Source organism: Nicotiana tabacum, chromosome 14 (assembly GCF_000715075.1).
Source record: "Nicotiana tabacum cultivar K326 chromosome 14, ASM71507v2, whole genome shotgun sequence".
NCBI lineage: Eukaryota > Viridiplantae > Streptophyta > Magnoliopsida > Solanales > Solanaceae > Nicotiana > Nicotiana tabacum.
In genome coordinates this window covers 108,147,320-108,219,035 of record NC_134093.1, presented here as the reverse complement: position 1 = coordinate 108,219,035, position 71,716 = coordinate 108,147,320, and the positions used below count along the sequence as shown (strand labels likewise).

At 38.4% G+C, this 71,716-nt stretch overlaps 4 protein-coding genes across 7 annotated transcripts; 2 read left to right on the top strand and 2 right to left on the bottom strand.

Moving 5' to 3' along the window:
- The first annotated feature begins 9,452 nt into the window (after positions 1 to 9,452).
- Positions 9,453 to 12,389, top strand: LOC107771388 (stem-specific protein TSJT1-like). Its single transcript, XM_016590742.2, has 4 exons — positions 9,453 to 9,767; positions 10,477 to 10,717; positions 10,973 to 11,093; positions 11,941 to 12,389. The coding sequence occupies exons 1-4, from the start codon at positions 9,556 to 9,558 to the stop codon at positions 12,132 to 12,134; spliced, it is 768 nt and encodes a 255-aa protein (XP_016446228.1). The 5' UTR covers positions 9,453 to 9,555; the 3' UTR covers positions 12,135 to 12,389.
- A 30,663-nt stretch (positions 12,390 to 43,052) lies between these two features.
- LOC107818906 (cold-responsive protein kinase 1) lies at positions 43,053 to 51,540 on the top strand. Of its 4 annotated transcripts, none has more exons than XM_016644981.2 (7): positions 43,053 to 43,073; positions 44,427 to 44,600; positions 46,209 to 46,321; positions 46,736 to 46,946; positions 47,022 to 47,259; positions 48,577 to 48,724; positions 50,790 to 51,540. In XM_016644981.2, exons 2-7 carry the CDS (start codon positions 44,516 to 44,518, stop codon positions 51,114 to 51,116), a joined length of 1,122 nt encoding a protein of 373 aa, XP_016500467.2. In that variant the 5' UTR covers positions 43,053 to 43,073; positions 44,427 to 44,515; the 3' UTR covers positions 51,117 to 51,540. The 4 variants fall into 4 exon arrangements, with proteins under 4 accessions (XP_016500467.2, XP_016500465.2, XP_016500466.2 ...); XM_016644979.2 differs by lacking the exon at positions 43,053 to 43,073 and adding an exon at positions 43,180 to 43,334; XM_016644980.2 differs by lacking the exon at positions 43,053 to 43,073 and adding an exon at positions 43,316 to 43,566.
- Positions 51,541 to 52,684: 1,144 nt separating this feature from the next.
- On the bottom strand, positions 52,685 to 57,147 carry LOC107818908 (clathrin light chain 1). The gene is made up of 3 exons (XM_016644982.2): positions 56,843 to 57,147; positions 53,460 to 53,613; positions 52,685 to 53,350 (listed from the first exon to the last, which is right to left on the bottom strand). Exons 1-3 carry the CDS (start codon positions 57,103 to 57,105, stop codon positions 52,904 to 52,906), a joined length of 864 nt encoding a protein of 287 aa, XP_016500468.1. The 5' UTR covers positions 57,106 to 57,147; the 3' UTR covers positions 52,685 to 52,903.
- A 6,437-nt stretch (positions 57,148 to 63,584) lies between these two features.
- On the bottom strand, positions 63,585 to 66,831 carry LOC107818909 (epoxide hydrolase 2). The gene is made up of 4 exons (XM_016644984.2): positions 66,497 to 66,831; positions 65,044 to 65,211; positions 64,714 to 64,949; positions 63,585 to 64,191 (listed from the first exon to the last, which is right to left on the bottom strand). The coding sequence occupies exons 1-4, from the start codon at positions 66,782 to 66,784 to the stop codon at positions 63,942 to 63,944; spliced, it is 942 nt and encodes a 313-aa protein (XP_016500470.2). The 5' UTR covers positions 66,785 to 66,831; the 3' UTR covers positions 63,585 to 63,941.
- Positions 66,832 to 71,716: the final 4,885 nt, after the last annotated feature.

The following is a 71,716-nucleotide window of genomic DNA, read 5'->3' as shown; positions in this document are numbered from 1 at the left end:
CGTCGGTGCCATACGATATGGTGGAATAGAAATGGGCTGAGTGCCCAGTACCAAATCAAAACCAAAGTCAATGTCCCTGTCAGGCGGCATTCCCGGCTGGTCTACAGATAACACGTCCAGAAAACCACACCACCGGAACAGAATCAATAGCAGGGACCTCTGCACTAACATCCTGATAGACAACCCTTCTCATCCATCCGCTGAGCCTTCAAGTATGAAATCACTCTACTGGGAACATAGTCTATAGAACCGCTCTACTCAACTCTCGGAAACCCCGGCATCGCTAGAGTCACGGTCTTAGCTTGACAATCTAAAACAGCATGACATGGAGACAACCAATCCATACCCAATATCACATCAAAATTGACCATACTTAGCAGCAAAAGATCTACTCTGGTCCCCAGACCCCTAATAGTCACCACACATGACCGATATATAATGTCCACAATAATAGTATCGCCCACCGGAGTAGATACATGAACATATTAAACTAGAGACTTACGGGGCATATTCAGAAAATGAGCGAAATACGAGGACACATATGAATAAGTGGATCCATGGTCAAATAGTTCAGAGGCATCTCTATGGAAAACAGAAACAATACTTGTAATCACAACATCCGAAGCAATTGCATCTGGTCTGGCAGGAAGAGCATAGAAACGGGCTTGACCGCCCCCTGATTGGCATCCCCCTCTCAGGCGACCCCTAGCTAACTAGGCTCCGCCCCTAGTTGGCTGGGCGGGTGATGAAGCAACAAGTGCTGAAGTCGAAGGCCGACTCCTCTGTTGAGATGAACCTCGAGAAAGGCGAGGACAATACCTCTTGATATGACCCAAATCTCCACACTCAAAGAAACTCCTCTCTGCGAATGGCGGTGAATAACTGATAGAAGGTCCTGACACAGATAAACCTTGAGCTGATGGTGCATGAGACGAACTCTGAGCTGGTAGTGCACTGAATGACGACTAGCCCTGCTGATAACAGTGTGACCCATGGCCAAATGATGCACCACGGTGAACTGGGCGAGCCGTCTAAGCATGTCTAAATGGACGACCCCTATCGTGCAGGAACTGACCCCCAGAAGGAACACCGCCAAATCCACCCTTGCCACGAGGCCTCTTAGCCTCCCTCTCAACCCGCTTCTGGCTGCGAACTATCCCAATCTAACCAGCAATGTCGACAACCTCATCAAAAGTAGCACCAGACACTCTATCTCTGGTTATAAGTAATCGCAGCTGAAAAGTTAGGCCATCTATGAACCTCCCGATCCTTTCCCTGTCTGTGGAAACCAACCAGATAGCATGACGGGGCAACTCTGAAAATCTCATCTCATAATGCGGAACGGACATATCACCCTGACGAAGCTGCTCGAACTGCATGCACAATTTCTCTCTACAGGACTGAGGTACGAACTTCTCCACAAAGAGAACAGAGAACTGCTGCTAGGTAAGGGGTGATGCGCTGACCAGCCTACGCCTCTTGTAAGCCTCCCACTAACTGAAGGCAGCCCCAGAGAACTGAAAAGTAGTGAACGAGACACCACTGGTCTATAAAATATCGGTTGTACGGAGTATCCTCTGGCACCTGTCCAAGAAGCCTCGCGCATCCTGTCCCTCTGCACCACTGAAAGATGGAGGTTGGAGCCTCCCAAACCTCTCTAATATATGATGCTCATCCTCGGGCATAGCAAGAACCACATAGTCCTGAACAGCTGCAAATGGCCGGGCTGGTGGTGCCCCCGGTGTCTGGAGTCCCTGTACCCCCTGCTCTAGTGTGCGGGCAGCAGGAGTCTGAGCACCTCCTCCAGCCTGAGAAGTGGTTGTTATGGCCGGAACAAAGACCGCCTGAGCAATACTGGTGCATATTATCAGAATCTGAGTTAAGACCTCCTAAAGGCTTAGAATCACAACGGGCACATGTGGTGCCTGAGCTGGTCCCACAGGCTCATCCACAACTGGAGCCTGCTCCTGAACTGGGGCAACTGGTGGATTTGCAGGTGCTGCCCTAGCTGTGGTGCGAGTTATACCTCTTCCCCTACCGCGACCTCGGCCTCTCGCGGTCCTGACTGGTGGTACTGGTGGTTGTCCATCCTGCCCCGTAGCACGGGTCCTCACCATCTGTGAGAGAATTAGAACAACGGAAATTTAGTTACCAGAATCAAAATATTAGCACGACAAGAATTCAAGAATGTGAAATTTCCTAAGGGTTCGGCAGCCTCTCGAAGAATGTGAAACCTATGTAACCTAGGCTCTGATACCAACTTTTCATGACCCAAAAACGACCATCGTGATGAGGCCTATCGTGGAACTAGGCAAGCCACAACTTGACAATTTCAACACAGTAAAGCACTCTTTTAGAAATAATAGCGGAATAATTTATATTAAAGAAAAGCCATTTTAAAATAGAATTTAACTAAGATACGGTACAATCCATCCCAAAACCGGGGTATCACTGAGTACACGAGCATCTAAAACCAGTATACAGTCCACAACAGTATCTAGAGAATAAAACTGAAAGTGTAGATAAAATAAGGAAGGGAAATTAAGGCCCTCAAATGCCATGCAGCTACCTCGATAGTCCTCGAACTATGATGCCTCAATCAGCAGCAACCGTCGTGACCAGGAACGCTTGGATCTGCACACAAGGTGCAGAGAGTAACGTGAGTACATCTAACTCAGTAAGTAACAAGTTCAAACTTTAGATTGAAAGGTAGTGATGAACTAAACTAGTACAAATAAAATAGGAATAACTGTGCAGAACGTAGGCATGCTCTCAAATCACATAGGCAACTGAAATAGTAAAGTAAAGCAAATCCAAACAGTGTAATGAATATAACTTTATTATCTCTACATGCCAATGCACATACTGTAAGTGAAGCACTATACTGACAACATCAAGTAGTCACACTCTCAATATCTCAACTATTCGGTACTGTATATGGCCCACACGGCCCAGGGAACATCCATCCTAAAACATATACCACACTGACCATATGCCACCCAGTACTGAGGAAAGGCCAATCCAGCCCTGTGGAGAATATATATCTCCAGGTGTCAAGTACTTCGGATAAGATCCATGTCCAGGAAAGGTCCATCCCTCAATAATATCAATCGCGCTCACCGTGGGGTGTGTTATAGACTCCGGAAGGGCTCCTACAGCGCAAGCGCTATCATAAATTCAGTATAACCATTGCGGTGTGCAGCCCGATCCTATAATTGTCACTCATAATCAGACTCTCAGCCTCACTCAGTCATCAATCTCTCCAGTCTGACTCACGGGCTCACAATATCATGAAAACTAGCCCGAAACAATGTTATGATGTATCAGTAAATAACAGTTGAGACTGAGATATGATATGAAATGCATGAACATGACTGAGTACATATTATCAATGAAATCAGTGAGATGACAGCAAGAAACGACCACTAGGGGTCCCAAAAATATCGGCATAAAGCCTAAACATGATATCTAGCATGATTGACAGCTCAATTAATTTATCACAAGATGAAAACACGGATATCAACAAAATAGAGTCACTATATAGTGCCATGAAATCAACCAAGCCAAAATTCTCACGGTGCACGCTCGCACGCCCGTCACTTGGCATGTCCATCATCTCAATACCAATCGTAAAGCACATAGTTCGGGGTTTCGAACCCTCAAAACCAAGTTTGAAAGCGTTAGTTACCTCAATTGCATAAATTCCTAACTCTGAAATGCTTTTGCCCCTCGAATCAGTCTCCAAATGCCCCGAATCTACCCACAAGCAGTACGAGATAATTAATATAGGCTAAAGGAATCAATTCCACAAGAAAACTACTAAATTATACCCCAAAATCCAAAATCGACTCAACCCAGCCCCACGGGCCCATGCCTCGAAATCTGACAAAAGTTACAAAACCCGAAAGCCGATTTACTCACGAGTCTAACCATACCAAATTAATCAAAATCTGACACCATTTGGTCATCCAATTCCCCAAAATCCACTCTCCAATTCTCAAGCCCTAAACCCCCAAATTTCACTTCAAAATCTCACTAATTAGGTGGAGAAATCAATGGGGAAACAAGATTTATGATTAAAAAAAATGAGTACAAGAAGCTTACCTCAATAATCCCCTCAAAAATCTTCTCCAAAATCGCTTAAGTCCGAGCCTCAAATGGTGAAATAAGACTAAAATCGTGAATCCTTGCTTTTAAACCTTCTGCCTAGACTTTTCGCATCTACGGACCTATTGTCGCACCTGCGATGCCGCACCCGCGAAAAATCCATCACAGGTGCAGATTCCACTTGAAATCCCATATTCCTCTCATGCGGCTACAAGACCGCATTTGCGCCTATCGCTGGTGCGAAAACCCATCGCACCTGTGGCTAAAACTCGCACTTGCGCCCAGTTGCCCGCTTTTGCGACCATCGCAGGTACGGAAAAATCTTAGCACCTGCGACCTCTGCTCAACTCATCTTTGGCCGTTTCTGCGGTTCCTTCCCCTCTTCTGCGGGCTCGCACCTGTGGTGCCCACTCTACGGGTGCGGTCACACCAGTAGTAGCAGCACTTCAGCTGCTTCATCAACTCAAAATCAAGTCCGTTAACCACCCGAATTCAACCCGAGGCCCCCGGGGACCTCAACTAAACATACCGACTAGTCATATAACCCAATGCAAACTTAGTCGAACCTTCAAATCACCCAAAACAACATCAAAACATAGATTACAACCGAATTTAAGCCTAAAGAAATTCTAAACTTCCAAATTACACAAACGACGCCGAAACCTATCAAACCACAACCGATCGACCTCAAATTTTGCACACAAGTCCTAAATGACATCACGAACTACTCTAATTCCCGAAAACCAAATCTGACCCCGATATCAAAATTTTCACTCCCGGTCAAATTCGCTAAAATTTCAACTTTCGTCAATTCAAGCCTAATTCTACTACGGACCTCCAAATCACATCTCGAACACGCTCCTAAGTTCAAAATCACCCAACGGAGCTAACAGAATCGACGGAACTCCATTCCGAAGTCGTCTTCACATAGTTCTGACTACGGTCAAAATCCTAAGACTTAAGCTTCTGTTTTAGGAACTAAGTGTCCCAAAATACTCCGAAACCAAAAATAAAACTTTCCGGTAAGTCAAATAAGCAGAAACAGACACGGGGAAAGCATAAAATAGGGGATCAGGGCTATTACTCTCAAAACGACTGGTCGGGTCGTTACAATATTCCAATTCTTATTGATATTCCTATTGGACAATCTTCTAGTGTCATAGCTAATAAGTCAAAAACACGCCTAAAGCGTGGAAGCCCATTGGTTTCTAAGGATCGAAATCCTAGAAAAAGAAAAGGAAATGAACAAGATGACACTACGAAAGAGTCTCATAAAGAAATCCACGATTTAACCAATCCTGAGATTCATGATGAAATCATTGAGCATGAGACTTAGGAAAATAAGGAACTACCAATAAATCTAATCGATATTGAGACAAATTTGAATCATTTGGATATAGTGGTGGATTATGTATTTTCATATAATGTTGCATCTAACATTATGAAAGATAGCGAGAATCTTGAACCTCAATCTGTTGGAAAATGCAGATAAGGACGTGATTGGCCAAAATGGCAAGAAGCAATCCAATCCGAGTTGGATTCACTTGCGAAACGTAAAGCTTTTGGGCACATAGTCCAAACACTTAATGGTGTTAAGCCTGTTGGCTATAAATGGGTCTTTGTACGTAAAAGGAATGAGAAAAATGAGGTACAGAGATATAAGGCACGCCTTGTTGCACAAGAATTTTCACAAAGACCTAGTGTCGACTATGAAGAGACGTATTCTCCTGTTATGGATGTTATAACGTTCTGTTATCTTATTAGTTTTGATGTCCATGAAAAGATTGACATGCATTTAATGGATGTGGTTACAACCTACCTTAACGACTCACTTGATAATGAGATATACATAAAGATTCCCGAGGGATTTAAAATGCCTGACGCACATAATTCAAAGTCCCGAAAAATATTTTCAATCAAATTGTAAAGATCTTTGTATGGTCTAAAGCAATCAGGAAGAATGTGGTATAACCGCTTTAGTGCGTATTTATTAACGAAAGGTTATATAAATGATGACATTTGTCCATGTGTTTTTATAAAAAAAATAACATCGAAATTTGTTGTACTTCCGTATATGTTGATGACATAAATCTTATTGGAACTCCTATAGAACTCCAAAAATCAATTGATTATTTAAAGAAGGAATTCGAGATGAAAGATTTCGGAAAGACAAAATTATGTCTCGGTTTGCAAATTGAACATTTGGAAAATAGATTTTTTTGTTCATCAATTTGCCTACACAGAAAAGTTATTAAAACGGTTTTACATGGATGGAGCACATCCATTAAGTACTCCGACGACGGTTTGATCACTTGATGTAAATAAGGATCCGTTCCGACCTCAAGAAAAGAATGAAGAGCTACTTGGTCCTGAAGTACCATATGTTAGTGCAATTGGTGCACTAATGTATCTTGCTAATATTACAAGATCTGACCTAACTTTTTCAGTTAATGTCTTAGCAAGATATAGCTCTTCTCCTACAAGGAGACATTGGAATGGAATCAAATACATATTGCGGTATCTAAAAATGACTACCGATATGGGCTTATCTTATGGCAATGAATGCAGTCCCGATCTTATTGGTTATGCCGATGCTGGGTATTTATCCGACCCACACATGGCTCAATCTCAAACAGGATATGTGTTTACATGTGGAGGCACTGTCATATCTTGGCGATCGATTAAGCAATCAATCGTGGCTAGTTCATCTAATCATGCTAAAATAATTATTATTCATGAAGCAAGTCGAGAATGTGTGTGGTTGAGGTCTATAATACATCTTATTCGAGACAAATGTGGTTTGAAATGTGACAAACTACCCACGATTTTGAATGAAGACAATGCAGCATTCATAGCCCAATTGAAGGGGGGATTCATAAAAGGAGATAAGACAAAGCACATTTCACCGAAGTTATTTTTCACACATGAGCTTCAAAAGAATGGTGATATCAATATGCAACAGATTCGTTCAAGTGATAATATGGCTGATTAGTTCACCAAATCTCTACCGACGTCAACCTTCAAGAAGCTGGTGTACAAGATTGGGATGCAAAGGCTCAAGGATGTGAATTGATGCTCTCATCATTGGGAGTTAATACGTGTTGTACTCTTTTTTCCTTACAAGGTTTTGTCCCACTGGGTTTTCCTTGCAAGGTTTTTAACGAGACAACCAAAAGGCGTATTATTAAACATGTGTACTCTTTTTCCTTTACTAGAATTTTTTTCCCACTGAATTTTATTTTAGGTAAGGTTTTAACGAGGCACATTACCTATTGAGTAGACATTCAAGGGGGCATGCTAAGAATAGAATTGTACTTGGAGTGAATGTCTATCTTCTAGAGAGTTTGTTACTTTGTGGCTAAGTCATCTTTTTCGCTATAAATATAGGGGCTTTACCCCATTGTAAATCATCCCAAAATTAATAAGAATTCTCTCTCACTTTTCTCTGCAATATTATTCTTCTTTTTGTATTGTTTTATTTCAATATTCCCATTTTTCTCCATTGAAAGTTGAAATATGACCACTAACATTAGAATTTTTTTTTTCCATTTAATACAGCAGAAAATAAAAGGCTTGAGGCTTCCTCGTCTGTTAATTAGACAACAACAACAATAACAGACCCAGTGCAATCCCACAAGTGAGATCTGGGGAGGGTAGTATGTACACAAACCTTACCCCTACCATCAAGAAGGCAGAGAGGTTGTTTTCGAAAGACCCTCGGCTTAAAAAAGATAAAAGGAAGGGCAACAACAATCACACCAGTTATAATACCACAAAAATACAAAGATACAAAACAAAAACTGAATATTGTAATTAGAAGGTTGAAACGAAAGCAACGACAAGTAATCACATAAATCAAGGAATACGAAAGTATATAAATAACGCTGACTCATGTACTAAAACTATTGTTACAGACAAGGACAACGCTAGGCGACCTATTCTAATCCTTTACCTTTATTCTCAACCTCCACACCTTCTTATCTATGGTCAAAAGTTACTGTTAGAAAGAGAAATGTATATTTTAGCCGTTTTCAAAATAATAGCCGATTATATATATATATATATATATATATATATATATATATATATATATATATATATAATGCAATTAGATTCGACTGAGCGACCAGTTCAGTATTTTGCGAATGAGGGACCAACCAGGATTGTGTCGGATTTATATTTTATAATTGAATACTAATATGAACTCATTTATTTATGCATCAATGATGATAGATGCATTCGTTATGGTTTTAGCATTAACTCGATTTACTTTCCAAATGTAATACTTTGTGACGGGAATCTAAATTTATTTAGGACCCATACGAATGTCGAATATAATAAAAAAAAGTAAAAATTAAGAATTATGGGTCCCAAATAAAGAAAAGTGAGAAAGTGTAGACAGATCAAAATCTTATCCAATCAGACGATAAAAGAAGGATTCGCTGACTGGGAATCGTGTCAAACCCAATTCATTGTGTTTTTAATGTTATGGATAAGCTCTACTAATAAGTGGTGACCAATTCCTCGTATTTCCCACATACTCAACTTTTCGGTCTTTTTCTCGGAAGTTTATTAAACAAAATCCCTTTTTTCTCCAACAACAATCTAACAACCACGATCCTTTTCTTCGTTTACGTATGTATATCTTAATGTACAAAACTTAAGGGTGTAAAATAAATGTCTCAATTTTATGGTCTTGAATAAATAACAACAACAATAATTTAGTAAATTTTTACAAATGAGATTTGGGGAGGATAGTTGTGTTCGTATATTTTATCTTTACTTTCGAGAAATAAAGAGGTTGTTTCCTATCGTCTTAAATGTATCTACTAAAATATATTTTAACTGTTATAATTTTAAATATATTATCTTATTTTTATATGAAATTAAGAATAAAATATTAAATATTAAAAATTTATGCATTAAATATAAAAATACATTATTCATTTTTAAAAATTATTTTCATGTGATATATAAGTCACGGGTTCGAATCGTGAAAATAACGATAATATTTATATTAGACTAAGTTGTCCACATAACGCTCTAAGCTACAACCCTTTGCCGAATCATGTGTGAATATAAATAACTTTTGTTCATCGAGTTGCTTTTTGTTTAAATAATTCAAAAAAATAAGTCACGTAAATTGAAATGCCAAGAGTATTATATTACCAGTCACCTTCACCTCAAATAAAAACCATTTAAAAATTTCAGGTCTCCTGAATTCAAGAATTGATTGGCAGTAAAATCTTCTTACCAATCACAAAATTTAGTAATGGATAATGCTGACACCTCTGTCTCTTCTTATCTTTCTATCTAATCTTCTTTACCTATAAATACTCAACAAATTCACACACCCCATTTCATATTAATTGACTGGTTTCTGTCTTTGTATATTACATTGTTTTTGTTAGATCTCTGTATTTTCCCATTCAAAAAAGGCAAGAAAAAATGTTGGCAATATTCAAGAAAGATGTTGTTGATCCACCAAAGGAATTGCAGAGTCCAGCCTCATTGCAAGCATCAATCAAAGCTGCATCTCCTGAAGAAACTATGAAGAATTTCTTATCTGCAAATCCAAATAATGGATTTTCTATTGGCTTTATTGATAAGGCATTTTTGGCCTATTCTAATCGTGCAAGTTCATATAACACTCTTCAAAGGTATTGATCCTCTCTTCTACAGATTTTATCATTTACGCCAAATTAATAAATACATGATATGATTGTTTGCACATGTACTTTTCTTATTTGATTATGGTTAATTATAATATATATTTTCGCCTCAATAAATTACTTAATCATGCAGAATGATATGGTTTGGTAAAAATATTAGGGATCTTTATAGAAATAGTCCGTTGGATTCACCTTTTTATTTCTTTCTATCCATTAAAAGTGATTATACATGATTATACAAATATTATATATGTATAATATAATATATATTATACATAAATCGGTTATTTTTAGTTTATGTGGTTGGGTGGTGGCTGGGACTGAGTTAAAATTTGGGTTAGCTGAGGCTTCACATGCAATGGCAGAGCTAGAAGCCCTGAATGCAAGTTTGGCCGATCCCAGTAGCTTTTGCTCAAACAATATATTTGTATTAAAAAATTTATTAAATATGTACAAATATTAAATTTAAAACTCAATTAGTAGCTATTAAAATTATTATTCTGAATCCAGAACCCATAAAGTTAAAAATCTAGTTTCGCCTTTGTTTACATGCTTTGTCTCGACCCGTCTCGCCTCGTTTGCCATCCCTACTTCAATAAGAAAATTTTGATTATCTGTTCTTGAATTCTCTAAAGTTTGTAATTTTCAGCCTACTAATAAGGGGAAATAATGCAAATTATTTGAATTTTTTTTGTAGGTTGTTCTGTGGTGTGAATGACATATACTGCATTTTTTTGGGAAGTTTGAACAACTTATGTGCTTTAAACAAGCATTATGGCCTATCAAAGTGTACTAATGAGGCTATGCTTGTAAGTGAAGCATATCGGACTCTCCGCGATAGAGGCCCATACCCGGCCCATGAAGTTCTCAAGGATCTTGAAGGTAGCTTTGGATTTGTGATCTATGATCACAAGGCTGATACAGTCTTTGTTGCCCTGGTAAGTTTATTTATTGTGAATATAGAAATATATGTTGGGGCGGAGCTAGAGTTTAAGTGACGCTTCCGTTGTATTCAGTAGTTTTGGTCTAAACTTTGTATTTGTCTTAAAAAATTTATTGTATATGTACAAATTATTAATTTAGAACTCAGTAAGTATCAGGATTTTGAATGTGTAAACTTCAAATCCTAACTTGGCCTTTTGAATATATTTTTGTGTCACTAATTAATATCATGAATGGTGTTTTATGGATAGGGTGCTGATGAAAAGGTGAAGCTATTTTGGGGCATAGCATATGATGGATCTGTTATGATATCTGATAATGTGGATCACATTAAAGCAAGTTGTATCAAATCATTTGCTCCCTTTCCTGCTGGTATGTAGCTCAAATTCAAAAGTATTTGCCGAGATTTAGTGGGCGTTTGGACATAACAATTGTAAAATTTCAAAATAAGTGAGAAAAAATTAAAGTGAAAATGTTATTTGAAAGTTAGAGTTATGTTTAGACATGAATACAATTTTGGGTTGATTTTGAATTTTTGTGAGTGATTTGAAGTAAATTTTGAAAAACGGCCTTTTGAACTTTTTCAAATTTTCGAAAAATTGCTGAAATTCATCTTCAGGTGAAAATTGAAGATTTCATGGCGAAATGATGATTTCGAAAAAAAATAATTTTTTTTTTTTGAGAAAACTGAAAATTTTCGTACGGCCCCTTAATCACTAAGCTACAAAAACAAAAATTAAATTGTGCAAGCGCTAGGGCTTTGGTTATTTGGCAAGGATGCAACGGCTGTTGTGTAAGTCAAGCGCATGTTACATGTTCAAACTTTGTCGCGGACAAAGCCCAGTAGAAGTTGGGAGGAGGGTAGAGGGCGGGTCCATATTTTTCGTAATTTCTAACCTTTACACCAACTATAGTCAGGACAAAAGTTCACAAGAAATTTCTCAGATATAAAAAAAATTAGATTGCACAACTAGAACTAATCGGGGACGGAGGTAGCATATAAGCTATGAGTTCGGACGAACTCAATAGCTTATGACGGAACCCTATATATGTGCTAAAAATCTACAAAATACATATAACTATTAGGTTTCGAACCCAGTAACTCAAATAATCAGTACTCTTAGTGACATTCTGAATTCATAAACTTCTAATTCTAGCTTCGCCTCGGAAATTAATAGTTGTAAAAATATTAAGCTTGGGTTTGATTGATGTTTGGTAGGGTGCATGTACCATAGTGGAACAGGATTAAAGAGCTATGAGCATCCAAGTTACAAGATGAAAGCAATGCCAAGAGTGGATAGTGAAGGGTCAATGTGTGGAGCTTATTTCAAGGTTGATGTCTACTCTAAAGTGAATAGCATGCCAAGAGTTGGAAGTGCAGCAAACTGGGCAACTTGGGGCCAGTTGACATGATTTAGACCTCATCAAAAAAAAGACTATACAATCTAAGACTTATTATCTTTGTTAATTGCTGCTGTTTAATTCATTGTGTTTCAAGTTCCAAATGGACCTCAGCTTTGTAAATTGACTTGAGGTTCCTAAATGGGAAGATTGTTTCTTTTTTAGTCTTTTTGATTTTTGCCTTTATTAAGTTGTAGTAATCATTTTGGGGATTAACCTTTTGTATAGATCGAGGAGACTTTCTTAGTTTGTCATTTGCTATCCTCAGTACAACTCTTCAGCTTCTTCTATCCTTCTAGTTCCTTTAATTGATTTTTTTTTGGCTTTTTTCACACAGATTAAAAACTTTACTCCCTCCGATCCATAATAAGTGAATAATTTGTTTTGGACACACTCATTAAGGAAATACAAATTTCTAGAAAAAAATAGGTAGTGTGACTAAATTACCCTTAATTAAATGTTGCAGCACAGTTAATGTGATAAGTAAAAGATTTATTAGGGATACATACATAAGAGTAATTTTGGAAAAACAAAATTGAATTTTTTCTTGATTATATAAATGGACATTTATTTTGGACCAAAATAAAAATGCAAATTGGTCACTTATTGTGGACCGGAGGGATTACAATTTAACGTTAATTGACAATGAAATTGATCATATTTACCTTAATTTGTTCATTGAAAATATAACAAACACTCATAGAATCTTTACTCAAGGACAACTTTGAAAAAAAAAATTAATTTCTTCTTGATATTTAAAAAAATTAAATATTGTAGACTATAAAAAAAGACCACAAAATCAATTAAAGTAGACAGGGGAAGTAGTACAGTGAACAAATAAAGAGTATTTGTGAAATAAAGTTTTGTTTCTTTTAGTGTAAATATGATATAAATTAGTTCGTCCATTTCAAACTCTATGCTTTCTTTTGCTTTGGCCCCTCCCACAATATGCTTATTTTTTTCTATGAAACTCTTAATCTACTGCATGTCCTTCTCATTCAGATAACCTCATCGTAGTATCGTACCAATTGGTTTGTTATATTTCTTATTTTCTCGATCACCTAAAGTTGTAATTTCACCGTTTATCAAACTAAAAATTATGCTGATGGACCTTTTCTTTACATTACTGTTTATATTTTGATCTCGATAAAAAAAAATTTGGAAAAATAATCGCGAGTCAGAATTTTAAAATACGCTCGCCAGAATTTGAAGCACCTGCCAAAATTTTGAAGTACCAGATCTGCACCAGAATTTTGAAGCACAAAAAAATATGACGGTCACCAAAATTTTCAGGCACCAAATCTATAACCGAATTCTCAACTATACACTTTATTTTTGTGAGTCCTCCCCTTAAACTTTTTTTAAATGAAATTAGTATGTTGATGTTGCAGAAGAAGACAGTGTATATGTCTCCCTCTTTGGGAGAGTAAGAAAGAGAGAATGTTGAAATTTTATTTTTATAATATTTTTATAAAATATTATTTTCCTATTTTTTCTTTTTTTCTTGTTTTTCTTTTTCTTTTTCTTTCCTTTCCTCCAGTTTCGTTACTTATAGACTTGGTCGGATTCTGGCATTCTCCATATTCTCGGGTGAGATCGAGTTCAGATTTTATTCTTTAAGTTTTATTTGTTGAAGCAAAATTTTAAATAAGGGTTTTATTTAATCAAGTGTACTAGAAAAGACTGAAAAAGAAGAAGGGGTTTTGATTGTTGGTTACAAAAAATATTCTCGTTGTGCTCGTCATTTTCTGATCGGGGCCTTTGACCTTCCAGTGCTTCAGGTAGTGAGGTAGGGGAGGGGAGTCCTATTTTTTTAGTTAATCAAATTTACCACACAAAAAAAGAGAATGAGGAAAAAGAATTTGGTTGTTGATTGTTGATTACCAGAAAGTTTTCTAGGAGCTCATCGTTATTCAGTCTGTCACTGAAAATGTTTTTCGCACCGGAAAGAATAGAGTCCTCGATATTTTGACCACCATTTTTCAGCTTGTATTCTTTCTTTCTTTCTTTCTTTCTTTTTCTCTTCCTTCCACACATAAATCACACTTTCAAGAAAAAAATTATACATAAATAAAGCAAAACACACTCAGATCTGCGCAAAAAAACTGCCACCGAAAAAGTTTTTCGCAGGAAAAAATTGAGTCATTGGAATTCCGACGATCACCATTTTATGAAATTGTGAAATCGGAAAAGAAGAAAAAATGAATAACATCACCTTAAAGAAATCAATTTTTTTATCATAATTCTATTCCATTCTAAGTATTTATGCTTATAAAATCTAAAAATAGTATATCTAAACTTGTCCACTTCCCTAACTAAGTGGAGTGTTGAATTGTTAAACAAGGATCAAAATTTATCTCTATTGTTATGCCGCCGGTGACCAAAATAAAAAGAAAGAGAATGAAAAAAAATGAAAACAATAATAGAATGATAAGAAATAAGATAAAAGGAAAAGAAAAGGAAGAAAGAATAAAAAAAAAGTACTAAATATATATGTGGCAGTGCGTGTAGTTCACAACTTGCCAGAAATTTGGTTGTCTAGCTTTAAGGTGGTATTTATTTCGTGTGAAAAAACTTCACGGGGAGAGGGGGGAGGAGGGAGAATAATAGAAGCCCCGCAAAGATAAGGTGTGTAGTTGAAAATTTGATTATAGTGAGGGGATACTTATGCATTCGTATCCCTTTGTTCTAATTTACGTGGCGAGTTTGACTGTTGTTTACCCATAAAACGGTACCGTTGAATTTATAACGTGGTTTATAGACAAGCGAATCGATTTGATCCAAAATGATAAATAAATTAAATAAAATGCACGACTTAGCGTTGAAATCGAGATAAGATCGCAAACAGCTTGGTTCCGCGAACAAGGCTTTCGAAGACACTAGTAAGAATATTGATAGACAGAAAATAAAGTATTATTTAGCTTAAAACAATGTATAACATAAGTTTGTCAGATTTTTCGTGTGTTACAATAGCTGTTGAAGTCACTATTTATAACTATACCTAGGGAACAAGGTCCCAGGATCAAGCCCCTCTTAAATGACAATAATGGGGACCATTGATGAATATATAACGGCATGCTATGAATGCCAAAATTCTCTATAACGGAGAGTGTATTTAATACTGAGGAATATTCTTCATTGAATGTCATCGGGTGGTAAATATTTGTTTGTCCTTGTTAACAAAGTTTCCTTCGCGGACTGCCCAGTGCCAACCGAAGCTGCTGTCCTCGGTCTTGATTTTCACTTGTTTTGTCCTCCGTCAGTATCCGATTCTACGTGTCATTCTATCATTTGAGTATTTAATATAACCCGATTTTATCCTATACAGATAGTCCCCCTTCTTTCCGGTGGCACATCTTTGTGTCATCGGGAAGTTGGTAAAGATATTTTCTTGGCGGAAAATTTTCTGAACCCTTCTGAAAAAGTTTCTGACGCTTGATTAGATGCACGTCTCTCTGCATTTAATACTCCGAACACGTGTCACTCCACGATTTAGCAATATTTTTGCCGGTTCTCGAGGTAATCATGGCCACAATTTTAGCCGCCTATTTCTTTACTTATACGCCTCATTCTTCTTCTTTTACACTTCACAGTTCTACAAACTCTCTCAACTTTTTTACATTCAACTCGTTCCCACTTTCACTCTTCTTTAATCTTCTTCTTCAAAGAATTCTTATTACCTTCTGCCGATCATGGCTTCTTCTTCCAAGAACTCAGTTTCTCTCATCGGTGGGGGTCCGAATGAGAACAAAAACAAAGAAACCATTGTTGATGTTGACCCCCCTACGGTGAGCACCATCATTCCCAAAAGACTCAATACAGCCAAGGATTTCAAAGAAAAGTTTTCTTCAAGCTCTCGAACTTGGGCTGTTGGCATATACCCTTCTTCCATTCGCCCTTCCAACATTCCTGTTGTGAAGGAGGATTGTGATTGCCATGATCTGAACATCATTGCTTCCAAATTGGTGGAGCGAGTAACCTTCCCTAAGAAGGGCTTCATGTACATTTATACGTACCCATTAACTTTGGGTGCGTTTTCTTTGAGCAGGGGAATTGATCCCGTGATTTTGGAACTGTGCCACAAATACCAGATTTGGTTGGCATAGGTGGGTTTATCGGTGTGGAAAACAATGGCCTATCTACGGTGGCTGTGCCAAGAGACGAAAGAGGAGCTCACCTTGGCTCGCATGATGAATCTCTACTCCCCCAAGATTTTCCGTGGGGGTGGGGGTAATAAATTTTAGCAAACATAGCCACCATGCTTTACTCACCAGTATGGATGACGATAATGACCCTAGATGGATGGAGCGGTTTGTTGTTGTTTCCACCAGGGATATCATCCCAGCCATAATTCCATCTTTCCCTGAGTCCTGGACTCGTATATGTAAGTTCAAAGTCTGTTTTTTTTCTGAAAAATGTTGTTTCATGTCGTTGCTGATCCTTCCCTTTTTATTATTTCGGCAACTCGGTGGACACCACCAAGCTTTGAAGGCTTGGACTAGTGGGTTTAGAAGATTCTGGACATTACCACGCCTAAGACCCACCGGTGGAAAGAACTGGCCCCCAAATACGGGTGGAAGGCCAAAATTCATGGTAAGTTGACTCGTGATACTGCTTTTGTCCTCATCTTATTTTTATGCTTAAGAAAATTGGTTAACCTCTTTTTTCGTTGAATACAGGTCTCTCGCAGGGCTTTGTTACCATCCCTGAGGAGGATGTTTTGGCTGATCCTGCGGAGGCTGCGAGGTTGCTGAAGGAGGCCTTCACCCGAACAGGCGCCATCAGATCCGCTTCCGGTGCAAGCACTTCCTCTCGGAGTCCCCGCCCGGAGAGCAAGCAACCAAAAAGGTGGCACTTTTCCTCGTCCAAGGGCAAGAATAAAAAGATGAAGAAAGTCGCGCCCGAGCCAGCCGAAGTCACTGTGGGGATTGATGATGATGGGGAAGCCAATGATGAATGAGCTTCCCTACAAAGGAGAAAATGACCTTCATCAGCTCAACATATTGCTCAATCTAAAGAGCTTATAACCCCAACCAGGGACGATGCCCAAGCGCTCTAGGGAGAGTTAGACTTGGTGGAGAATTCCAATTCTCCCTTTTCAGTCCCAGTTGTTGCTCCCGGTACTATGAGGCTGAGTACCGGGCCTCTTCCGTCTTCGGTTGGTGAGCAACCTACAACCAGCACTGCCTTTTGCCGTAACTGCTTCTCAACCCACAATACTATCGGCTTCATCTCCTTCCTCGTCAGTCATACCTTCGTCAGCAGCAACTTCTACATCACCCCCACCGATCGTAGACACCCGAGAAGAGGATGTCCCTCATCCCAGTCCCCAGACCATGGGAATTTGGGGCACAACTATTCGCCCCCTTTTGCAGATCCCTAGAGGAGGAGGAGTGTCTCCCTCTCGGTCTCTACCGAGTGCTATCTATTGTCCCGGCCGGTGGAACTCACCAATTACCTGAAGCCACTAGCTTCAGAGAAAGACAAGAAGAAAATACACTCTCTTTCGGGGAAGTGTATGATAAATAATGCCATGCACAACGCAGCAATGGTAACATACTTATTCTTTTTACTGTCTGTTTCTTCTTGATTTGATGTGACAAAGTTTCTAATTTGGGTTTTTGCTGCTCAGGACAATTTCCTTACTTCTGAGGGCCTTCAGAGGATGATCCTTGATAAAGAAAAGCTTAAGTCCGAGCAGGATCAACTGTTGGCCGAGAGGGACCAAGTTGTTTCTCGCCTTTCGGTACTGGAAGCACAAGCTGCTGAAGCCAGTGAGTTGGAGGCTCGGTTGCAGCAGAGCGAGTAGGAAGTGATGGTCCTCAGCCAAGAAGCCTCCCAGTTAAATGTACAGTTTCAAGAAGCCAAGGCTAAATGGTCTAAGATCCAAAATGTTGTACTTGCTACTGCCGAGCGCGAGGCTGCCTCCACTGAGAGATTGAATAACTTGGAGGTAGCCTTGAACTCCAAAGCTGAAGAGGCTATTGCTGCTGCTGAGAAGAAGCATGCCCAGATAGAGGATAAGTATATGAGGGTCATGGAATACAATAAGGTTCATATAATCACTATCCGTGACCTTGATCTCAAACTTAGGGCCACAAGATCCGAGCAGGATGGCCTTTTGATCGAGGTTGATCGTCTTAAATCAGAATTCTGGTGCCGAGCGGATTCCCTCATTATTGAGAAAACACATTCTATGTACATCATGAGGAGAAAAACTTTGAAAGAGGCCAAAACGGGCGTCATTGATTTTGATGCCGAAATCGCCAAGGCCCAAGAGCTGGAGTTAACCGCTCGAAGGCGCCTCCCGGCTCGGCCCGATGCAACTAACTCTTTTGGTTCTGGTTTTGAGTTTTCGGGAACTGAGGATGAACTTGAAGAGGATAATGATGAAGGCCAAGATCCCGAGCCGACGGAAGATCCGCCTACTTCTCCCTGGGGCGCAGATGCTTCTCTTCTCCCGAGTTCTGGAGGTGTTGTAGTTTAGTGTTTTGCTTTCTTTTCCCTTTGTTGTTTTCTTTTTGTGTTTTTGTACTTGTCCTACTTGGCACGTTTTGATAAATAAAAGTGCTTTTGTTTAAACATTGCGCAAATTTTACTTTTTTACGCCTAATTATACAAGGCTTTGGGTGAATTTTTCCCCGATAGCATTTGGGTTCCGGGTATAAACTCTTCCGGAACTAACCCTTTACTATGAGATTTTCATAAGAAAGGGCCCTCTTATGTTTACGGTGCTCTTGAAGAGGATGTCTCCTATTCATTCCAGCACTAGCATTTGAAGTACTTGATTAACTTTCAAATGATAAAATCAATTCATCATTTGGAAAATAAACAAGATAAAAATAAAAGGACTTTATTTTCTTCCTTCTATCTTCAAAAGTACATAAGCATTCGTTTTGCTGAAACATAAATTGCCATTACTTGTGGCTACTTTGTACAACTTGTTTCTACAGGGCTGGCTGTGCAGACCCCGGTCCCAATGAGGCATATGTTTTACCAGACTTGGTAGTCTCCGTTTCTGTTGCAATGGAGTTGTCATATTCTCATATCATTCCCCTAGTGTTCGAATGCGAAGAATGCGAATTGGAACACTAGAAGTCTTGCTCCTTTGAGGATTCCACTAGTGAATGGTTGGATACTCTTTGGTTTGGTAGCAAGCTTTGTTTCCCGTTAGGAACCTTTGCTACCGAGTCAAAGATTATCTAACCACCCCTTAGTGGCTTGTAGGGGAGGAGTACTCATGAATGGTTGAATAACATTTGGTCTGATAGAAAGCTTCGTTTCCGGTTAGGAACTTTTGTATCGAGCCAAATACTATCTAACCATCCAATAGTGCCTTGTTATTTAAAGGTCTTATTTCTGCCAATGACATTTCCTTCATAGTATATTTTCTGTTACTGCCTCGTTAAAAACCTTGCCAGAAAAATCCAATTGAGACAAAAACTGGACGAAGGAAAAAAGAGTACAACACATACTTTTAGTATAGGCGGTGCTCATCAGCAATAATACCTTTTGAGGTGAGTTACGTTCCAGTTGCTCGGCAACTTGACTCCATTCCGGTTTTCTAGTTCATATGATCCTTTCTCAGTGCCAGTTGAAACCTGGTAGGGCCCTTCTCGTGTCGGACCCAGCTTTCCTGCGTTGAGCTCCTAGGTGTTCTGAGTCACCTTTCTTAAAACCAAATCTCCCACTTTGAAGTAGCGGAGATTGACCCTACGATTATAGTACCTTTCCATTATTTGTTTTTGGGCCACCATCCTTATGTGCGCTAAGTCCCTGCATTCGTCAAACAACTCCAATTTGATTAGCAATGCTTCGTTGTTTATTTCTTCGTCCACCTAGAAGTATCTTAAGGTGGGTTCTCCTACTTCCACCGGTATCAGTGCTTCTACTCCGTATACGAGAGAGAAAGGTGTCTCTCCCGTACTTGACTTAGTCATTGTCCGGTATGCCCATAACACTCCCAGTAGCTCTTCGGGCCACTTGCCTTTGGCTGCTTCCAATCTCTTTTTTTAGATTTTGAATAATCGCCTTATTTGTCGATTACGCTTGGCCATTTGCTCTTGGATGATATGGTGAAGATGTGATTCTTTTTATTTTCAAGTCTTTAAGGAATTTTGTGACCTTTACGCCTATGAATTGTGACCCGTTGTCACACGCAATCTACTTTGGTATTTCGAACCGGCAAATTATGTTCTCCCACAGGAAATCGACCACTTTGCGCTCGCTGATTTTCTGACAATGACCTTCTTCAACCCACTTAGAGAAGTAATCAGTTAAAATCAAAAGAAACCTTACCTTATCGGGAGCCGGTAGCAGCGAACCGACTATGTCCATCTCTCATTTCATGAATGGCCATGGGGATAGTACCGAGTGCGGTAGCTATGGTGGTTGGTGCACTAACGATGCATTGTGTTGACACTTGTCACATTTTTGAACGAATGCCTTAGCGTCTTATTCCATCCGGAGCCAGTAGTACCCTGCCTAACTAATTTTAACACCAATAAATTTGCACCTGAATGATTTTCACATATTCCTTCATAAACCTCTCTCATCACGTAATTGGACTCGGAGGCTCCTAAGCATCGGGCCAATGGTCTTTGGAACGATCTTCTGTATAACTGTCCTCCCCAGAAGTTATAGCGAGCTACTTTGATGCAAAGTGTCCAGGATGACTTCGGGTCTTTGGGAAGTTTGACGTGCTCCAGGTAGTCGATAATCTCATTTCTCCAGTCCCAGACCAAGTTGGTCGCATTTATGTTACACCTATATTTTTGTACGTAAAAGTGCGTCGTAAGCAAACTAATGTAGGACCCAAAATGAGATCATCTTCGAAAGTATAAAAAGTAAGTTAATCATGTTACCTCGGAGGTTACAAATATTGAAGATCATGAACAACAAGTACAAAGAGGGTTGGAAGGTTCAGAAACTAAAGGAATTGAAAAAAATAATATTTCGTCAAAAGTCGATAAGTTGGGAATGTTATAACATGTACTTTCGGGGTGAGATTAGGGTTCTTAACATGATAAGAAGGTTATGTTATGAGCTATGTTAGTTGTATGATATTCATATGTTATGTTTTGAAGTCAAGCGAGTTGTGGAACAAAAGTCGATGAAAGTCATCACAAGTTACGTTAATAAGTTTTACTGAAATTTGGGTCAAAAGTAACTGCGATTTTCTACAAATATACTTAGAGTTATGGGATTTTCCACCCATTAAATTGAAGATCTATGAGTCTATTTTCTAACTCATTAAACTGTTTGTCAATACAACATCAGAGTAGAGAGATATATGCATATTCGCGAGACTGTACAAACTGCTAGGTGACAATTAGGTGTGTCACCTACTTGCTTAAATGAGAGTCTGAAAATGGCCAGTTCGGGTCGTCCATGTAACGACCCGGCCGGTCGTTTCGAGAGTTATAACCCCATTTTCTCCATTTCTACTTTTTTTTGTATTATTCAGCTATATTATATTATATCGGGTTAGTTGGTTCGAGTCCGGAAGGAACTCGGAGTGAAATGAGACACTTAGTCTTATAATTAAAAATTTTAAGTTAGAAAAGTGAACCGGATATGGATATATGTGTAAACGACCTCGGATTTGAATTTTAATGAATCCAATAGCTCTGTATGGTGATTTTGGGCTTAGGAACGTGTCCAGAATATTATTTGAAAGTCCGTAGAGGAATTAGGCTTGAAATGCCGAAAGTTTTATTTTTGAGAAGTTTAACCGGGGGGCTGACTTTTTGATATAGGGGTCAGAATTCGATTCTGAAAATTGGAATACCTCTGTTATGTCATTTAGGACTTGTGTGCAAAATTTGAGGTCAATCGGACGTGATTTGATAGGTTCCGGAGTTGTTTGTAGAAATTAGAATTTTAAAGTTAATTAGGCTTGAATTGGGGCATAATTCATGGTTTTAGCGTTGTTTGAGGTGATTTAAAGATTCGACTAAGTTCGTATGATATTTTTGGACTTGTTGGTATATTTGGTTGAGGTCCCGAGGACCTCAGGTGAGTTTCAGATGATTAACGGATCAAAAATTGAACTACAACAGCTGCTGCAATTTCCTTATGTTGGAAATTGCTTCTGCCAGAATCGAGCCCAGAAATCTCTCAGAAATCGAGCCTAGATCGAGCCCAGGGTCGAGGGCCATGATCGAAGCCATGATCGAGCCCAAGGTCGAGGGCCACGATCGAAGCCATGATCGAGCCCAGGGTCGAGGGTCACGGTCGAAGGCCGGTTCGAAGACATGATCGAAGGCCTAAGATCGAGAACTAGGATCGAGGGCTAGGATCGAGGGCCAGGATCGAAGGCCAAGATCAAAGACCTCGATCGAAGGCCAAGATAGAGGCAGAACCGAGGTTGTCTGGGCAGAATTATAAAAACAGGGACTTCGTCCCATTTGCTATTTTTGACAAATTGGAGCTTGAGGAGAGGCGATTTTTGATATATTTTCAAGGAAAACTTGAGGTAAGTCCCTTTTGATCATTTCTACTCCATAATATTGAATTATCATCGAATAATCCGACTAGATTACATGATTTTGAGGTGTAAATCGGAGATTGGAACTTAGAAATTTGGAAATAAGATTTGTAGATTTGAGGGTCGAGTTGAGGTCGAATTTTGGTAAAATTGGTATGGGTAGACTCGTGGTTGAATGGGCTTTCGGATTTTGTAACTTTTGTCGAGTTCTGAGATGTGGGCCCCACGGGAGAATTTTGAGCTAATTTTCGAATTTTTATGGAAAAAAATCATTATTATCTTGTGGAATTAATTCCAATGAATTTTATTGACTGAAACAAATTATTTATGACCAGATTTGAGGCATTTGGAGACCAATTCGCGAGGAAAGGGCATTGCAAAATAAGAATTTCGCGGTTTGAGGTAAGTAACGATTGTAAATCTAGTCCTGAGGGTATGAAACCCCGGATTTCATATCATTCTACTATTTTGAAGTGACGCACATGCTAGGTGACGGGCGTGTGGGCATGCACTATTGGGGATTTTGACTTGGTCCGTCCCGTAACAACTATAAAGTTGCATACTTTGTTGAAACCATTGATACTTATATGTTTTAGAAAGATTTTCTGTAAATTGGGCTGAATGCCATGTTTGGGCCTTGCGCCAATGCTGTTTGGACCCTTATGGGCTGTTTCTTACCATCCTCTCACTGTTTTCGATTGAAAATCTATACCTAGTCATGTTTATACTTGTTTACCGCATAACTCAATTTTATGACTCTATTTTGATACATATAAATGTTTTGGGCCGAATGCCCTATTTTACTGAAATGCCCGAGTGGCCTGATTTGTGAGGATGAGTGTGGATCAGGGCTGCCCGCCTGCAGCATATTTATGACTGAGTGAGGCCGAGGGCCTGATTTGTGAGGATGAGTGTGGATCGGGGGCTGCCCGCCTGTAGCATACTTTATTATTATCGCACGTGAGTTGTCCGTGCAGATTATAGCGCTTGGGCTGCAGGAGCCCCTCTGGAGTCTGTACACATCCCCAGTGAGCGCAGGTACCTACTTAGTACGAGTGCTGAGTGCCGAGTGGTGAGTGACTGGGAGGCAAGAGTGATTGTGAGGTATGCCCGAGTGGCAAGAGTAATTGTGAGGTATGCCCGAGTGGCAAGAGTGATTGTGAGGTATGCCCGAGTGGCACGAGTGACTGTAAGGTTTGCCCGAGGGGCTGTATATGAGTGATGTTTTGCCCGAGGGGCTGTTTATGATTTCATCATTTTTTTTTCACCTTTGCATTGAGCCTTTGTTTGAAAAAAACTGTTGGAAAAAATGTCTTTAAATGATTTTTACTGGAACTGGGTTTAAACGAGATGTTTGATTCAAATCCTGATTTTTAAGAGCATGTGGTATTTTACTGAGATTTCCTTATATGAACGTTATATGCTTTATTGCTCGTCACTATTGCTCAGTCTTTATTTATTGTTGTTACTTACTGAGTTGGCGTACTCACGTTACTCCCTGCACCTTGTGTGCAGATCCAGGTGTAGCTGGACACGGTAGCGGTTATTGAGTGTTCTGGTTGCAGATTTTTTTGGAGATAGCAAGGTAGCTGTTTGGCGATCACAGCCCCTGCTCTTCTCCCTCTTATCTTCCTCTAGTTGTACTTAGCTATTTTTCGGGCTGAGTTAGCCTTGATATTGTTAGACAGATTGTAGTATATGCTCATGACTAGTGATACCCCGATGTCGGGCTTTTCTTTTCTGCACTTCTGTTTTTCTTTGATTTGAACTCTTAAATGGAGGTTTTTATGTTAAATAACCTTGAAATTATCTTTGAAATGAAAATATCGGTTTGTTTTGGAAATGAGTCGGCTTGCCTAGTTCCACGATAGACGCCATCACAACAAAGGTTAGTTTGGGTCGTGACAGATTGGTATCAGAGCCTAGGTTACATTATGGCTGTCCAACGTGATGGGACGTCCCGTCCCGTCCCGTCCCGCGTCCCGTCCCGTCCCGCGTACCGTCCCACTTAATTTTAAACAGGATGGGACCATGTTAAACGGGACACGGGATGGGACGGGATGGCCATTTCGTCCCCTTTATCCCGTCCCATTTCGTCCCCTTTATCCCGTCCCATTTCGTCCTGTTTTGTCCCGTCTCATCCCGTCCCGCCCGTCCTGTCTCGTCCCGTCCCGTCTGTCTCGTACCGTCCCGTCACATCCCGCATCCCTTTTTTTGAATTATAGCCGTTGGAAAACGGCTATAATTGCAAAAATAGTCGTTCCCAACGGCCAAAAACGGCCATATTCCCCACCCCCCCACCCCCCACCCCCCAAAAAAAACACCCCCTTAACCCCCAAACTTTTAATATAATTACTAAGTTCATTAAATTACACTTTGGCCTTATTTTCTACTATAAATACCCCCAATCCTTCTTCATTTCTTCCCACAAAAATAAATCATTCTCTCTCAAATCTCTTACATTCTATCTATATTATTCTCTCAATTTTCTCGCAATCAAGTGATAAGTTTCAAGTATTTGAACAAATTTTTGGAGTAACTTTCAAGCTTCAAATTAATTCTTCAAGTATTTGGAGCAATATTTTGGGCAATTTTTTCAAGTTTCAATATTTAATCACGGTGCACTCGTTCCATCTCCTAATTTTAATATATATTTTTTGTGCATTATTTTAGTGCTTAATTTTTGTGTTTACTTTACGTGTTCTATTTTTGTATTTCATTTGTGTTTTTAATTTTTGTGTTAACTTTTTAAATTTAATTTCTTATTTAAATTATGGCACCTAAAAATGTATTTGGCGTATTTAAAAAAACTAGTAAAAAAAATAGTAAATGTGAAAGTAGTAGTAATCCTAATCCTAGCCCTTCTCCTATAATTAGAAAACATATAGATAAAATGACTCATGTTGATGAAACTTCATTTTCCCAACCCCCCGCATGTTATAATATTAATTTCGGAGAACAACTAGATCATGAAACTTTACAAAGACAATTTGACAATGATATTTTTATTGAGGATGAAGAAAATGAGGAAGAAGAATTAGATGAAACACCCACTAGTCCCGCAACACAAGCTCCAACTCAGAGTCAATCTCGGTCCGGAGCTTTACCCCCTGTACCTCCTGTAAGGGGTAAGCCTAAGGTGAACATCCCAAAACATCACTTGTATGGAAATTTTTTTAAACATGATAAAGTCAATCAACGTGCTACATGTGAAATATGTAAGCAACGATTTGCGCACACCAAAAGTGGTGGGACGGGGGGTTTATCTAGGCACTTAGGTAGGGACCACAAAGCTTTATGGATACAAGCTAAAATAGAAGCCGGACAAATACCAGATCCTAGCACCGGTACTAGCACTCCTAGTGGATCTGGCGGGGGTTCTAATTTTTTACAACAACAGCTTAACCGTGCTCACCCTGTCTGTGGCTTACCTTTTACTTTTCCTTCTCACCCTGCTTTTGTGCATTATATACAAGAAACTTATATTCCTGCTTTTCAAGGTTTTCCTAAGACTATAGTTAGAAATGATGTTTTTAAATTTTAAACCGAATATCTTCAGTATATTCGTTGTGTATTTTTTCACTTAGATTGTAAAGTGTCTATCACATCTGATATAGGTCGTAGTCCTAATGGTTGTAATTATTTAACTGTTACAAGTCATTGGGTTGATCATCACTTGAACATGCAAAAACGTATTATTGGTTATAAATTTGTTGATTCAAAACACACTGGAGCATATATTGCAACTACTGTTCTACAAATACTTGATTTTTATGGACTCATTGATAAAGTTTTAACTATCACCTTAGATAATGCTTCTGCTAACACAACTGCAGCAACTAGCTTAAGAACTAGACTTTGTCCAATTAATCCGGCAATTTTTCATGTTAGATGTGCATGCCATATTTTTAACTTGGTTGTAAAAGATGGTATTAATTTATTTTCTGATGCTTGTAGTAAAGTACAACATGCTTGCGGCTATAGTTTTCGGGCTAATACAGCGAGTACAATTCGTGAATTTGCTCAACAATGTACTAGTGCTAACCTTCCATATAGAAAAGTTCCAAAAGATATTTGTACTAGGTGAAATTCTACTTATGAAATGCTTAAAGTTGCTTATGATTATCGGGTGCCTATACAAAAGGTATTTAATATGCATAATGGTATCCCCGCTGATCAAATTGTTGATTCTGATTGGGATCAGATCAAAGAGCTTACTAAATTTTTTAAAAAAAATTATTATGCTACAAAACAATTTTCTGGTATATATTATCTTACTATTACACAAATATTATGGTATATTTGTGGAATTTCTATTGTATTTGGTAAGTATAAAACTAATCCAACTTATGCACCGGCCATTAATGAAATGATTACAAAATTTAAAAAGTATTTTTTTCCTATTCCCCAAGTTTATTTAATTTCTACTATACTTAACCCATCTTTAAAATTAAGAGGTGCAAAGGGAATTGTTCGTAAAATTTATGAGAATTTAGCCATTCAAGAAAATGAACAACCATCTCTCGAAGAATGCCAAGCTAACATATATTCTTATGTTAGATCAATGTTTGATAAATATAAATCTATGAAAATAACAGGTGGTGAAACTGCTCCTTCTACTTCTAAGTCTAGAGTAGAAGTTCTATGGGAAGATATGGATGATATAACAGGTTTTGATTCCTCTACTGATGATGAACTCGATTCTTATCTTAATCAAGGATTAGAAAGTATAAAAAATGAAGAAGGCAACGAACAACTTTTGGCATGGTGGAGGGAGTGTGGCAAGGCTTTTCCAACACTTTCAATAATGGCCCGAGATATCCTTGCTATTCAAGCATCATCAGTAGCATCGGAGAGTGCTTTTAGCGCGGCAAGATTTCAACTCGGAGATCATAGACATTTATTAGCGGAGGACAGCCTAGAGATTTCCGTATTATTCAGAGATTGGATTAATTTAGAAAGAAGAAATCTTGATTTTGAAAAATTAACCACTAGGGAAGAAGCAGAATACAATGAGATACTTAGCACTGGGAGCGATGACGGCATGGAACTCATGGAACATCAATCAACATTGCCAATTCCAGAACAATGTCCGAGAGAAATTATAGATAAGTTACAACGAAGTTATATAGGAGCTTACAAATATTAGTATGATAATTTGTTATTGGCTACTAAGAGGCCTAGTTCAAACAGAACCCTTCCTAGAAGGTGGCTGCGTAGATTAGGTGCTCTTCAAAAGAATTATATTTGTATGTGAGATTTGAAAGTTCTATTAATAAAATAAAAGGCTCTAAGCATTGAATTTGTTTTATGAATTATCTTACACTCTTACTTAGTTACTTAATGGATTAAAATTATATTAAATAAATTATAACTCTATTATATATTGATAATTGCTAGAATATTTTATTATAAGTCTTTTGTTTTAATATTTTATAATTCTTTACTTAGTTTTCTAATTTTTGTTTAATTTTTAAATTTATTAAATAAGTCAAAAAACTAGATGTTGCAAACTTTAAAAACTTAGTCATTATCAAAAGAATATCTGTTGCCAAACTCAATGCTTAAATAATTTTTTTTTAAAATGGCATTTAAGGCCCGCGAACCCGTCCCGTCCCATCCCATTTGTTAGTGGGACGGGATGAGCCTACCATTTCGTCCCGTTTATCCCGTCCCATTTCGTCCCGTCCCGCTACCGTCCCGGCTAAATGTCGTCCCGTCCCGACCCGTTAATTTTGTCCCGTCCCATCCCTTCCCATCCCGTCTCATTGACAACCATAGGTTACATAGGTCTCACGAGTCATGAGCGGGTTTAGTAGAGTCTTGCGGATCGGTACGGAGACGTCTGTACTTATCTTCAGGAGGCTGTAGAACCTTTAGGAAACTCCACATTCTTGAATTCTTATCGTGCGAATCTGTTGATTCTAGTAACTAAACATCTGTTGTTTCATTCTCTCACAGATGGTGAGGACTCGTGCTACCGGTCAGGAAGACCAGCTACCAGTACCACCAGCTAGGGCCGCGAGAGGCCGAGGCCGCGGTAGGGGCCGTGGTAGGGGCAGAGGTGCACACCCTACAACAGTTGGGGCAGTACCTACAGATCTACTAGTTGTCCCAGATCAGGACCAAGTTCCAGTTGTTGATGCACCAGCTCAGGCACCACCTGTGCCTATTGTGATTCCAGTCCTTCAAGAGGCCCTAGCTCAGATTCTGACAGCGTGTACTGGCCTTGCTCAGGCGGTCTCTATTTTGACGGCCGCAACCACTTCTCAAGCCTGGGGAGGCACTCAGACTCCCGTCGCTTGCATACCCGAGCAGGTTATTCAGGGACTTCAAACACCAGAGCTACCACCAGCCCAGCCGGTTGCTGTTGCTCAGGATTATGTGGTTCCTACTATGCCTGAGGATGATCAGAACAGGTTGGAAAGGTTTGGGAGACTCCAGTCACCACCTTTCAGTGGCATAGAGAGAGAAGATGCTTAGGACGTTTTGGACAAGTGTCGGAGGATACTCTGTACTACTGGTATTTTGGAGACTTGTGGGGTCTCATTCACTACCTTTCAGTTTTCTGGGGCTGCACACAGATAGTGGGAGACTTACGAGAGGTATAGGCCTATTGTCCCAGCACCCCTTACTTGGCAGTAGTTCTCCGTGGTCTTTTTGGAGAAGTTCGTGCCTCGATCTCGCAGAAAGGAGCTGCGTAGACAGTTTGAGCGGTTTTGCCAGGGTGGTATGTCTGTGACACAGTATGAGATGCGGTTCTCTGAGTTGGCCCGTCATGCTATCTGGTTGGTTCCCACGGACAGAGAGAGGATCATGAGGTATATTTATGGCCTCACTTATCAGCTACAGTTGCTTATGACCAGGGAGCGGGTTTCGGCTGCTACCTTTGATGAGGTTGTTGACATTGCTCAACAGATTGAGATGGTTCGCGGTCAGGAGAGGGTTGAGTGGGAGGCCAAGAGGCCTCATGGTCAGGGTGGATTCAGCGGTGCTCCTTTTGGGGGTCAATTCCAGCACGGTAGAGGTCGTCATTTCAGTCAGGCTCAGTCAGTTCGGCCATTTCATCGGGGTGCATCATTTGGCCATGGTTCTCACAGTTCTCATCAGGGCCACTCATCACTTAGTGCCCTTCCCGTTTAGAGTTCGTCCCGTTCTCCACCTGTTCAGGGCTCTTCCATGCCAGGTTCTTCTACCAGTCATCCCGGTGCTAGGGGTTCCCTTCAGTTTCCGCCGCCAGCACCAGGGAGTTGTTTTGAGTGTGGGAAGCTTGGGCATATGTGGAGGCAGTGTCCTCGTCGTCATGGAGGTCTATCTCAGCAGAGGAGTTACCCTCCGACTACAGCACTAGCTACCTCACCACCCGCCCAGTTAGCTCAGGGTGGAGGTCAGTCAGCTAGGGGTCGCCCTAGAGAGGGAGGCAGATCAGGGGGTGGTCAGGCCCGTTTAAATGCTCTCCCTGCCAAACCAGATGATATAGCTTCAGATGCTGTGATTACAGGTATTGTCTCAGTTTGCCACAGAGATGCCTCAGTATTATTTGACCCTGGTTCCACGTATTTATATATTTTCTCGTATTTCGCCCATTTTCTGGATATGCCCCATGAGTCCTTAGTTTCATCTGTACGTGTATCTACTCATGTGGGCGATACTATTATTGTGGACCACGTATATCGGTCATGTGTAGTGACTATTGGGGGTCTGGAGACTCGAGTAAATCTATTGTTGCTCAGTATGGTTGACTTTGATGTGATATTGGGTATGGATTGGTTATCTCCATGTCATGCTGTTCTAGATTGTCACACTAAGACGGTGACGTTGGCTATGCCGGGAATTTCGAGGGTTGAGTGGAGCGGTTCTGTAGATTATGTACCAAGTAGGGTGATTTCATATTTGAAGGCTCGGCGCATGGTTGAGAAGGGTTGCCTATCTTATTTAGCTTTTGTGAGGGATGTTAGTGCAGAGACTCCTGTCATTTATTCTGTTCCGGTGGTACGTGATTTTCCGGATGTGTTTTCTGCAGACCTACCGGGTATGCCGCCTGACGGGGATATTGACTTTGGTATTGATTTGGTGCCGGGCACTCAGCCCATTTCTATTCCACCGTATCTTATGGCACCGGTGGGGTTGAAGGAATTGAAAGAACAGCTTCAGGAACTCCTCGATAAGGGGTTTATTTGGCCTAGTGTGTCACCTTGGGGTGCACCGGTTCTATTTGTGAAGAAGAAGGATGGTTCCATGAGAATGTGTATTGATTACAGGCAGTTGAACAAGGTCACAGTCAAGAACAAGTATCCTTTGCCTCGTATTGATGATTTATTTGACCAGCTTCAGGGAGCGAGGGTGTTCTCCAAGATTGATTTGAGGTCCGGTTATCACCAGCTGGAGATTCGGGATTCAGATATTCTTAAAACAGCTTTCAGGACCCGATATGGCCATTATGAGTTCTTGGTGATGTCATTTGGACTGACCAATGCCCCAGCAGCGTTCATGCATTTGATGAATAGTGTATTCCAGCCCTATTTGAACTCATTCGTTGTTGTATTCATTGATGACATCTTGGTGTACTCTCGTAGCCAGGAGGAGCACGCTCAGCATTTGAAGATTGTATTACAGAGATTGAGGGAGGAGAAACTTTATGCAAAGTTCTCTAAATGTGAGTTTTGGCTCAGTTCAGTAGCATTCTTGGGGCACGTGGTGTCCAGTGAGGGTATTCAGGTGGATCCGAAGAAGATAGAGGCGGTGCAGAGTTGGCCCAGACCGTCCTCAGCCACGGAGATTAGGAGCTTTCTTGGTTTGGCGGGTTACTACCGTCCCTTTGTGGAGGGATTTTCATCTATTGCATCGCCCTTGACCAAATTGACCCAAAAGGGTGCTCCATTCAGGTGGTCGGATGAATGTGAGGAGAGCTTTCAGAAGCACAAGACTGCTTTGACCACAGCTCCAGTGTTAGTTCTACCATCAGCTTCAGGTTCTTACACCGTGTATTGTGATGCCTCGAGGATAGGCATTGGTTGTGTTTTGATGTAGGAGGGTAAGGTGATTACCTATGCCTCACGCCAGTTGAAGACCCATGAGAAGAACTATCATATCCATGATCTTGAGTTAGCAGCCATTGTTCATGCCTTGAAGATTTGGCGTCATTATTTGTATGGGGTTCATTGTGAGATCTATACTGATCACCGGAGTCTGCAGTATCTGTTAAAGCAGAAGGATCTTAATTTGCGTCAGCGGAGATGGTTGGAGATTCTTAAGGACTATGATATCACTATTTTGTACCATCCGGGGAAGGCCAATGTGGTGGTCAATGCTTTGAGTCGCCGGGCAGAGAGTTTGGGGAGTTTAGCATATCTTCCAGTAGCAGAGAGACCTTTGGCATTATATGTTCAGACCTTAGCAGGCCAGCTTGTCAGATTGGATATTTCAGAGCCTAGTCGGGTATTGGCTTGTGTGGTCTCTAGGTCTTCTCTTTATGACCGTATCAGGGAGCGTCAGTATGATGACCCTCGCTTGCTCATTCTTCAGGACAGGGTTCGGAGAGGTGATGCTAGGGATGTGACTATTGGTGATGACGGGGTGCTGAGAATGCAGGGCCGGATATGTGTGCCTAATGTAGATGGAATTCGAGAGCTGATTCTTGAGGAGGCCCACAGCTCGCGGTATTCCATCCATCCGGGTGCCTCGAAGATCTACCAGGATTTGAGGCAGCACTATTGGTGGAGGCGGATGAAGAAGGATATAGTTGGGTTTGTGGCTCGGTGTCTAAACTGTCAGCAGGTTAAGTATGAGCATCAGAGATCGGGTGGCTTGCTTCAGAGGTTAGAGATCCCAGAGTGGAAGTGGGAGCGAATCATTATGTACATTGTAGTTGGGCTCCCACGGACTTCGAGGAAGTTCGACGCTATTTGGGTTATTATGGATCGGCTGACCAAGTCCGCGCACTTCATTCCATTTGGTACTACTTACTCTTCAAAGCAGTTGGCTGAAATTTACATCCGAGAGATCATTCGCCTGCATAGTGTCCCAGTTTCCATCATTTCAGATAGGGGTACTCAGTTCACATCGTAGTTTTGGAGGGCCGTGCAGCGAGAGTTGGGTACTCAGGTTGAGTTAAGCACAACTTTTCACCCTCAGACGGACGGGCAGTCCGAGCGCACTATTCAGATATTGGAAGACATGTTGCGTGCTTGTGTCATTGACTTTGGGGGTTCATGGGACCAGTTTCTGCCACTCACGGAGTTTGCATATAACAACAGTTATCAGTCGAGTATTCATATGGCTCCTTACGAGGCTTTGTATGGGAGGAGGTGTAGATCTCCGGTTGGATGGTTTGAGTCGGGTGAGGCTAGGCTCTTAGGTACAGACTTGGTCCAGGATGCATTAGATAAGGTGAAATTGATTCAGGAGCGGCTTCGCACGGCGCAGTCTAGGCAGAAGAGCTACGCGGATATGAAGGTCCGTGATGTGTCTTTTATGGTTGGGGAGAAGGTTTTGCTGAAGGTATCACCCGTGAAGGGTGTTATGAGGTTTGGGAAGAGGGGCAAGTTGAGCCCCCGGTTCATTGGGCCTTTTGAGGTGCTTTAGAGGATTGGGGAGGTGGCTTATAAGCTTGCCTTGCCACCCAGCTTGTCGAGTGTGCAGCCAGTGTTTCATGTTTCCATGCTCCGGAAGTATATTGGAGATCCGTCCCATGTTTTGGATTTCAGCACGGTTCAGTTGGAGGGTGATATGACTTATGATGTGGAGCTGATGGCTATTTTGGATCGGCAGGTTCGAAGGTTGAGGTCAAAGGATATAGCCTCAGTGAAGGTGCAATGGAGAGGTCAGCCTATGGAGGAGGCCACCTGGGAGACCGAGCGGGAGATGTGGAGCAGATATCCAAGCCTATGCTAGACTCCAGGTATGTTTCTAGACCCGTTCGAGGACGAATGGATGTTTAAGAGGGGGGATGTAACGACCCGACCGGTCGTTTCGAGAGTTATAACCATGTTTTCCCCATTCCTACTTCTTTTTGTGTTATTCAGCTATATTATGTTATATCGGGTTAGTTGGTTCGAGTCCGGAAGGAACTCGAAGTGAAATGAGACACTTAGTCTCATAATTGAAAATTTTAAGTTAGAAAAGTGGATCGGATATAGACCTATGGGTAAACGACCTCGGATTTGAATTTTGATGATTCCAACAGCTCCGTATGGTGATTTTGGGCTTAGGAGCGTGTCCAAAATGTTATTTGGAAGTCCGTAGAGGAATTAGGCTTGAAATGCCGAAAGTTTTATTTTTGAGAAGTTTGACCGGGGGGTTAACTTTTTGATATCGGGGTCAGAATCCGATTCTGAAAATTGGAATACCTTTGTTATGTCATTTAGGACTTGTGTGCAAAATTTGAGGTCAATCAGACATGATTTGATAGGTTCCGGAGTTGTTTGTAGAAATTAGAAATTTCAAAGTTCATTAGGCTTGAATTGGGGCGTAATTCATGGTTTTAGCGTTGTTTGAGGTGATTTGAGGATTTGACTAAGTTCGTATGATGTTTTTGGACTTGTTGGTATATTTGGTTGAGGTCCCGAGAGCCTCGGGTGAGTTTCGGATGGTTAACGGATAAAAAATTAAACTACAACAACTGCTGCAATTTCCTTCTGTTGGATATTGCTTCTGCCAGAATCGAGACCAGAAATCTCTCAGAAATCGAGCCCAGATAGAGCCCAGGGTCGAGGGCCACGATCGAAGCCATGATCGAGCCCAGGGTCGAGGGCCACGATCAAAGCCATGATTGAGCCCACGGTCGAGGGTCACGGTCGAAGGCCGGGTCAAAGACATGATCAAAGGCCTAGGATCGAGAACCAGGATCGAGGGCCAGGATCGAAGGCCAAGATCGAAGACCTCGATCGAAGGCCAAGATTGAGGCAGAACCGAGGTTGTCTCGGCAGAATTATAAAAATAGGGACTTCGTCCCATTTGCTATTTTTGACAAATTGGAGCTTGAGGAGAAGCGATTTTTGATATATTTTCAAGGAAAACTTGAGGTAAGTCCCTTGTGATCATTTCTACTCCATAATATTGAATTATTATCGAATAATCCGACTAGATTACATGATTTTGAAGTGTAAATCGGAGATTGGAACTTATAATTTTGGAAATAAGATTTGTAGATTTGAGGGTCGAGTTGAGGTCGGATTTTGGTAAAATTGGTATGGGTAGACTCGTGGTTAAATGGGCTTTCGGATTTTGTAACTTTTGTCGAGTTCCGAGATGTGGGCCCCACGGCCGAGTTTTGAGCTAATTTTCGGATTTTTATTGGAAAAAAATCATTATTATCTTGTGGAATTAATTCCAATGAATTTTATTGATTGAAACGAATTATTTATGACCAGATTTGAGGCGTTTGGAAACCAATTCACGAGAAAAGGGCATTGCAGAATAAGAATTTCGCGGTTTGAGGTAAGTAACGATTGTAAATCTAGTCCTGAGGGTATGAAACCCCGGATTTCGTATCATTCTACTATTTTGAAGTGACACACATGCTAGGTGACGGGCGTGTGTGCGTGCACTGTTGGGGATTGTGACTTGGTCCGTCCCGTAGCAACTATAAAGTTGCATACTTTGTTGAAACCATTGATACTTATATGTTTTAGAAAGATTTTCTGTAAATTGGGCTGAATGCCATGTTTGGGCCGTGCGCCAATGTTGTTTGGACCCTTATGGGCTGTTTCTTACCATCCTCTCACTATTTTCGATTGAAAATATATACCCAGTCATGTTTATACTTGTTTACCACATAACTCAGTTTTATGACTCTATTTTGATGCATATAAATATTTTGGGCCGAATGCCCTGTTTTACTGAAATGCCCGAGTGGCCTGATTTGTGAGGATGAGTGTGGATCGGGGCTGCCAGCCTGTAACATATTTATGACTGAGTGAGGTCGGGGGATTGATTTGTGAGGATGAGTGTGGATCGGGGTTGCCCGCCTGCAGCATACTTTATAACTGAGTGAGGTCGAGGGCCTGATTTGTGAGGATGAGTGTGGATCGGGGATGCCCGCCTGCAGCATACTTTATTATTATCGCACGTGAGTTGTCAGTGCAGATTATAGCGCTTGAGCTGAAGGAGCCCCTCTGGAGTCTGTACACACCCCCAGTGAGCACAGGTACCTACTGAGTGCGAGTGCCGAGTGCCGAGTGCTGAGTGACTGGGAGGCAAGAGTGATTGTGAGGTATGCCCGAGTGGCAAGAGTGATTGTGAGGTATTCCCGAGTGGCATGAGTGACTGTAAGGTTTGCCCGAGGGGCTGTATATGAGTGATGTTTTTCCCGAGGGGATGTTTATGATTTTATCATTTTTGCTCACCTTTGCATTGAGCCTTTGTTTGAAAAAAACTATTGGAAAAAATGTCTTTAAATGATTTTTACTGGAACTAGGTTTAAACGAGATGTTTGATTCAAATCCTGATTTTTAAGAGCATGTGGTATTTTACTGAGATTTCCTGATATGAACGTTATATGCTTTATTGCTCGTCACTACTGCTCAGTCTTTATTTATTGTTGTTACTTACTGAGTTGGCGTACTCACGTTACTCCTTGCACCTTGTGTGCAGATCCAGGTGTAGCTGGTCACGATAGTGGTTATTGAGTGTTCTAGTTGCAAATTTTCTTGGAGATAGCAAGGTAGCTGTTTGGCGATCACAGCCCCTGCTCTTCTCCCTCTTATCTTCCTTTAGTTGTACTTACCTATTTTTCGGGCTGAGTTAGCCTTGATATTGTTATACAGATTGTAGTATATGCCCATGACTAGTGACACCCCGATGTTGGGCTTTTCTTTTCCGCACTTCTGTTTTTCTTTGATTTGAACTCTTTAAATAGAGGTTTTATGTTAAATAACCTTGAAATTATCTTTGAAATGAAAATATCGGTTTGTTTTGGAAATGAGTCGGCTTGCCTAGTTCCACGATAGGCGCCATCACGACAGAGGTTAGTTTGGGTCGTGACAGATTAGTATCAGAGCCTAGGTTACATAGGTCTACTTCATATATTAGACTGATAATAGGGCATAATAACCAGACATAAGCTCTGTAAACATCCTCCCAAAATTTGCCCACAAACCCTAATTGATTTTCTTTCCCTTTCAAGTTCTAATTTAAGGTAAAACCTAGAGTTTGAAGAACCATGATAGGAGTTGAGTTATCCAACAAATAAGGTAAGTTTACTACTCTCTTTCATCCATTTTTTTCTGTTGTAAATGCATGGTAAGTCGTTCTATATTTTTAAGAACTCACGGGACGGTGATCGGAAGCCGTGAGTTCGAGTTATTCACTTGTAGCGGACTATTTTGTGGACTGTTTTGTATTGCTGTTGGGCTGCATATTTTACTATTGTTTTGTGGAGTTTTGGAGGAGGAAGGGTGTGGAGAAAAACCACATAAATGCAGGGTGGTGGGCTGGTCGTTCGTCGTAACATTTTCGGGCTGTTTGACACTACTACGGTGGTCGTTTTGTGTATGAAGAGATTGGGTGTGTTGGGCTGTTTTGTAGTATTTTGTGGTGTATATAAGGTTGGAAAATAATGTATATATGCTGTTATTTTTGTGTTCTTGTGTTGGTGTTATCTTGAATTTGGAGGAAGTAAGGATTATAGGGAGATGGTGGCTGTTTTAATACAAAATAAGCTTGTCGTTCGTTATGCGATAGTTGTACCTTTCGTAACTTAATGACAGTATTATTATCGTTGTTGTAGATTAAGGTGCGAAGAGGCGAGTTCAACTTGGTGATTGGAAATATTGTGATAAAGTATGTTAAGGCTAACCCCTTCCTTTATTTTGGCATGATCTCGTAACTACATGTGTTTGATAACGAGGCTTAAAGAGAAGTTCATACTCTCGAATTTATATACATTATCCTAGTCTCATAAGTTACAGTATTCTCCCTTATCGGGACTTTATATTCAATTGAGTATTGTCTTCTTCCAGTCAATATATATATATACAGTATTACAGTATTTTCACCACTATCGAGCTATAATCGGTGGGCAGGCCCCTATTGAGCAACCTCTAATCAGATGGTAAGTTATATACCGAGCCTAATGTGGCCGAGCGCCTATGAGTGAGCCCCGAATGGCCGAGATACCTATCCTAATATGGCGGAGCGCCTATGAGCAAGCCTACTATGGCCGAGCAGTTATACGTACTGAGCCTTATAGGGTCGGACATTTATTTTACTTACTATATTGAAGGAGTTGATTTAGTATCAGCAGGTAAGTATATCTCCAGATCATCTTTGACTCCCAGTTACTTTCAGTTATTATATTATCAGTTCAGTTTCAGCTTTAAGTTATTTTATTGTCTTACATACTCGGTACATTATTTCGTACTGACGTCCCTTTTCTGGGAACGCTGCATTTCATGCATGTAGGTTCAGATAGATAGACGGGTAGACCTCCTCAGTAGGTGTTGCCCGAGTTCAGCTTGATCGGTAAGCTCCACGTCCTTCGGAGTTGCCGGGTCTAGGGTTTTGTGTACATCTTATGTATATATGTATATAGGCTATGGGTAGGTCGGGGCCCTGTTCCGATCACAATACATCCATCAGTAGAGGTTTGTAGACATATCCTGCCAGTTAGTACAGTATGTTGGGCTTGTGGGCCTGGTATGTATATTTTGTTGGTTTGTTAGTTGTAGTAGTTATGACAGCCTTGTCGCCCAGCTTTATATTGATGTTTAGTCAGCGCTTGTTTCCGTTCAATTTTATATTTTGCTTCGCAAATTGTCTTGCAATGTGGCCCCATGGCCAAATTATGACATTATATGTTCAGAGTCCCTTAGTCGCAAGTTGGTACGCTAGGTTAGGTGAGGCACTGGGTGCCGGTTTTGCCCCCCAAGTTCGGGGCGTGACAATTTACTTCATAATAACCGTCCACATCCAATATCGAGTGCATAAGCTGTATGATCATATCTGAATCTGATCCCTTCATTTCTGTGGACGAGCCCATATTGGCCAGTGCGTGTACTTCTGCATTTTCTTTTATCGGGATGTGGGTGATTGACCATTCCCTGAACCGTGCGAGCAGACTTTCACCATATATTGTTGCATGCGTTCCTCTTTGGTGTCAAAGATTCCGTATACCTGATTTACCACTAATTGGGAATCACATTTAATTTCAATAACCTCGGAGTCTAGTCCTCGGGCTAGTTCAAGTCCTGCAATCAAAGCCTCATACTCGGCTTCATTATTAGTCAAGGGAACCGTTTTTATGGCCTGCCTCAGGGTTTGTCCCGAGGGCGTAATTAATATTACCCCGAGTTCGGAACCTTTCACATTGGAAGCTCTGTCCATGAACAAGGTCCAAACTCCGATGTCATTTTCGACGCCATCACCGCTTCTTTAGTGGCCAAAGACAGTAGCCCGAGACTGAAATCGACTACAAAGTTCGCCAAAACTTGTGATTTGATCATAGTCCTGGGTTTATACTCGATGTCAAATTCACTCATCTCGACCGCCCACTTGGCCAGTCGACCTGACAATTCAGGTTTGTAGAGAACATTCCGCAGGGGAAAACTTGTCATCACGGCTATCGGGTGGCATTGAAAGTAAGGCCTAAGCTTTCGAGCGGCGACTACGAGAGCTAAGGTCAATTTTTCGAGGTGCGGGTAACGAATTTCCGCTCCCGTTAAAATTTTACTAACATAATAGATAGGAGATTGTGTACCTTTATTTTCTCGGACTAGAACAGCACTTACCTCTACCTTCGAGACCGCTAGGTAAACCAGCAACTGTTCACCTTCTTCTAGTTTTGATAGTAATAGAGGGCTTGATAAATACTATTTCAGGTCTTTTAGGGCCTATTGACATTCTAAAGTCCATTCGAAGTTGTTCTTTTTCTTCAGAAGTGATAGCATTTTCGAGGACCGGGAAATGAACCTTCTTAGAGCAGTCAGTCTTCCTGTTAAACTTTGGACTTCTTTAAAGTTTGTCAGCTGGTCTGGAATGTCCTTGATGGCTTTAATCTTGTCGAGGTTGACTTTGATCCCCCTTTGTGACACCAGAAAACCCAAAAATTTATCGGAGCTGACTCTGTTCTATTGAATAGAAGATGATTTTACATCAACAAGTAAAGGAAAAAAGAAATTATTTAGTACTTACTTTTGATACTAATTCAAATTGCCTTGCTGTGTCAGAAGAAGGATAGTTATACTGATTCGGTATACTCTCAAGATGCCCTCGGTACAATATTGACGATCTCACAAAGATGCAATTTCAGTGAATGTCATTTACTGATCTCATATTTTACGGAATCGATCCTCTTTGACTGTACAAGAATATGTGGAGCACCGACGGTTCCCGACTTTCTCTGCTTTCCGCAACCGTAACCACTTTTCATTCCGATTACTTCATCCATAAACCTTTTTTTTATTTCAAAATAGCGATACGCTCTAAAAAAGTAAAGGAGAAGCTTCAATTCTAGAAGCTACCACTTCCTGCCTCCCTCGGGGTGAGAAGTTCCCTTCCCTTTTCTAAAATGCCTGAGTGGTCTACTCAGCAAACGTACAAAGTGGACCGCAGTTTGGCACACTTTTCGGGATTGAGCTTCATGTTGTGCTTCCTTAGGATGTTAAAGGTTTCTTGGAGGTGTTTCAGATGGTCACCTGCATTCAAAGACTTAACCATCATACTGTCTATATAAACTTCCATTGTTTTTCCTATTTTCTTTTAGAATATTTTGTTCACGAGCCTTTGGTAAGTGGCTCCCGCGTTCTTAAGCCCGAAGGGCATCACATCGTAGCAATATATGCCAAAGTTCGTTATGAACAAAGTTTTTTCCTGATCCTCCGGGTTCATTTTGATATAGTTGTACCCGAAATAGGCATAGAGTAAACTCATCAACTCGTGCTCGGCCGTTGCATCAATCATTTTATCAATATTTGGCAATGAGAACGAGTCTTTCGGGCACTCCTTATTCAGATCCTTATAATATACGCACATGCAAAATTTATTATTCTTTTTTGGAACTACTACGTTAGCTAGCCAGTCGGGATACATTACTTCCCGGATTGAACCGATATCGAGCAATCGAGTTACCTCTTCTTTGACAAACCTGTTTCTAACCTCGACAATCGGGCGCTTCTTTGAAATCGCATTCATCTCCCTTGTCGCCGGTTGATCTCCTCTTATTTGTTTGATTCCCTCTAGAGTTGAAAATTTTAGAAGTTGGTGGTATGTTGATGGCACGACCTTCATCTCGTGTAGCCAAGGTTTGGCAAGAATTATGTTGTAGCCTGTGTCGCCATCCACTACTTCAAACAAGGTAGTCTTCATGACCCCTTCGGCGTTCGTGGGCAGCAAGATCTCCCATAGGGTTGTCATGCTTGCCAAGTTGAACCCCGCGAGGAGCATTGTGGCTAGAATGATGCTTCCGGTTAGCTTGGCTTGCTCCAGCACTCTCCATTGAATGATATTGGCTAAACTTCCCGGGTCCACCAAAATACGTTTCATTTTAAAATCCAAAACATTAAAGAGAAATTACCAAGGTATCGTTGTGCGATAGTAGAACTCCATCGACGTCCTTCTTTGTTAAGGTGATATCTGCCTCGGCGACTTTCCGGAGTCTCTTATTGTGAGTCATCAATACCTTTGTCTTTTTTGCTACCGAAAAGGTTACACCATTAAACTCGTTCCTCCCAAAAATCATGTTGATTGTTAGTCGTGGAAGATCTTCCCCTATCTTCAAAGACTCTGCGTTGTCTCGGTTGTGGCCGTAGTTCTATTTAGCACGATTGCTTAAGAACTCTCTGAGATGGCCATTTTTTAGCAATGTCGCCACCTCCTCGGACAGATGTCGGCAGTATTTCTTCGAGTCCGGGCCCTTCACGCCGGTGGTGAATTTTGTCTATACGAGGGTTTATTTCTTTCATAAACCGCATGAGCTCGGTTTTAAAGGGATTATTACCGTTGTTGTTACCAGATCCGCTGCCGATCCCGGCCCTGTCAAAGCAGACCTCACCCCTCGGGGTGTTGTTATCGACCATTTGCGCTGTTTGGTTTGCAGGAGCACAGGGAGGAACTAGACCTCTTCCATTCGCGTTGTTGGAAGCACCCGATAGCGCTTGCCTCAATTCTATCATGGCCTAGTCTTGCCATGAGAGATGACCCATGATGTTGTTCTCTCAGGATCCTTACCGTTTCCGCAATGTGCTCGTCTTCAGCGTCATCAAGAGTCGCCTTCCGTACGTGCCGTGGATATTTTTCGCTATGAACCGATGTGGCTACGTCCTCCTCGTTACGGGTATCACTGATCGAATCTTGGTGTTGAGGCGAATTTTCTTTGGCCTCAACGTTGTGTGCCATGTTGTTATCGTTAGGTGCCATTTTTAGGGTTTTTTGCTAAGAAACAAATAATCAAACATATTAGTAATAGATACAAGGATCAACTCAATTACGCAATTGTCTAAGCCCCACGGTGGGCGCCAAACTATTTACCCGCAAAACTCAATTTTGCGAATTGATTTGATCCCAAAATGATAAATAAATTAAATAAAATACAAGACTTAGTGTTGAAATCGAGATAAGATAGCAAACAACTTGGTTCTGGGAGCAAGGCTTCCGAAGATAATAGTAAGAATATTGATAGACAGAAAATAAATTATTATTTAGCTTAGAATAATGTGTAGCATAAGTTTATCAGAATTGCTGTGTGTTACAATGGCTGTTGAAGTCACTATTTATAACTATACCTAGGGAACAAGGTCCTAGCATCAATCCCCTCTTAAATGACAATAATGGGTGTCATTGATGAATATATAACAGCATGCTATGAATGCCAAAATTCTCTGTAACGGATTGTGTATTTAATACTGAGGAATATTCTTCATTGAATGTCATCGGGTGACAAATATTTGTTTGCCCTTGTTAACAATGTTCCCTTCGGGGACTGTCTGGTGCCAACCGAAATTGTTGTACTCGATTTTGATTTCCACTTGCTTCGTCTTCCGTCTGTCTCCGGTTCCACATGTCATTCTAATTCAAGTATTTGATATGAATCGATTTTACCCTATACAATTGTGCAGAATTTCAGAAAGAAAAAAAAGACTTTTAAAACTTGTGGTCTAAAACAAACCATAAATACTTATGTGATTATTTTCTCATTAAGATAAATAATTTTTTTTCAGACAGACTGAAAAATAAAATATAACAGTTAAATTGAGAAAGAAAAAGTATTTTTAAATAAATTGGGATGGATGTACTGATTTTTAACTAAAGAATAAAATAAATAAATTCAGATGCTGAAAAAATCAACACCCTTAATCAGATTTAGACATAATATTATTTTTATATATTCAAAATGGTTGTTGTTGACAAAAAAAATGAAGATAAAAAAAAACAAAAACAAAGAGGAGTTGTGCAAAGGTAGAACTGAGCATCGTTTTCACAGTTCAACCTCACCAAATGAAAATGCTACTACAGTATGAAAAGCAAAGGTATAATAAGTCTTCTTCTTCGTCTCATTTCCACACGACGTCGTTTTCCCCTGTCGTATCTCCAATCAGTTGCGGAGTTGGAGTGTTGTGACCGGTCGGCCGAACCCAATAACTTTGATTTGAACGTGTTTATCCTATTAATTTTGAACCGAGTAATTTTTAAATTAAAATACCGAACCTAACAAGCTTTATAACCTACGCGCCTATTTTGTCCACCTCCTTCTACTTCTTCTACTCGCTCTGTTTTTTCCAAATTCTAAGGTACCTAACGATTCTTCTCTCTCTCTCTCTCTCTCTCACGTACACCCACACCCACACTTTGAGTTATTATTCAGGATTTGAATTGAGCTAGCTACAATTTGTTCTCCTGATTTTGGGGAATATTGTTTTTTTTTCACGCTCCTGTTAAAAATTGCTGGCTTTGTTGATCAACAGTAGATAAGTTAATTAGCTTATGATCAGATGAGTTTGAAGTGATTAAGCTGAATCTGAGGTAGAGGTTTTAATTTAGAGCAAATTGCAGAATGGTGATATGATTAGTCAAGAATTTTGATTTTTGGTACATTTGCATAGAATACTTGAAAACTTTAAAATATGCTAGTGCCTCTGTTTATATGAACCTATTTCTGTTTTTAGTCGCAAAAAGAATAAAACCATTCCTATTAAGGAAACTCTTAATTTTAGGATTTCAATATGACCTTTAATGAGAAGCTTTTACAAACACACAAATGTTATGTCATATTTTACAGCACAAGTTTCAAAAGATTTAGTCACAATTATGTTAATGACATGTGTACAACCACAAGTTTCAAAAATCTTGTACCCAGTCAAATGGATTCACATAAATTGAAGCGGAGATATTAAATACAGGGCGTGCTCATTTATTTTTAGATGAAAAAAACTTATACATGATGCATTTATTTATCTTTTTAGGGTTCAAAACCGATCTTACTAATAAATCATTTTCGTAGGATGTGATGCATATGCATATATGTACTTTATTTTTATTTTTTTTGTTGGTACCGGGAATTTTGAATTTTAGCTAATTGTTTCCTTCATACTTAATTCAAAAGAAACTTAATACAAAACTTAATATTTTTACTGTAGAATGCGTAAATTTCAATGGTTTACCTGAGTAGCAGAGCCATAGCATTTGGTTATAAGATGTGTTTCTTTTAAAATTGGTGTACGCCTCAATTACAAACTAGTTGGTGTTGGTTATATGAATTCTATATCCATTCTGCTCCATTTGGTCCGGTCCATACCCCTACTCAGTTTTTTTAAAGCAAAAGAACTGACAACATTTTGATTTGAATATATCTCTAAAACAGTGCACATTTTCATCTGTCACAGAAAAATTGGGGAAGGCTGACATGTAATTCACACGTCAGGAGGCATTATCGGTCAAGTAAGAAGATTGTCCTACTAAAGTACGGATTGAAATGAACTGCAGCTGCTTTGGTGCCTCAACTGTGCGGCAGAAAAGGGGTATTGATCATGTTCATAGAGATACACCACACACTGGAGGTTAGTACATAGTTGGAACTTGGATTTTAGCTGATCAGTTTTTCTCAGTTGCATGATTTATTTAGTCGTTTGATGAATTTTTCGCAACTTTATTGCCTTCAGCATTAACCCTCATACTCCTACATAGCTGGTTGGTCTGGATGTTGCATTGTCATTTTATCATGGTGGTTGCAATATTCTGTCGATAATTCCAATTCATTCTTCTCTTTCCTTTTTCTAGTTATCAAATTGTTTATAATGCTTCTGCCTTTGTATACTTGCTATTCTGAAATTCTCTTACACCCAATGTTAGTGGATACAAGCTGTTTAACACCTCCAGTGCACTTATCATTACTTATTTTGAGCTAATTGACATGCTTTCTGTAATTTATGCACCAGATTGAACAAGCGTTGAGCATAATTTATTTTGTTGCAATATTAAAAGTCAGTCAGCCTTTATTTCCTTCCCACTTGAAGAAATTCATGATGTGTAATGAAGGGAGTGATTTCTACAAGAATATTTTGGTACTTGATAAATATAATTAATATGCTTGCTATATAGATAATGACATGTTCTAGAAGCAGTTGGTGTTTGGATTGTGTTTGCTCCAAGGGGCCAATTTGTACTTGGCCCTTGATCCCAAAAGAAAAGAAAACGTCAATTGATCAACTACACTTCAATCCTAGGGTTGAAAATGTGGAGAATTCATTGTAATTAGACTATTTTTACGTTGGTTGCTAGGTGACTACAACCCTTCTCATTTATTATCCGGCTTGGGACACGGTATGCTTTACAAGGCCCACAGAGGTGGATTTCAAAGAAAAACACGATTTCATCTTGTTCCTAATTAGAACTAAGAACTGGTCAAATTTGCTCCAGGATCTGAATAGTGAGTAGTTGCCGAACATGAACTGATGTGGTAGGTTTAATCATAGAATAGCATTATAAGGGTCGAGAGGGGAAACTTTGAGTATTCCCTGCTCACTAGCTTGCTCAGGTATCTGTCTAAAATCATCTTATAAGTGGTTAGGATAAGAGGCAGTCAGTCAAGTGGCACAACTATTACTCCCTCCATGTCACTTTATGTGAACTTGTTTGACTGGGTACGGAGTTTAAGAAAAAAATGAAGACTTTTGAAACATGTGGTCTTAAACATGCCATAACATTTGTATGGATATAATTCTTTTGAAACTTGTGGTCTTAAACATGTTATAGCATTTATGTGGCTCTAAAAGCCTCTCATTAAGAGTATAGTAGGAAGTTTAAGTTAAATTATTTCCAAATTTAGAAATGGTTCATTCTTTTTGGAACGGACTAAAAAAGAAATAGGTTCACAATAAACGGGAACAAAGGGAGTACTTTTTATGATAAAAAAAGTTCACTATACCAAGTGATATGGGAGAAGTTATACAGAGCCCTGCATCAATGATGACACAGTTGAAGGGTGAAAAAGTTCCTTCTAGTTTAGTTTTTGGGGCAACCATGAAACTTTTATTCTTGGTCAAAGACTTGACGCATCACATTTTGTTGCTGAAAATTTCCTTCTATCCATCTTTTTTCTGCAACAATTTAATCATTTCCTTTTGTTCTTCAATTTCATGTCCACACTAATATTTCCTTTCTGTCAGGCTGCTCCACTGCAAAGACAAAGAATTTTTCATATAGTGAATTAAGAATAGCAACCAACAACTTCCATCAAAGTAACAAAATAGGGCGAGGAGGTTTTGGGACAGTATACAAGGTTCAACTCTATTCTATAAATACTTCTCTTCCTTTTCATGCCCGAGCTTTATTACACGAACAGCTTGCATTTGCTCGTAATTTGCATGGGGCTATTTACAGAATTACATTGCTGGAAGGCCTGGAACTATAAGACCTTTGTGTTATTAATTATAGGTAGAGATATATTATCTGCAATTCTTTAAATTTTGCATCACAAACTTGTAATTATGTTATTTGATTTTCACATTTTCTGCCTCTTAAAGACAGTTATGCTTTGTAAACATTTTACTCTTGTAAGTTTCGGTTCATGGTTTTTGGCATATATGTAATATGAGATCAAGACTTTTAGAGAATAACAAGGTCCTTGGACTTAACTCTTGTGGTGCATTCACATGTTAGTTGAATGGTTATTAATTTTAGTGCAACTTTGTAGGGAACTCTAAAAAGAGGAGTAGAAGTTGCTGTGAAGACACTTTCTGCCGAATCAAGGCAGGGGTTGCGTGAGTTTTTGACAGAGATTGAAACCATATCAGATGTCAGACACCCCAATCTAGTTGAGTTGATTGGATGCTGTCTTGAAGGAAGTAACCGGATCTTGGTCTATGAATATGTAGAAAATAGGAGCCTCGATCGAGCACTGTTTGGTAAATTTGCTAGAAATTTAAAAAAATACTTCACCATTTATGAACGGGTTACTGGAAATGGTGCTTGCTTTGCAGGTTCCAGCGCTAGGAATGTTAAATTAGAGTGGGACACAAGGGCTGCTATTTGCTTGGGTACCGCTAGAGGTCTTGCTTATCTACATGAAGAATTAGTGCCGCATATAGTGCACAGGGACATCAAAGCTAGTAACATACTGCTTGATAAGGATTATAAGCCAAAAATTGGAGATTTTGGACTTGCAAAGCTTTTTCCAGATAATATCACTCATATCACCACACAGATAAAAGGAACTACGTATGTCCTCTGAATTTATTGTTGAAGCTTCAATGTTTTCCATTACTTGAAATTGGACTTTGTTGAACAGAGAGATTTAGTATAGTTAATACTTCCCGTGGGATGCTATAACCTGCTGCAGTTGTAGCTAAAGTGAAGAAAGGAGTGCAAGATAGTGCCTCAATACGAGTGTCCCCAATCATATAGATTTGCCTTGGGGTTTCAACGTGTGCCATTTTTCTATCTGGAGTCTTTGTCTATGAATATTCTTGTAACTGCTATAGGATAGAAAATTTATTACATATGATTTGTGAGAAGTGTAGGTATAGGGAGTACTTCCTATGGATAGAAGCTGGGGTAGGGTTGCGGAATGGAGTCTAGAGATGGCAATTTCCACTGTTCAAGGGACTATTTGCCCCTGCTCTACTGTACCTTCATGATGGGAAAAGTACTTCGGGAAAATTGGAGGTTGATATGGGGAAGATAGAATTTGAACTTCACGAGGAGTGGCAATTTTGGATTAGGCATTCACATAAACATTATTGTTCCCACAGTACACTAAATATTATTAGCTTTGTTTACCATACAATTATAGCTTACATATATTTTCCACTCAAGGTTCTTCCCCTGGTTTCTCTACTTTCAACTGCCTATCAGTATCTCTCAATTGTTCTTGTTTATTTTCTCTCAGTATTTGTTGGCGTATTTGGTAATCAAGTGCTGTTTGACCTATGAGCTTAGTGGATGTAAATCAAGAAGTAGATAACAAAATTATTGTGGATGTCAATAGGAAGGGTGCACATACACATGGGTAGAGCATTAGCTAGTAAACTTGAAATCACCATTCATCCGTGAGTACGGTGAGCGTGAGTGTGGAGGATTGTAGAATTTGGGTGTCTTTAAAAATCTTTTAGATACACCTGTTAAAAAATTTAGAAGGCATTTTTACACTCACCGGTACCTCTCCAATTGCCATATCTAAGTGGATTCTCCTTTTTAAAGAACTAGCTTGTCTGAACTGTGTTGCTTATATTGTACCTCTTCCAGTGCAGAAGAATTAAGGGTACACGTTCTTCATAGCATCTTGCTACCCTTGCCTGATAAATATGTGTATTTTTCCTGAGAATTCACTATTGTTTGCCCTATTATTGTACACATTGTGTCTACTAGAAAGGCAGCGGATTATCTAGCATCTGGCTCAAACTAGAGTGTTTTGAATGTTCTGTGTTATGGTGTAGATAGGTCTCCAACAGATGTTCTGCTTTAAAATTTTAAATGGTACCATGGGGTAACTGAAAGCAGTGTTCTTACTTCTGTACCTTTTTCTCTTCCACGCAGTGGCTATTTGGCACCCGAATATGTAATAGGCCGTCAATTAACATCCAAGGCTGATGTTTACAGTTTTGGAGTCCTAATACTTGAAACAGTAAGTGGCAGGAGCAGTGGCAGCGGTACATGGCAAGGGCAGAAGTTACTCCTGGAATTGGTGGGTAGAATTTTTAAATTCCTTAATTTCTTTCTAGATCTACCATTCATTTTCCCAATAAAATCAACAGTCTATTGCATGGTTTGTTTACTTGCATTTGCAACTAGTATTTACATATATTGATTAGTGCTATTTGAAATAAGAAAACTGCCAGGCACATCAAGATGTGATTCTGTAGAGAATAGAGGTGAATCCATCTCTGATAAGTATATATCAACCAATAAATTAAATGTGCCTCAATCTCAAACTAATTTGGACGGTTATGTGAATGACATATGGATATGCTCTATCCGGACACATTTTACTCCTCTACTGTAAATAAGTTGTCTTGTGAAAATCTCTGATTAAGGAGTAAATGATTATTCTTTTCCTTCTCCCAGAGTTGTGCAAAGTTAACAGTTGTTGGACTTTCACCTATATCAATGCGGTTTATCAAGCAAAGTATTTACATAGCCAAATACAAACTAGTCTGAATTAAGGTTTAGTCGTTATTACTCTTACACTATGTTCCTTATAAAACAATTTACACTTACTTTAGTTCCATCGTTTACCAGTTAGTCTTGTAGTCTTTGTCTTTTAGTCTGATTAGAGATTTGTATGTTAGAATAAGGATAGGTGTGAGATTTAGAGAACCTCTAATTTACCAGTAGTGGAATGCATATAGAGAATTAATATACTTCAACCTAAGGCATAGTTGCTTGAAAGAGTCTCAAATAAAAATGTGCAAGATGAGATTTTTAGATTCAGTGGGCATTTGGACATAAGAATTGTAAAATTCCAAAAAAAAGTGAAAAAAATGTTCACGTGAAAATGGTATTTGAAAATTAGAGTTGTGTTTGGACATGAATATAATTTTGGATTGTTTTTTAAGTTTTTTGAGTAATCTGAGTGAAAATTTTGAAAAACAACTTTTTGGAGTTTTTCAAAATTTCGAAAAAATTTCAAAATGCATCTTCAAGTGAAAATTGGAAATTTTATGAACAATGGCTGATTTCGGAAAAAAGTGAAAATTCTTTGAAAAAAAGGGAAAAATTTCTTATGTCCAAACGGGCTCTCAGCATGGGAAAAAGCATGAACAAGACAAGTGTATTTGAACCTGTTTCGTCCAATTTGGATCATGGCAGAGAGACAATTAGAAAGTGCTATTACAAAGTTGAGCTGATCCAAGAAGGTACCCATTGGTTAAAGATGTTGCTTACCCAAGGGCATGGCCCAATGGTCAATAAACTGGGAGGAGAACCATGAGGTCTCAGGTTTAAATCCCAGCCAAAAAAAAAAAGTGATTTCTTCCCATTTGCCTAAGCCTTGGTGGTCAGAGTTATATGGTACCTTTGCTGGTGGGAGGTAGCAGGTGTCCGGTGAAATAGTCAAGGTGAACACAAGCTGACCGGGATGCATCTGTCATAAAATAATAAAAATAAAAAGATGCTACTTTACAGCAATAAGAGATTGTGCTGAGTATGAAGGATTCATGTTATTCTGGGAACTGCCAGAGGATCTAAAGTCCAACAGTCCAAATTGTTGCCTCAGATAGGTGCTGTACCTTCATGTGATTGTTCACAAATGTGGGTCTGTGGTGTTGTTGAGGAAGGCTGCAGAGAGGCATTTCGATTTTCAAAGTCTCAAAGATGAATATTTGCTGAATTTAATTTTTCTTGTATGAATCTGTTTCTTTTTGCTTCTCAATGTCTCCCTTTGATTAGCTTATACTTCCATAATAAATTAAACTGCTAACATCATAACTGGAGTAGCGTAAAGACTGAAAGTCGGGAGGCAGCCATATAGTTTTCTTGAGCATCATTGACCAGTCATTCAAATAAACAATGGGCAAGCAACACCAAGAAATGTGAAAAAATATACCTAGATATGTTGAGATTTTTCTAGTTTTCAGGCTAAAATAGTGAGGAAACTTTCAAGGTAATTATAGCAAACATAATTTGTTCCTTTCCCTTTTTGGCTTCTCGTGAATCTATGAAACCAACTCTTGAAAATACAACATTCTAACATTGTTTTAACTGTCCAAAGTTTCTTTATTTAATGACAAACTTGAAATTCACTGCATCAGGCCTGGCAGCTCTATGAAGAGGAAAAGCTTTTGGAATTAGTTGATCCAGAACTGGGAGATTTTCCAGAAAAAGAAGTCGTCAAGTACATTAAAGTAGCTCTCTTTTGTACACAAGAAAATGCAAATCGAAGACCAATGATGAGCCAGGTTCTTGAAATGCTCACAAGAAACATCAAGCTAAATGAGAAAGAACTCACACCACCAGGATTTTTCCAAGATTCAGGCGGGGTTAGTGGTACGCAATCTAAGCTGAAGTCATCTGAAAGCAGTACAAGTTATCAAATGAGTTCTGTCCCCCTTACAATCACTCAGGTGATCCCTAGATAATCAATTTATCAATAGTGAATGACACTTGAACTTTTCATCGAGAATGAGTTGACCGCTTTAGTTTACTTAAGAAGAGGAAATGAGGAATATAGGAAGAAATTATTGCCAGCGGGGTTTTGGTTCAATGATAAGGATGCGGCACATTATGTGGGGGTTGGCACACATCATGAGTTTGACCCTTTCACGAACAAAGCCTGATATTTAAGTTGGGAAGAGAGTAGAGGGCACGCCTATACTCCTCGGAGTTTCAAATATGTGCACCAATTGGAGCTGGGGCAGAAACCATAGGGAATTTCGTTAGTATAAAGAAAATTAGGAAGAAATTATTTCAATAAATCATATTCTCTATTTTTCTAATTATTTGGTTTTATCCCTAAAGTAGTTCACTTTTTCGTCAATCTACGTTGTCCAACACTTTCTTTCTTTTTTTCCTTTTACTGAGAGTGAACATGGTTTGGAGGCTAACAGCCTAACAGTCTCTTGTATCTACTAGATTGATCAGACAAGTCTTATTTTAAAAAGGGCAGTCGGGTGCACAAGAAATCCCGCATTAACGCATGGTCCGGAGAACCACCGCATCCCAAGGGGTGTGATGTAGAAAGTCTACCCTAATGCAAGGGTTAGTGGCTGCTTTCACGGCTTGAACCCGTGACCTATAGGTCACACAGAGACAATTTTACCGTTGCTCCAAGGGTTCCCTTCCGAGAGAGGTCATATTGTATAATATTTAATTTTTAAAATTTCTATCTACTAGATTGATCAGACAAGTCTTATTGTAAAAAGGGCAGCCGGGTGCACAAGGAATCTCGCATTCACGCAGGGTCCGGAGAACCACCGCACTCCAAGGGGTGTGATGTAGACAACATACCCTAATGCAAGGGTTAGTGGCTGCTTTCACGGCTTGAACCCGTGACCTATAGGTCACACAGAGACAACTTTACCTTTGCTCTAAGGGTTCCCATACGAGACAAGTCATAATGTATAATATTTAATTTTTAAAATTTCTTTTACCTTTTCTGCTGTATTTCTCGTCTTTGTATTTTATTTGGATTCTTGTTCTAATCACTGCGCTGGAAAGAAAATAAATTTAAAAAGAAAAAAAGAAGAAGGCTCAATTCCTTTGCATGCAAACTTATATAAGTGTGCCCAGTGAGGGATCCACGTTTCAAATGCTCCAACTTTTGATGTTAGTTATACCAATTCCTTACCAATGTCAAAGTAAGCTTTTCAAAATACGTTACTTCGTGTTAACAAACACCATGGTACCTGCGAAATACGATTTGTGTCAACAGCGGCATATATAGTGAAGAAGCTACTTCTTCATAGACTGAGACGGACACAAAAGGAAAGAAAAATTACAACAGCAACAACAACAATCCAGCGAAATGTCACAAGTGGGTTTGGGTTTTGAGAGGGTATTGTGTACGCAAACCTTATCCCGAGGGGTAGAGAGGTTGTTTTCCAATAGACCCTTGGCTTAAGAGTACGAAAAGAGACAATAGATAGCAACAGAAAGCAGAAAAATAAAAAAACCCACAAGAAAAATTAAAGATAGATAAAAGATAACATGAGAGAGAGAGAGAGCGCTTCCTTATGAACATGAAAATCGTCTGGACTCCAATAATACAATAAAAGATTCTGATATTCAGAAAAACAAAATGCAGCTGCAGCTACCTCGAACCAATGGGATGTAAGAAAAGGACAGAATATCTAGTGTCAAAAAAATCATGACCAAGAAAGAAATTTGCAGAGGGAAACACACAACACATTATACAATCGGATAAAAATTAGGTTGCATTTTGATCATTCACAGCAGCAGGTTCTTCTGATATCTGAGGAGTAACACTTGAATCACTAACAACAGGTGCATCACCAGCAGCCGATGCTGTTCCATCAGCTGCTGCACCTTTAGTGTTCTTGACATCTTTCCCACCCTTTGCATCTTTTCCGTCCTTCCCGGCTTTGCCATCCTTGGCAGGTGCAGGAGGTGGTGGCAACATATGAGGTGGTGGGTTGTGCTTAAGCTTCACCAAGATGTGTCGCATCCTTGAAAGATCGGTAGGTTTTCCAGGTTTGGGCCCTTGGACGACTGCGATGGATGGCTTCTTCTCTTGATCCTTCTTCCGTCCCTTCTTTTCAATATTCGGAACCTCATTAGGAATGAGCTCCGCTATGGCTTTCCAATACTGTTTGTCAGCTTCTTTATGGAACTTTTCTTGATTAATTGAGTACAACTGCCACAAGAAAAAGAAGAAGAAGGGGAAATAAGAAGTCAAATTTAGAGAAACAGGCAATTTTGTAAGATGAGTATTGTGGATCTAACGCAATTCCCAAAAGACGTACGTTCTCTTTGTCTCGGTTATTGGTCTTATTGGTCTCAATATTGACCTTTCTTTTCTCATAGAATGCTTTCTTAAACTCTTCACCTTCCTCAACAATTTGGTTTCTGATTTCTTTTTCCCTGTTCTCATTCTCCTCAAGACGGATAGCGTTTTGCCTGCATCCCCACACAAACTGTAAGGAATCTACAGAAGGAAAGTATTACTCGAGAACCATTACTATTTTCACAACAAATATGAACTTTTCTCTGAATAGGAAAATGAAAAACTGATTTAAATCCAGCCAACACCACCAATGGACTCGGATACTTATCACATCAACATCACTGTTCACCCGTACTTTTCCTTCTTATTTCCTTTTAAATTAGTCTGAAAGATCAAAAAGAGAAGAGGCTTTTGCATAACCAATTATTCCCAAGATGAATAAGTTGATGAAACACCCAGAACATGGAGTGGGAATAGTTGTTCTATATCCCAAAGTTGAGGTTGCAACCTATAAGCTTATCTCCAAATAAGATTAAAAACTTTTTCCTAATTAGCACATTTGAGATTTTCTAAAGTTCTTTCACTATGTATTCCTATTCTCAGTAAATCAATTTTAGAAGAAGAATAATACCTCAAGCTGTCAAGCATTGCAAACATATTTGAGTCTTCAATCCGCAATCTTAAGAGAATAAGTGGAGTAAGTCCTAACCATTATAAACCCTTTCGAAAGCTCCCATACAACTGATGTTGACATATCGCATCCTTAATACCCTTCTCTACGTATAACCTGATGCTCCGGTTGACACATGGAATTAAGCTTTTTTTTGTTTTTGGATTTGGGTTTTTGGACTTTGACACGCTTATATTTTAAGAAGAGGTTTTGCAATGTGTAACAGATGCTACTTTTGCAACAAAGAAGAAGAGAATGGTAGTCATCTATTTTTGCATTGCTGAACGACTATGAGATCTGTTCCTAGCATGTTCGAATTGAAATGGGTCATACCAAACTCTCTGAAGGATCTACTGCTTGGTTGGGGTCGCAAAGGAAGAAACAAGTCTCTGAAGGAAATCTGGAAAACTATCCCCGCTTGTGTATGTTGGGTACTCTGGAAAAAAAAGGAACTCTAGCTGTTTTGAGGGCAAAGCAATCACTGTACAGGAGATGAAACATAGATGTTTGTGTATGCTAGACTTTTGGTGCAATTTTCAGGACGTATATGAAAAGACAGGATATAGAATTCATTAGCTCGTTTCAGGAGTAGGATCTTTCATATAGAGGCGTTCCCCACCCCCCCCCCCCTTTTTTTTTTTTGCATTAAGGACTGCCCATTCTTGTACATACCAATCACCTTCTTGGTGTCTGGTTTTATTATATTAATAGTATCTCTTGTTTACTGATCTAAAAGAAAAAAAGAAAAAAAAGAAAAAACCGAAGAGTGGACCTGGAGTTGCAACGGTAGGCTCATAGGTTAAGAAGTATCCTAAAGAGCTAAGTTAGTGGCTCAATAAGCTAAGTTGACGGAAGAAATCCAAATAGATAGAAAAACTAAATTATTAAGCCAAATGTAACGAGAGGATGTACTTATGACCGGGTAAAAACACTTACCCAAGTTTGGCTTGTGAAAGAATCTAGACAATCCAAGCCAACCTTAAGATAACGGATTGAGTAGTCGAAAACCATTATAAAACCCTTTATACAATCAATGTGGGATTTTTTATATCTCTTAACACCTTCTAACAAACATTACCTAATTAGTGTTACTTAAAAGCATCATGAATGTACCTTGCACAAGTTTTACTTAGTTTTGTATATGAAGTTAGCCTAGGATCTCATGCCATAAAAGGCGTACTTCTAACTCAGCCAGTCCAATCAGCGTATGGAAGCCTTCTGAAGATTTGAAGTGGTAGGAGGGAAAAGTTCAAAATTCATACAGCTTTCACTTTGTTTATTCTTCACACCAACCATCATATTTCTTCCCTCCGATTTTTCACCACAGCATATAAACACTTCATATAATCTAAATTTAAAAAAAAAATTCTATCCACTGCAAGGTTTCTTGCTAGCAATATAATTAAGTAAACAAGATCTCCAAATCTAACTAACAGTTATGAAGACCAAAACTTGCACCACTTTAGAAACTTCTTTCATTTAAATTGATGTATAACCATCATTTCCTAGCTTAAAAAAAGGGATCAGATCACAATGAATATTACTGCATTCACTCTAAGAACTACAGAACAATAACATTAAAAGATATGCTCAAAGTAACAGCATTGTGCTCTTACACTTTATCTTCAACCACAGCAAAACTCAAAAACAACTAGAGTTTTCATAGAGATCCATGAAATACTAACAAGGACAATTCAATGGATATAGTCAAGGAGATTTTCTATCTACCAGGTCTTACTTTTTTTGTTGGTATTTCATGTATATTCTCTATGTAAAAGATAACAAATTTTTTCCATTACCATGCTTTTTTTTTTCTGCCCGGATATCATAATGAAGAGCTTTACCCCCATAAAAATGTCAACAGAAACGGAAGAAAAAGTAATAAACTAGAAGATCTACTAGTATCCAAAAACAGATCTGCAAACCTCCCACAAAAGAAATAATTAAAGAAAGTGGTGAATCAAGTCACAATTTTGGCAACTGATTAGTCCAAGCAACTTAAACTTGCCAACTAAGCTCACTCCAGATATCTAAAACGGAAAAATAAAGCCTATCTTATTGATATTCTTGTCAGTTCTAACATTACCAAAAAGCAACAGATCAAACAATACCATTTATATCTAAGGAAAGCATATGCAGAACACAATCCAAATCAACAAAAGCAAATTCTAACTGCATATGGGGGCGAGTTGAGTTACAGGTACGGGCAATAACTAGGTACGGCCAATAACTTTGGCTCAACCCCTTATATGTGTTAAAAAATTCATCAAATAAGTACAAATATTTGATTTAAACCCATTAAATCAAATGAATTATGGTAGAATCCCGAACTCGAAACAATAAAGTTCAAATCTTGGATCTGCTTCTGACCTTTTAATCAAGAAGTAGCTATAGTAAATCCCCGAGTCCCAATTTACATGACTCTTTCCTATTTAGTCTGCACCATAATAATGTCACATTTCTATATTTAGAACAATTTAACTTTAAAATAGAAACCATTAAATATATATGTATAAACATTCAATTACAAACTCATTAACAAGGACGAGTTATCAATTCGATGGAAAGTTTAGAACACATAACCTTCAAATCCTGGCTCGCCCTCTATAGCGAGATATTTATGGATTATTTTGGACCAAAAATTCTAAAAGTCTATTTTTTTTTTTAAAGCTCTGCGTCAAATCAAACATGGCCACATAAATTGGAACGCGAAGTAAAAAAGGAAAGCTAACCTTCGCCAATCGCGTAAGGCAAAGCCTTCCTCACGCATTTCAGTAGGAGGAGGAAGTACCGGTCCATCGGAGCTGAATATTCCATCGCCGAGATCGTGGGCCCCACTATTTCCGTTGGAGATCGGAACATCGGAGGAGGTGTCGTCGAAAGGAGTTGATGATTGGTTCGGGTACGGATTCGACCCGAACCCGTAGGGATCGACCTGATCCACTGTAGCTTCCTCATAGCTGCCGTCCATGTTGAATGAATCAAACGAAGCCATTATTTGGATCTCTTCTTATTTATGTGTTTCTTTTTCTGTTGTATTTGGATCTTTGCCTTTTTATATACTTTACTGCTTGAAAAAAAAGAAAGTAACAAAGAAAGTGATATTACTGTGTTTACACTGTTAGAAAATGTTTTCTGTTTTCAATTTTGGGGTTTTAAATGATTTGAAAAATTTTACAGCTTGTTTTACCGGTTGTTACCTATTACATTGTATCGTATTATTATTTTAAATACAATATTTATCTTTATTATAATTTAGATTTTATTATATTATATTATTAAATTCATCGTTATGTATCGCTAAAAAATGTTACTTTATGTAATGACCAATTTGGCATGGTCGTGTCGTTATTTTTCTTTTCTTATCTTGTCCTTCCTTATTATTAACAACAACAATTATAACACAACTTGTGAAATTTCACAAGTGGGGTCTGGGGAGGGTAAATATGACGTATCGTGTGGTCGTGTCATTATCTTATTTTTTCTCTTCTTATCTTGTCCTTACTATTAACAACAACAACAACAATAACACCCTATGAAATTTCACAAGTGGGGTCTGGAGAGGTTAACGTGTGCACAGACCTTATGTTGTTTCCGATAGACCCTCGGCTCAAGAACAGTGAAAAGAAGCAATAATCAATTAATAGCAACAACAAGGTAAAAGGCACGAGAAGCAAATGGCAAAACATGTAATAACCAAGATCAAGACTAGTGCCAACTACTGGTAATAACTAATTATGACGTATCGTGTAGTAACAAGAAATTAGGAATAGGAAAATATAAAACTAGTGCTAATACTACTAGTAGGACAAGGAGAAACTCTCGATTACTTGTCAACTCACAACCTTAATTCTAGACCTCCACACTTTTCTGTCGAGGGTCATGTCCTCGGTAAACTGAAGTAGTGTTATATCCTGCCTAATCACCTATCCCCGGTACTTCTTAGGCCTCCCCTCTACCCCTCCTCTGACCCACCACGATCAACCTCTCATACCTCCTGATCGGGGCATTAGAGCCTCTCCTCTTTACATACCCGAATCATCTCAGCCTCGATTCCTGCAACTTGTCTTTCACATGAGCCACACCCACCTTGTCCCTAATAACTTCATTTCTGATCTTGTCTTTCCTGGTATGCCCCACACATCTATCTTAACATCCTTATTTCTACTACTCTCATCTTCTGGACATGAGATTTCTTGACTGGCCAACACTCGGCTCCATATAACATAGTCGGTCTAACTACCACTCTGTAGAACTTACCCTTAAGTCTTGGTGGCACATTCCTATCGCACAAGACACAAGATGCGAGCCTTATTAAATAATCTTAATTTATCTTTTATCCTACATTTTTATATAATAATTCTAGCTCGTACCCTACTTTTTCTTTGTGATATTACAAGTTTTTTCTTCAAATTATTGGGGTGTGACGTCATAAAACGATAGCAAACAATACAATCTATCCAAATATTGTATTCAACAAAACAATACAGTATTATATAATATAATACAATACATTATGAAACGATATCTAACAACCATCCAAACATGACGTTAGTCTTACTGATTGTGTTTCCATCAGGATAAAATATGAGATTGTATTATTTCATGTTTGGTATAATTTTTAATTTTGAGATTAGTAATTTTGGGATTGTTATAGTTAATATAGAGTAGGATTTCCAGAGTGAACAAATTAGGTTAGAGCATCAATGCATAGAGCACAGACTTCACTTCATAATATTGTTTTAAACACCCAAAAATTTGAAAATATGGATTTTAAAAAGGTGGATAAAGAAATAGTAAAGGGACTAATGATGTAAGTAGGAAATGAGGTCAATATTCTTAACACTGGCCAAACTTTCTGTACTATTTTCTTATGTGAAATATTTGAATGTTCTGCAATAAAAATATAGGCAGACTATTATATTGACGGAGAACAGGAATAAACACATTTGCAAAGCCAAAATACGATTTATAAGTAACAGTCACTGAACGCGATTTATAAGTTGTATTAAATGCGATTTATAAGTAATAGTAATTTCCGGATTGCTATGGTAAGTATAGAGTAATAAAAATAAAACAGACTATTAAAAGTCAAATCCAACATTTTTAATATTTGGCCGGTGTTAAGAGTCTTGAGATCATTTCCTACTTACACCATTAGTCCCTTTAATATTTCTTTTCGCACTTTTTAAAATCCATTTGTAGTTTAAATTATTGGGTGTTTAAAACAATATTATGAAGTCTGTGCTCTATGCATTGATGCTCCAACAAATTAATTTTACCTTTAACTCCAAATTTCAAGGTTTACAAGTCACAGAGAAGAATTGAAATGTGTTGACAAGAATCAGATTTTTTCTATATGTCCTTTTTGTTTAGTCGAAAAAATTGTGAAAAAATGAAATTTGAAAGGAAAGAAAATAAGATAAAAGGAAGAATGAAGTTATTCAAATTACTATATAAATATATTACTAATATGTTGGCTGAATTGGTTGGGTGCGCGGTTTCCCACAGAAGACCGGGATCGATTGGGATTCCCTTAGAAATTTTCCAAAAAAAAAGTCCAATTCCATGTACTTTCTTTATAAATCAGCAAAGAAAAGATAAAAGAAGAGTTCAAATAACTATCCCTCGTATGGTATGGAATATACAAACTCAAAAAGAAAAAATAAAGGGAAACATTTTCTTCTTAGCCCACAAACTTTATGTTTACAAGGTTAAGACTTGGTTTTCTTCACTTTCTCCAATTCTTCAACCAAACAACTTTAAACTTTTTCTCCCTATCATGTTTTCTCTTTCTTTCTCCTCAATCCATCCCTTTTTCCGCTTACAGCTTGTTTGGATGATTGTTACGTATCGTTTCATAATGTAGCGTATCGTATAAATATAATATTTGGATAAATTGTATCTTTTGCCATCGTTTCAGGATATCACGCACCATCAATATGAAGAATAAACTTGCAATATTATAAAGAAAAAATATGATACATGGTAAAATTATTATATAAAAAGGTAGGGTAAATGATAAAATAAAATTATTTAATAATAATGAAGGGTGAGATTGAGAGAAAAAGACAAGGTAACGACGCGACCACACCAAATCGGTCGTTACATAAAGTGACACATTTAGTCGTTATGTAACGACGGATTTAACGATACGATACAATAAAATTTAAGTAACAATCAAAACAAACATCGTATTTAAAGTAACAATATGATACAATACAATGGGTAACAACCATCCAAACAAGATGTTATTCTTATCCACAAGGAGTTCATAACTAATTTTTTTTTTATAACGGTGATGTTTGGGTCAGTTTGTGCGTACCTCGACTAATTTCACGGAATACCTACCCCTTCCACCAGGACAAATATCGGGTAATTATATTCACAAAAACTTAAAAAGATAAGATGAACTAACCTAATGTTTTTTTATATATCTCTACCCACGTAATTGGCCATTAGGCTACACTTGGGTGCCGGAATTCATTAACTAATTAGTCCCCCTTCCATCATTTTCTAGCCTTCTAAAGTTTTCTCCAACATAAATCTAGCTCATAATTATTAATAAGAAAAGGAAAAAACAAAAGGAATTTACTAACAAAATTGGGAGAATCCTATAGTTGGTGCAAGTTCTGATCACTTAAATACTAAGGAATGGAAAAGTGAAAAGAGACCTAAACCCATAAAGTCTAAAGTAAACATGTATCAAGCTTTTATACTCAAAATAATATTCTCTCAATTAATCTGAACTTGTTTCTTTTTTGGTCCGTTCATAAAAGAATAATCCTTTTCTAAATTTTAAAATAATTTAGCTTAAACTTCCAATTCCACCCTTAATGAGAAGCTTTTATAACCACACAAATACTCTGCACCCCTTTTTGATTTGTTTAGGACCACAAATTCAAAAAATCTTCACTTTTTCTTAAACTCTGTGCTCAATCAAACATGTTCACATAAATTGAAACAAATGGAGTATATATTACCATATTCTTGATATATACTCCCCTATTTATTTTTTCTACTAGTCTTATAGTACGCGTGTTGCGCGTGTATCTCGTATTAATGAATATAAATTTTATAAAAATTACGTAAATATTTCATTTTTACTAAATAAAAATTAAATAAAAAAATGAGTTCATACAACAATAATGAACATTAATCCTTAATTCTCAAATTGAATATACGAAAGTCCTCATATACTTTGTTATTTGGACATTCTTTAGGGATAGATTTAGGTTCTTTTCATTATCTTAATAAGGAGATTATACATGTTGATATAAATACTCTTATTTGTAGTGATAGATAATATCTCAGTAGTGATAGATAATATCAGTCAGCCACATATCCCTACTTTAATATTTGCTTGTTACATGCAATAGCTATATGCTAAATGGATTTATCGATAGTAGAACAAACTACGAAAATTCTATCAAAATTTTCTTTAAAAAGAATCACTTGAGTCGGTAATAGATATTAGCATTCTGAAAATAATCATGAGCTCTTGAGTATGATTTCTACACAATTTGCTTTAAATATTTGTCTTTTTCTTCTACAATTGACTTGCAACTGGAGTTTCTGGTATCTCAAAGTGAAAAACTTCTAATGTCACCTGAATTATTATTGTTCCGGAAGAAATAATTTTAAAATTACAATTTATTGTGAAAATAATTTTACTCGACTTACATAACTTATTTTGGTAGGATAAATTCCTAAATATTAGGAGTTTGTATATATTTCAAATAATGAAAGATATAATATTCAAACCATTAGTTAGTTTTAATGTCCTAAATATTAGGAAATACTAATCAAAGGATAAGTTTATCCGATATAACATTTATTTTTAAATGATAAAAAGGTCGATCAATTTAGTTTTAAAGTTTTGTGCTTTTATAATAATATAGATTGAATGAAGAAGAAAAAAATTGAAAAAAGAAGTAGAATTTGCCTACATATTTAGTAGTTTTAGTCTCACATGAATTTACCACATAATCAGAGTACTAATGTAATTTATTGAAAATATTAAGTGTAAGTAAAATTGTTGTTCAAAAAAGTTATTCATAAATATTAAAAAAAAATTGCTATATAGAACTGTTGCAAAAAGACGTATTCAATTTTTGTACTAACATCTCAAATAGTTGACTTTTTAAATGATTTAGTTAATATAAAATTATAATTGGTTCTAAAATCCTAAATTCTAGGTACATAATTTAAATAAGAAAAGATTTAATAACCAAATTTTAATGAATTTCTAAGTCCTAAATATAGAAAAATAATTAAATGACTACTTTGTCTAGTATAAAATATAATTTTAAAGGGTAAAAAAAGCGAACGATATTTCGCTAAGGGGTTTCGTGCTTTTAATATAGCCAGTTTTAGGATACGCGCGATGTGCGTGTACCCTATATCGATGTGTATAAAATTAAAAAAAAACATATAAAATCTTGAAAATAAAATTTTAAAATATATAAGCTCTTGAAAATGACGAATATTGATCCTATTTAGTCAAAAGTAGCGAATGACCTGGCTAAGCATGAAAACAACCAAGATAATCTTGAAAGATCAATGTTCTATTATGTATCCCTTTTTTGTTTTAATTTTGTATCAAAATGATCGTCTAGGTACTTATTACATACATGTCAACTTCAAAAAATAAAATAAAATAGTGATGGACCAACTATGTAGCTATATAATAAAAATTCATATTCCGTGATAGAATTAGTAACATGTTATAAGAATATCTTATTAGTTATATAAGATGAATTTTGTAACTAATTCCTATTTTGTAAAGTTAAGTTATGTAATAAAATTTCTTAGTAATAATATTAGTTTCTTTTTTACCAAAAAATTAATAATTTAGGTACTTCTGTAGATTAATTATGGTAATTAATTTTTTATCATAAATTAATAATTCATGTAATTATCCAACAATAATTACTATTTTAAAACCTAATATCGTATTAAATTTTAAGAATAGAAACAAACAGATTTAACAACAAAGCATCTACATGTTTTCTCCAACAATAATTACTATTTTAAAACCTAATGCCGTATTAAATTTTAAGAATAGACACAAATAGATTTAACAACTAAGCTTCTAAAAAAATACATCCTGGAATCTCCTTGTTGGAAAAGAAACTTTTCTCCTACTTTTTTGTATTCTTTTAGTGTCTTAATATTTTATATCCTTGGGAGAAGATATCAAACACTAACTTTTTTTATTTAGAACTCCTAAATATTAGGATTTTGATTTTGATTTTATCCAATGTAAAGTGTATTTTTAAAAAGTAAAAAAAACGAACGACATTTCACTAAGGGCCTTCGTGCTTTTAATATAATATAGATAGATATAGATTAAAAGCATAATGTTCCCGTTCTGTTCATAAATTAGTTTGCATAATTTAAAATACTCCAAATACTATTTTAAGCCAAGAAAATTTAAGACAACTCAGTTCAACATAGATATCCCTGCTATAATATATCAATTTCAAGCCATTCATTACACTTCAAAATTTCTACCAGAATTCCAAATTACATACTGCTAAAAGCTATGTTACTCGGACTCTCCGAAAATATTGCCGGGTGCATGTCAGATTCTCCAAAAGTAGCATTTTTAAAGGATCCGACACGGGTGCAGCGGCATGTTGGAGAGATCGGGCATCAACATAGGCTAAAAATGCAGATATCATTACACAATGGTTTCTTGGCCTCATACATTTATCACATAGACAAACAGAACTATGATAATATGACCAGTTAATAGTCCAAACTAATAGAGATCAACAACCAAATCGTAAAATGCATTTCGAGAAATCTTCATTGAAGGTTTTACGATTAACTGTTGCTGTGAAGAAAGTTGAGGAGAAGTTGATTAACCTCATCAGGCATTTGTTCTTGAACGAAATGAGTTCCTTCGGGCATAAAGATTATCTCCAAATTTGGAACGAAACTTTTCAGTTTTTCGCTCCTGGTGTAGTCTTCGATTCCTGGAAATTTGAGGACGTAATCCTTCTCGCCCATTAGCAGCAGTGCTGGAACTTGAATTTTTGGATCTGCAGTTAGGTTCGGTTGTTCGCCCATCGCCCTATAGCCAAAAAGAAGTTCATACTAAACCAAATTAAGAAAATATCAGTGAATTGTTTAATAGCTAACCAATTAGTAATGAATCCCAAAGTTGAATCTGCTGTGACTTCCCCTGCCATTATCTACCTAGTACAAGCTGCGAGAACAATTTGCATAAAACAATAATATTTGTGACAACTGAACATCTCCTATTGTCAATTTCATGGATCCAGTTGTAATTGTGGCATGTCATTTAGAGGCGAAGCTAGAAGCCCGAGTATGGGTTCGGCGGAACTCGGAACTCAGTAGCTTTTGCTGTACTTCTGTTTAAAAACTCATCAAACATGTACAGATACTAACCCAGTTATCAGTTTTAGTTTAGAGGTGGATCTAGAGTGAGTTGTGCGACTGAACTCGTTTTTGGTCAAACAATGTGTTCACTACGCAGAAATTTTAAAATGGATACTTAATAATAAGATCACCTTATACTGAACTCACTGACTCTAGATCCTACCAAGTCATAGGAATAAAAGCAATTTGTTACCTATAAGGAACCTGCAAAGCAGTTCGGAATCCAGATTTCTCGTATTTTGCACCATAGATTGCCAGATCTTTTTCACTGAACCAATAGGGCAGAGGAGTGCTTGGTTCAACCAAATCCAAGATTTCCTGATTTTCGTCAGCCATTGGTATTTCACTTCTAGAGAAGAGGATGTAGATTTTCCTTACAACTGTTTTAGCATCAAATCGACCAAAATCAGCTTCAGCTCGCCCAGGTTCCTGGTAAAACAGATTCTCAAATAGATATCGGAGGCAGCTAGCTAAAATAAGTTATTTTGAAAGAAGCACAATATCATAAAAGAAAAAACAATACCCTCCATCTTGAGATATAGAAGCCTTCGCTAAGGTATTTGTCGTAGTCGGATGGACCTGGGAGCATAAACGGCACCCCCATGGTAACAAATCCAGAGACCCTCTCCTCATGCAGAATGACAAATAAGGAAATAACAAAAGCTCCAAAATCTTTACCAACTAGAAAAACCTACATAAATGTGCACATACATTAGTGACGGTGATAGAGAGGGTGATGCGCTGGAGTTGTGCACTTTACACAGTAATATTCCTTGCAGTATTGGTCATATAACAACTATTACGGCTCAATATCAAGCAAGTTGTCGTTGGCTATATGAATCCTCATTGACCAAATTGCTCTATTTAAGCTCATCTCAGACCACTAGTATAATAAATATACATAAAAACCACTAGAAGTTCACTATCTTGGTTAGTGCTAACTGAAAATTTTTATTGGAATAATTACCATGTCAAATTTTATTTCTAGGCGAACTCGTCCATAGTGTAGTTTTAACTGCTTAAATATTGTTTGATGCTAACATATCGCATTACAGATAAACAACCGTAAGAATTTATGTCTAAACTATCCTTATCTATCCTTAAATGTCTCATTTAGTTAACACTCCACTAATTGAAACAATAAGGTAAATAAATGACTTCTTGTATTTCTAAATCATCAAATATTTTGAGATAATTTTAGTTCGCCAAAACAACTAATATTTGGGGCCGGTACGAGTAGCAAAGATAGGTTAGGAGAGGAAGTTCAGCATTTCATCTTTTGGTCCATAAAAGATCTTTTACAGTGAGGGCACCTTCATCCTCTTCAAGCACTATCTAATACCCCTAAATTTCCTCATTTTTTTAATTTTCTTTTAACCTGTTAACATTGACCTCACAAAGCCGCACCCCCCCCACCCCAACCCCCCCAAAAAAACCCTTTCTATCTCTTTCTCCCATTAACAGATTTGAAGGGCCTGAGTGTTTGTTGCAGCTAAACACAGTCTAGATCTGTTATATTAAAAGAAATTTACTCTAGAGTTGACTTTTAACACAGAGAAAAGTAAAAACAAGATCTTTCTTAGTTGAACAAAAAATAAAGTTTCCCTTAACCAGATGTCTCGAACTCAATTTGGCGGGGTGGATTAGGTGTATGCTGGAACATTGGTTTCAATGCCTTTTTTCTAAGTCAAACCCATTGCTCTACATCTAATTAGCAGAATCCAAGAAAATGCGCAATGACAAAGATGCAGAGCGGATTTGAAGTTTATGGATTCGTATTTTTTGTTATTGAGTTCTAAATTAATAATTTATACATATTTAATAAATTTCGACAGACTGGATCCACTCTATTAAAAGAAATTTACTCTAGAGTTGACTTAAACACATAGAAAAGTAAAAGCAAGATCTTTCATAGTTGTAACTTGTAATCAGAAAAAATTGTGCCCTTAACCAAAGGTCTCAGAAAAAGATGGTACCTTTGGAATGCTAAGAGCATCGAGGAGTCCAAGGAGGTCATTGTCAAAATCCAAGAATGTTGTTTTTTCTGTTTCTTTTGGCTGTTCAGAGAAACCATAACCTCTGTAATCAAAAGTAATGGCTCTAAAACCAGCTTTAGCCATAGGTATCATTTGGTACCTCCAAGAATACCCTATTTCAGGAAATCCATGTAAGAATACAACAGCTTGAGAAGATTTACTTCCAATTTCAGCTACGTGAAGTTTCAGTCCATTTACTTCTATGAATGTATACTTTATTACTTCCATTTTTTCTTGCTTCTTTTCGGTGTGTGTGTGTGTGTGTGTAAGAGAAGTGAGATGGCTATTGGTCTCCTTAAATATTATCGGACATTACATCATGGATTGACACGTGGCAGACAAACAACTACTAATAAGAGGCGTTACGTACAAGATATTATTAGCTTTACTACAAGTAGATAGCTACTACTTTATATGTTCCAATTTATATAGGAGTTGTTTTTAAAGTTGCTATTATCAATAGTCAGATAGACACTTTATATCTTTAATTATTATATATGACTAAAATAATACAACAACAGCAGCCTAGTGGGGTTTGGGAAGTGTAATGTGTAAGAGATAGAGAATCTGTTTCCGAAAGACTTTCGGCTCAAAAAGACAAAAGGAGACAATATGAGTATCACCACAGAAATCATAGGAAAAATAGGAACAACATGAAATCCAGAAGAAAGATGCAAAGCAAAAGCGATAGTTAGTAAATAGGTCTGGCACTGAAAAGCGAAATAGTAAAACACGACATTGCCACTAGCAGCTTAGACAAAAATCCTACCAGACTAGTCTCACAACGGTACGAAGTAAGGTAAGACTCAACTACCTCCTAACCTACAACCCTAATACTCGACCTCCACATCTTCCTATCAAGTGTCGTATCATCGAAAATCTGAAATCTCGCCATGTCTTCTCTGATCACCTCTCCCCAATACTTTTTCGGCCGCCCTCAACCTCTTCTCGTGCCCTCCACAACCAGCCGCTCACACCTCCTTATCGGGGCATCTAGGCTCCTCCTCTGTACGTACACGAACCATCTGAGCCTCGCTTCTCGCATCTTATCATCAATGGGAGCCACACGCACCTTCTCTCGAATATAACTAAAATATGATACATATATTTGTTTGTATATATAACTATAAAAGTTCTTTATTTGTGAGGATATAGTAACATACACCAACGTACATTTTTTATATATCTCATATAATTGTTTACTCCCATCTTTAAGGAATACAGATTGTTATATGGTACCAAATGGTTAAAATTTATTTATATTAGTTGTTTATACGAGACAAATAAATATAAGATATATGTCTTGCATATATTTTTTAGAATGTTTACTATGGTTAAGTGAATGTATTTTCACTTTGCTTGTGTTGATTTTTAAGGTTAATTATCTAGTTAGGTATAAACACTCAATTGAAAAGTATTAACCAGTGTTTTAAAGGGTGTTTTCTGGACGAGCCGCAGGATGAGCCTCGAGGCAAGACGTACTAAAAATATATCGAGGCGTCCTGGCGGGGCGTAAGCATCGTGAGGCGTATGCCCCAACCTTCCGAACGTTCGTGTAGGCATAAGTCCCGACTTTCTTGACGTTTATTTGGGGCGTAAGCCCCTGGAACTTTTCCAAATTTAAGCAAGAATTACTTAATAAATACTTTTAAAATAAAAACTTAAATATTCAAAAGTTAACTCATAGTAAATTTTCAAACTAAAAATCTCAAAAGTTAAAGGTTTTCTCTAATGTTTATCCTAATTTCATAATCTTTTCTCTTTTTCGTTTAGTAAGTAACAAATACACTTTAGACCTTTATCTGCAAAGTACAAACTGCAGAATTCTTACTCTGCTTCCACGCTGGCATTTTCCTTCTTTATGCTTCATTTTCTTCAAGTGTTTTTTTTTCATTCGTTATGCTTCATTTTCTTCAAGTTTGTTTTTTGTTTTCACTCTTTAATTTATTTATTTCAACTTAGTTTTTGGTTTTAGAATTTCTTTTTGGTATCATTCTACTTTAGATACTATTTTAAAGACTTTATTCTGCTATTTGTATTATAATGAGTATTTGTGATTTGTTATCTAGTTTTATGTTTTTACATAATAATTTTATATTATTATTATTATTATTATTATTATTTTATTCTTTGAATTATTAGGAACTAGAATATTATTTTTACAACTATAAGTATTGTTTCATCATAATCATGTTATAAGTATAAACTTTAAGTCTTTTATTTTTTCAAGTAAAAAAATATTCTTTTGTATGTTCGTGTATATGTTATCATGTTTATAATAGATATATACTTTTTCCTACTAAACTTATAAATTTCTTGATTTTTTATAATTTTAATATTTTTTAGTTATGTATTTATATTATTTATTTATAAAATATTAATAATTAAATACCTATGGGGCTTACGTATTGCGTTAGATGAAACGTCTCGCCTCACCAGGGGTGGATCTAGGATTTCTAATACATGGGTGCACTACTAAAAAAAGGAGGAAAGAGAATATATTAAATTAATGGGAATTGATCCCTCTTCCTCTTGGTTAATAACTCAACCTTCAACCAAGTGTACTATTTAACTTTCTTAGAGCAAGAGTGCCAACAATGTTAATATTATACCAATTTTAGAAAATATATATATATAAAATATCTAATTTTGTGGAGAGACCGGCCATGCGTTCACATGCCCCATTACTTTTGTTTACCCTTAAAATCGGATAATAATTAAATTTATAAATGGTTTTAAGGATACACGGATTAACTTGATACAAAGCGATAAATTAAGTTACTATAGAATAAATAAAGATAAAATAAATTTAAACCATAGGAGTTGAATAATTTCAGCCTTAGTAAAATAGTCACTCTCGAGTCGGGCTTGCCACGACCGGTAAACTGTTGAAAATGAATAAGAGCTAAAGATAGAGAAAATAATAATATATTACTTTTAAATGTGTGTTACAATGTATTTCATGAATTATCGGACCCCATTTATATAGTATGGGAGTCTTATTTTATGTACAATTCTATAAAAGGTAAAAAAAATCTATTGATTCGCTGATTGTCGGCTCCTTATCGATACGTACCGAGATCCCCGCCGTAATATTCAGCCGAGATCCCCGCCGTAATATATGAGAAACGATATGAGCTTCCGATTCTTACTTTGATACACCGTGACAGAAAACGACAAAATAACCGAAACGTCTCGTCAGTCAAGTCATAATGGCATTAAATGCATGTCAGCCACCGGTCAACCATCCCTGGATGCGAAACGTCGTTAAACTACTATAAATACCCCCTACTTTGTTCATTTTAACTTTATATTCAAACCTTCTACCATCGTACCTTTAAGATTTCAATACTCTTTAGCACTTTTACTCTGGCTATTCGAGGTCCTTTGCAAGAATTTTTACCCATCTTCATCTCAAGCCAACAAGTCGAATCCTTCAACTTCCTTTCTTTCTTCACCTTTCTTAGTTTTTCCTCCATTTTCTAAAGAAATGGCAAAGACTTCCAAAACCGTTCCCCAGAAAGAAGCTTCTTCTACTTCGCGGCCAGCTACTAAAGCCGAGGAGACCGTTCTGCGCGCGGCCGTCGATGAACCAGTACCTGAACCCCCTTTGAAAATGTTTATCCCTGAGGGATGCTTAGTCAACGTCGATTTCAAGGTTGAAAAGCCTTCCTCCGTACAGGGCCGGTGTAAGGATGCCTCGAGATACATCTGCTCGATTACCGAATAGGTCCTTCCTACGATCCAAAAAGACTACAATTGGGTTGATGAAGACATAGTGGTCCCCAACTACGATAAAGCCATTACCACCCATGTCGAGGGATGCCTAAGTGTTTACACTTATCTCTTTATATTGGGCTCGGTGGACCCGGTCATTTTAGATTTTTGTAGAAGGTACAACGTGTGCATAGGCCAGATTCATCCATCGCTCTGGAGGATCCTGATCCTCCTATGGTTCTTTGTGAACAAAATCGATGGGTGCTCATTCACCATCGACCATCTTCCTCGCATATACAGTCCCCGAATCTTCCGGGGGGACTGATAAAGCTTGTGCGTCAGGCCAGTAAAGCCCCATTCTCAAGTATTGATGAGGACCGGGATCGGGGCTAGCAAGGTTATTTTGTCCGAGTGAGGACTTCGGAATTGATCCCAGCTGAGTGCAGGCCATTCCCCTAGAAGTGGAATACATCACGTAAGTATAACTTACTTTCGAATGTCGACTTTATACTTACTTCTCTTTTGCTTATCGGTGCTTTGTGGTGGTGCAACCGTCGCTCGAGTCCCAAATAATTTCCCTAAGGAGTGGGTCTAGGGTATCGTATCACATATTTCCTATTCCGAGTGCTCGTAGCGCAAACTCTCAAAGGGTCATTGGGAGGCCCATTCCTATAGTGAGACTTCTTTCTCAAGTAGGTAGTAGGTAGTTTATCTAAGGATATCGAGCTGAGGCCTCCAGTCGGTGGCGAGGACTTTCCTGCAGAGTCCCCTGCTCCAAGACAGGCCAAAGAAAAGAAAAGGAAGAGGGCTCTGAGTTCCCCGAGCTCGGAGAAAAAGAAAACAAGGAGAAGGCTGGTGCGCAAGTAAAAAAGAAAACATCAGCGCCCGAGCACCAGCATCGGATTCGCTTTATCATCTGAGGGACAAATCCGAAGAAGAAGAACCTTTTGTTTTGGTGGCCCGCGAGTCATCGCAGCTCGAAGAGCATGGGGCTCTAAATCAGAGATCCGTGAAGCCGATCTGCCTCAAGCCAGGGAGGTCGATAAGGAGACCGGGACCGAGGCTTCCCGGGATGCGGGCAGTGCCCCGAAGGAGGCACTCGGTGTGATAGACATCACCGAGTCACCCTCGTTTACTGAGTCCATGTACAACGAGGCCCAAACGGTGAAAGATTGCCCTAACGAAGGGGCCCATGGAGAGGACGACCCCCTTCCGCTATTTTTTTGATGGCGTGGATTTCACCGCCACAGAAAACGTCACCGGATTAGGTGACATAGAGGTACTGAGGAAGAATCCGTCCTCGGGGGTAGGTGGGCCTAACTAGAGCCTGAAACTGATCAACTAGTTCCCTGCCCCGAGTATGGATCCTGATCGAAAGCGGTCCATTGTCATCACTGTTCCGGAGGATGCCCGGGTTCTTTCCACCCCCGTAGGGGTGGCCAG

Excerpts from the sequence above, each read along its gene's own strand:
- LOC107818909 (XM_016644984.2), bottom strand. The coding sequence starts at position 66,784 with ATGGAAGTAATAAAGTATACATTCATAGAAGTAAATGGACTGAAACTT. Across the intron at positions 64,950-65,043 it reads TCTATATCTCAAGATGGAGG|GAACCTGGGCGAGCTGAAGC; the intron begins GTATTGTTTTTT and ends CTGTTTTACCAG. Across the intron at positions 64,192-64,713 it reads GCTTTGCAGGTTCCTTATAG|GGCGATGGGCGAACAACCGA; the intron begins GTAACAAATTGC and ends TTTTGGCTATAG.
- LOC107771388 (XM_016590742.2), top strand. The coding sequence starts at position 9,556 with ATGTTGGCAATATTCAAGAAAGATGTTGTTGATCCACCAAAGGAATTG. Across the intron at positions 9,768-10,476 it reads TCATATAACACTCTTCAAAG|GTTGTTCTGTGGTGTGAATG; the intron begins GTATTGATCCTC and ends TTTTTTTTGTAG. Across the intron at positions 11,094-11,940 it reads ATTTGCTCCCTTTCCTGCTG|GGTGCATGTACCATAGTGGA; the intron begins GTATGTAGCTCA and ends GATGTTTGGTAG.
- LOC107818908 (XM_016644982.2), bottom strand. The coding sequence starts at position 57,105 with ATGGCTTCGTTTGATTCATTCAACATGGACGGCAGCTATGAGGAAGCT. Across the intron at positions 53,614-56,842 it reads GCCTTACGCGATTGGCGAAG|GCAAAACGCTATCCGTCTTG; the intron begins GTTAGCTTTCCT and ends GTGGGGATGCAG. Across the intron at positions 53,351-53,459 it reads ATAACCGAGACAAAGAGAAC|TTGTACTCAATTAATCAAGA; the intron begins GTACGTCTTTTG and ends TTCTTGTGGCAG.
- LOC107818906 (XM_016644981.2), top strand. The coding sequence starts at position 44,516 with ATGAACTGCAGCTGCTTTGGTGCCTCAACTGTGCGGCAGAAAAGGGGT. Across the intron at positions 46,322-46,735 it reads GTTTTGGGACAGTATACAAG|GGAACTCTAAAAAGAGGAGT; the intron begins GTTCAACTCTAT and ends GCAACTTTGTAG. Across the intron at positions 47,260-48,576 it reads ACACAGATAAAAGGAACTAC|TGGCTATTTGGCACCCGAAT; the intron begins GTATGTCCTCTG and ends TCTTCCACGCAG.